The 72,089-nt window shown below is 40.3% G+C and overlaps 5 protein-coding genes across 9 annotated transcripts in view; 3 read left to right on the top strand and 2 right to left on the bottom strand.

Annotated features, from left to right (window-relative positions):
* The window catches only part of LOC102705878 (RING finger protein 10), a 5,372-nt gene extending 4,798 nt beyond the window's left edge, over window positions 1-574 (top strand). For both annotated transcript variants that reach the window (XM_040520750.1, XM_040520751.1), the window contains 2 exons: window positions 1-19; window positions 101-574. The exon at window positions 1-19 is cut by the window's left edge and continues 143 nt beyond it. In XM_040520750.1, coding sequence (XP_040376684.1) covers window positions 1-19; window positions 101-258 — 177 coding nt within the window. In that variant the 3' untranslated portion in view covers window positions 259-574. The remainder of the gene's footprint in view (window positions 20-100) is intronic.
* Window positions 575-11,307: 10,733 nt separating this feature from the next.
* On the top strand, window positions 11,308-13,966 carry LOC121053437 (fibroin heavy chain-like). Its single transcript, XM_040520312.1, has 2 exons — window positions 11,308-11,519; window positions 13,129-13,966. Exons 1-2 carry the CDS (start codon window positions 11,316-11,318, stop codon window positions 13,702-13,704), a joined length of 780 nt encoding a protein of 259 aa, XP_040376246.1. The 5' UTR covers window positions 11,308-11,315; the 3' UTR covers window positions 13,705-13,966.
* A 36,089-nt stretch (window positions 13,967-50,055) lies between these two features.
* On the top strand, window positions 50,056-52,994 carry LOC102706163 (GSH-induced LITAF domain protein). Its single transcript, XM_006647195.2, has 3 exons — window positions 50,056-50,360; window positions 52,194-52,320; window positions 52,746-52,994. The coding sequence occupies exons 1-3, from the start codon at window positions 50,122-50,124 to the stop codon at window positions 52,827-52,829; spliced, it is 450 nt and encodes a 149-aa protein (XP_006647258.1). The 5' UTR covers window positions 50,056-50,121; the 3' UTR covers window positions 52,830-52,994.
* Window positions 52,995-53,865: 871 nt separating this feature from the next.
* On the bottom strand, window positions 53,866-60,039 carry LOC102706443 (uncharacterized protein At2g33490). The gene is made up of 11 exons (XM_015833943.2): window positions 59,668-60,039; window positions 58,302-58,374; window positions 58,061-58,138; window positions 57,748-57,809; window positions 57,555-57,623; window positions 57,335-57,363; window positions 57,042-57,249; window positions 56,718-56,948; window positions 56,246-56,299; window positions 54,864-55,785; window positions 53,866-54,248 (listed from the first exon to the last, which is right to left on the bottom strand). Exons 1-11 carry the CDS (start codon window positions 59,782-59,784, stop codon window positions 54,238-54,240), a joined length of 1,854 nt encoding a protein of 617 aa, XP_015689429.1. The 5' UTR covers window positions 59,785-60,039; the 3' UTR covers window positions 53,866-54,237.
* A 6,836-nt stretch (window positions 60,040-66,875) lies between these two features.
* On the bottom strand, window positions 66,876-71,211 carry LOC102706720. 4 transcript variants are annotated; one of them, XM_015834169.2, is made up of 10 exons: window positions 71,018-71,200; window positions 70,175-70,319; window positions 69,937-70,091; window positions 69,768-69,876; window positions 69,434-69,668; window positions 68,936-69,082; window positions 68,726-68,850; window positions 68,334-68,538; window positions 67,472-67,719; window positions 66,876-67,366 (listed from the first exon to the last, which is right to left on the bottom strand). In XM_015834169.2, exons 2-10 carry the CDS (start codon window positions 70,279-70,281, stop codon window positions 67,198-67,200), a joined length of 1,500 nt encoding a protein of 499 aa, XP_015689655.1. In that variant the 5' UTR covers window positions 70,282-70,319; window positions 71,018-71,200; the 3' UTR covers window positions 66,876-67,197. The 4 variants fall into 4 exon arrangements, with proteins under 4 accessions (XP_015689655.1, XP_015689656.1, XP_006647260.1 ...); XM_015834170.2 differs by having other exon boundaries at window positions 69,768-69,861; XM_006647197.3 differs by having other exon boundaries at window positions 69,768-70,091; window positions 71,133-71,211.
* Window positions 71,212-72,089: the final 878 nt, after the last annotated feature.

Genomic DNA, 72,089 nt, shown 5'->3' with positions numbered 1-72,089 from the left:
GAAAGCACGGGGGAACAAGGTATGGTGCCTTTGGACGTTGGCACTTACCAGAGTTCATTTTCTAGTGAAATCCTGGCATAACTAACTGTTTCCTACGCAGGGCCTGCCGCAACATCCGCACTATCCTTTGCCAGCATCATTTCTTCCACTAGAGCTGCAGACAACAGCCTGGACACGCACAAACCAAATGGAGTCGGGAAGAAAGGCAAGAAACCCACCAAAGTGCTCCTGTCCACTGGCGGTGGCCGCCGGTACTGAAGGAAAAGAGTGACACCGGAAGCAGTTGGATGTTTCCTACAAGCGATGTGTATAATGCATGAATTGGACTTCACAATCTGTAACACTCCAAGTAGCAGCCTTTTTTCCCCTTTGGTTTGATCTAAATCATTCTGACTGTTTTGGAAAGTCTTTCTGTGTATCTACATCCTGACCCATGCTTATGCTTAAAGGTGACTACTCTGTCGCAAAATGAGAAGAGCAATGTAAAATTTAATAAATAATGATGCCAAAGGAGGGTACACACTGTTTGCTCATTGTACGTCTACGATCTGATGCCTGCTGTTTAAAACTTTATTTGGTGACAATTGTGGTACCTCTGCCATTGGACGGTATTCAAGTAGAGGAGCACACGCTTGACGGGTTTCAGCCAGCGCTGGAGCAGGACTACTGGACAGAAAGATTTCTGCCGGTCAGGGCTACTTCTTGCCACAGGGCCAGGGCTGGGGCCCAGCTCTACGTGGCGTGGAGTATTTTGGCCCCATGGGGATTCAGGTCTAAGGCCCCGGTTTGGGTTGGGACCAGGGCAGGGGAATGGTTTATATCCGCGGGTTACTCGCGGGGACCTGTGGATGCATTATAGACTATAAAAACTGATAATTTATGTACTAATAAGGCCCATCTAAATATATCCCTAACCCTAGCTCTCCTCCTCCCCTCTCTCACACTCCCCCACATCTCTGGTGACAGCAGGGCGGGCGCACGGCGGGGGGCTGGCGACGTGATGGGGCGGTGAGGCGGGGCAACCAACGACGGGACAAGTTGGCGCCGCGGACTGGTGGGGCGGCCGACGGTGATCGAGGCAGTGTTGCGGGTTGGTGGGGTGGGGCAATGAGCGACGGGAGTCACGGGACAGGGAGGTGCGGCGGCCCCAAGGCGATGCCATGGGCTGGCGGGCAGTCAGCGTCGGGCGGTGACCTGGGGCAACGCGACAAGCTGGTGGGGGCAACCGACGTCTCCTTTCCGGTGACGGTGAGTCGCAGCCACACTCCCCTCTTTCCACACTGTTTTTTAGGGTGTCGGGGCCCTATTCAGGCGAGGACCCGGCAGGGACAGGGACCGTTTTCTTTCCAATTTTTGTTTCAAGGCTGGGGTCGTGGTCCTAATTAGGGACTAGGGCCAAGGGCATTCCAGCAGTCCCCATCGCCGTCTTGCCTCGTTGCCAGCCCTAGAGAAGCACACACCTAACATGTTTCAGCCAGCGCTGGAGTAGGACTACTGGATAGAAGATTTCTTTATGGAGCTCAATGAATGCTTTTCTCAAACGCGCAAAAGAATTGCACATCAATATATTAGAAGAAAAAGAGTGTTGATACACGACGCATATGGCCAGACCGACCTCTAGCAGGGACCCCCAAGGAAAACAACACAGGGGGAGAGCCTAGACGCTACAAGCTAATCTCCCAATAGAACACCCTAGAGGGGGAAACACACTTGTTACGGTACGCCAATCTCCTAACAAGGCGCCAAGGGGTGCTACCCCAGCGGAGGACCACAGCAGGCCCTCCGAACGGATGGCTTGAAGCACATCCTGGAGGGAAGAAAACTCATGATCGAAAACCCAACGATTACGTTCCAGCCAGAGCTGCCAGGAGATGAGAAGGACAAGGGAGTCAAAACTGGCCTTCAGATGCTTCAGAAGGAGGGCTCTTGACGAAGGCCACCAGTCCTAGAGATAGGCACCCCTAGATGGAGAGATGGAAGCCCATCCCGCGATGTTAGAACCAAGAGCCAGATCTGTCTAGCAAACACACAGTTGAGAAGGATGTGGTTCGTTGTCTCAGAATCCTGGGCACAGAAGGGACAGGTGGAGTGGGAATCAAAGCCGCGCCTAAGGAGCAGGTCCGCTGTCCAACAACGGCGCTGAAAGGCGAACCAAAGAAAGAACTTGCACTTTGCTGGGCCTTTAGCATGCCAGAGCAGATCAGCGTAAGAGAGGAGCTGCTGGCCGAAGAAGAAGGCTTGGTAGGCCGAGCGCGCCGAATAGCGTTGGTTGCTGGTCCACCGCCAGCAGAGGCGGTCCTGAGACCCTGGTGAAAGTCGGATCTGATGTACCGCATCCCAGAGGAGAAATTGGACGATGACCGAAACAGTAAACGCCCCGCGGAGGTCAGAGATCCAAGCGTTGTTCGCGAGGCCCGCGGCGACTGAACGTTGGGTTCGGATTTGACGGGGGACTAGGGGAAGCAGAAGCGGGGCCAAAGCAGCGACCGAACGGCCACCAATCCACCGGTCTGACCAGAAAAGAGCAGTATCCCCATCGCCAAGCGAGAAACAAGTGGAAGCGGCGAACATGTCGGAGACACAACGTTCAGGGGGACTTTGAGGCCCGCCCAATAGGGGTGCCCTGAGTGCTGCAACCAGAGCTAGCGCAGGCGTAGAGCAAAGCCGGCTGTACGCAGGTTAGGAATGCCCAATCCCCCAAACACCTTAGGGTGACAGACGCTCGTCCACGACACTTTGCATTGGCCACCATGGACTGAGTCCAAACCCATCCAAAGAAAGGCGCGCCGCTTTCTGTCGATGGCTTTCACCATCCAGTTGGGCAAGCCGACTGCCATGGCCACATGGACCGGGATAGAAGAGAGCACTGACTGGACAAGAACGGTTCGTCCGACAAGGGAGAGGAGCCGACCTTTCCAGGGTGGAAGGCGGCGAGAAACCTTGTCGACCAGCGGCTGTAGGGCCGACCTCGGTAACTTGTGGACTGAGAGAGGAATGCCAAGGTAGGTGCAAGGGAACTCGGAGATCCTCTAGGGGAAGGAGGAGCGGGTCAGCTCAAGCTCACTGGCCGAGCAACGGATCAGAGTGATCGAGCACTTGGAGAAGTTGGTGCAGAGGCCCGAAGCAGAACCGAAGACGAAGAGAATGCCTCGAACGAACTCAAGGTCCTGAGAAACGAGGGAAAGAAACATGACTAGGTCATCTGCATAGAGGGAGGCCCGATGCCGGATTGCCCGGTCATTGAGCAGGAGAAGACCGCCTGTCTTCGCAGCTTTGCGGAGCAATGCATTGAGCACCTCCATGACCAAGATAAAAAGCATGGGGGAGAGGGGGTCCCCTTGGCGGAGGCCCCTCTAGTGAGGAAAACGGGGGCCGGGTACCCCGTTGATCAGAACACGGGAAGAGGAGGCGCCGAGGATGACAGAGATCCAGTCGCGCCACCGCTGGCTGAACCCTAGGTGGGTGAGCACCTCCAAAAGGAAGGGCCAGCTGACTGTGTCAAAGGCCTTCGCAATGTCCACCTTAAGGAGAAGCCTGGGGGTGCGCTTGGCGTAGAGGGCTCTGGCCGCGAGCTGAACGTAGCGAAAGTTGTCGTGGATAGAGCGGCCTTTGATGAAAACGCTCTAGTTCACCTCGACTAGGGCATCGAGGTGAGAGGACAACCGGGTGGCGAGGATCTTGGAGAATAGTTTCCCAAAGTTGTGAATGAGGCTGATCGGCCGGAAGTTTCCCACATCGATTGCCTCCTCCTTCTTAGGTAGAAGGGCAATAAGAGCACCATTGAGACGGTCAAACCCTTGACCATTGGCCAAGGCAAGGGAATTGAGCGCCGCCATGATCTCTGCCTTGATCACAGGCCAGTAAGCCTTGTAGAAACGGCTTATGAAACCATCTGGGCCGGGTGCTTTGACAGATGGCAAGGATTTGACCACCGACCACACCTCTTCCGTGAAGGGGTCATCCAGCATGTCCAAAGGCACGGACCACAGACCAAGAAACTGCAAGTCCAGCGCTAGCTCGCGGTTGACACTCAATCCCAAGATGTCGCGGAAGTGAGAAGAGGCTAGCTCCTGCAACTCCTCGTGAGAGGCGGCGCAATGAGCACCTTTGCGGAGACGCGAGATAGAGTTCTTCCTCCTCCTAGTTCTGGCGTGCTGGTGGAAGAGCTTGGTGTTGGCATCCCCTTCCTTGAGCCAGATCAGACGCGAGCACTGGCGAGCCAAGGTACGCTCAAGCGAGGCGAGCCCGAGGCATTTAAGCTTCAAATCTCTCCTAAGCCAGGCTTCCAGAGGGGAGAGTCTGCGGTTCTCCTGCGCTAAGAGGATAATCTATTGAAGTCTGTTCCACTTCCAACCCATTAACGTGTTCAGTCTGTTTTCGGTTATTCTTCGCCTGCCTATTTAAGCAAATTTGATTTAATTTTACGTAAGTTTCTTAATAAACAATGTTTCACTCACAACAATTATTCTTATAGCGATTAAGTCCACATGAAATTTCTAGTGAAGAATGTAGACGTTTAGGCCTGATTTGGAGTACAGGAGGAATTTTACGGGTTCCTGTGCATTCCTATGTTCTGAAATAGCCAGGATTTTTCACATGAATTAGTTTACTTCCTATGAGAATCCTCCTAAATTGTTTTGTTTCAAAGGCGGTTAGAAATGTTTATATTCAGGCTGCGTTCGGCAACTCGCTGGTTAGCCGGCACAGAAAATACGGTAATAGATTAGTATATGATTAATTAGTTATTAATTATGAAACTTAGAAAAATAGGTTAATCTGAATTTTTAGAGCAACTTTCATGTAGAAATTTTTCATAAAAAAATACACCGTTTAGTAGTTCGGAATGTGTGTGCATAGAAAACGAGTGAATCTGCGTTATTATTAGGAGGGAACGAACACGGCCTCAGTAGTAGCTTTACAAATGCAGGTGATACAAGCACCTATTTTATGTTTTGCCATCAATGAGCACCAATTTCAGAAAATATCACTGTACAAGCCAATTTAATTTTTTTTTAAAAATACCATCACTATTAGATTCTGTTGATTCAAAATTCCGTTAGCCCGATTTTATGGTCAAATGCCCAAACTGCCTCCCAATATTATAGCAAACGATCACTAATCACTAATACATAACGTACTACACATAAGTGACAAGCCATCTATGACAGATCAAATTAACCGTCTTTCATGACCACATCTCTGACGGCCACAAAAATGGACCATTTAAGATATAGCTGTTAGGGTGACCCATCACAGGTATACTGTCATCTGTTATGGATTAATATTGTAAACCATCAAACACCATATATGATAGGTGTGGTGACAAAAGGTGTCACATGTAATAAAGACACTAGTATCAATTCATTACTCCGTACACCCGTCAAAGATCAAGTACTACTCTTAGTTTTCAAAAACATCACAAGCGACTACCATAGGTCCCACGACCACTAGACTTCTCGTTACCTTATCTTTCTCCATCTTCCCTACCAACCACCACTGATCTGGATCAACCTTGTTGTCTCACTCAGCCCTAGCCGCCAACCACTTCCTCTTCTGATACCATTGCTAATCGGCGTGTTGCACGAACAAATACAATTCTTTAGCTTGTTCGTCCCATGTCAGCTCGTCCAACCTAGTATCAGTTGCCGGCTAATCCACCCTAGTGCCAACCATCGCCTCCTCCCTTCCCAGCATAAGCCCGTCTACCTTAGCGCCGATCGCCACCTCCTCTGCCTCCTCCCCTTGGCTGGTGAGCAAATCTGGCCACCCTAACCTTAGGGGCCAGCCTTCTCCTTCATCCCAAAGTAGCAGTTGCCAAGGCTTCTGCTTGTAATCCCGAGCACTGGTTGTTGTTACCTCCATCCGCATGCATCTGATGACTTCGGATGGGATTAGGGAGGATGCCTCAACTAACATGCAGTCATGTATCATCTGGCACATCAAGGTAGCCAAGGATCACATGCTTGTCTCAACCACAACTACATTTTCTTAGTGTCTTATTTCTGTGTTCGTGCGCTTACGATTGGATTTTAGATCTCTATTTGGCAGAGGACTTTAGATGTGTTGCCACTAGAAATCAATTGAAGTAGGGGGCAGCTAGAGGAATTATGATCATTATTATCTTGATTTTGTTGAAGGTGGTGATCTATATATGTTTTCCTTGTGATGTTGCTAGAAAACTGAAACCTAGACCTAGTTTTCTATTAGGTTCTGATAGTTTGGTTTTCGGTTCATTGTAACTTTGGCTTTCTTGCCATCTTATAAAAAGAAGTACGAAATGTTTGTGGTTAATCACCATGGATCTTTTTGCATGGTGGACAGTCGAGTCGACCATGTCTTGTAGAGTCGGCTGGTTCTCGGGAGGTGGTTTACTGCATTGCCCCGGCTCTAAGGTTGGTGTTGGGAGCCAAGACTTTTGGACTGGATTGCTCCTTCATGCTAAACGACTCCAGACACAATTTTTGATAGTTTTCCATATGTTGCTGCATCAGAGCTTTCTGTTCTTCCGTCAGCTTGTCGAGTGTGACAGGGACGATGTTCTCTGAGCTGATTTCTTTAGCCGACATCTTCCCTGTCCCGAGTGTTCGCTGGTTCGCTGGTTCGAGTCGGGTCTTCTTAGCACGGGTCTCACTGGGCGTGCCAAAAATATGTTGACACTGAAAATAACAACAACGTGTTACATACGAAGGCTTGAGAGTTACTCTAAGACCACTTCAGTGCATGACCTAAATTCTTAGATTGCTGGACGTGCCAGTCAGTTTGATCATGTAAGATATAACATAGAAACAACAGTTAAACCCAAACCTCTATCAGCTGGATAGCTGAGACCGCTTTAGGACCCTAGCCGATGAATTGCACGATCGGCTTTACAAGAATTTTATGATGATGAGTAGAAATATGCTCAATCGGCTGAATCAGGAGTAGGATAATTATCAAATAGTTCGATCAACCAACTAATCTTAAAAGATCGGACTCAACCAAGATAGTCTGGTGCTTATTGCACGCACAATCAACAACCGATAGGAGACTAAACATGGAATTCAAGGTAAACTGGATTGCTATAGCAATTACTAATATGAAACAGTATTAACTAAACACATACATGCTCTCGCTAGATCTAGAAGATCGGACTAAACCAAGACAATTCAGATCAAAACGTAACCATGCATTGGAATCAATAAAAAAATGCAGCATATGAGTAACCGGATACCAAACCAGTGTAATCCATCAATCAATTTACTAATCTTGGCCGGTTGGACAAGTTCTTACAGCGAGATCGAACCAAATTTACATAGATTGGACCTAACCGAGACAGTATGTAGTCGGACACGATATAACTATAAGAAATATGAAGATCGATAAGTTTAATAAATAAACCGACGAATTACTTGAGATAATGCTAGTTAGAACTCTAGTGATAAGCCCTCACGAGTACTTGATCCAATCTAACAACAAAAATTCGGCTGACTAGATTGATCGGACTAAACCGAGACAGAATAAAGTCGAATAGATTCCTATTGACAGATCGAATAAAGCAACTCGTGAGGACTTAATCGAGAACCTATCACTACTTCAAACTACGAATGGATCAAAGCACTAACAAGATCTCAAATAGACCGTCGACCAGCTAGGCAGGATATCTGACTTAATCGAGACAGTTATGTTCTAGCCGATCGACGGGTTGACGAACATGAACTTACATTGCGAAGCTGACAAACCTCACGCCGAGAGCTCGGTTTGTCGAAAAGGTTGGCGATGCGCCGAAATTGAGTAGATGAAGTAATTGTTTTTTACAAAGCTATGGGATAGTCTATTTATACCCCGAAATCTAACTAACCTAACCAGATATGGATCCGTATTCACAACTAACCTATTATATTCGGACTCTAATTAGATATAAAATCCTAAACAAACTCTTAAGATAGAAACAAAACTAATTTACACAGACTGTGATTAGTACCGAATCTATCTCTAAACTTCTGGGCCCCATCAGACTCCAACCCTTGTCCGATTCAAACTCCATCGGCTGAATTCATATTATCTTCAATCTATTCTTCTAGCCGATTCTCCTTTCCCATCCGATTCGGTCTCTAATTGTGCATCAATCCATAACAGCTATTTACCAAAATCCGGCGTTAACAAGTTGCTAATATTTTTCCCTCAATATTATATTGATTATTTCAAAACATGCTCTAAAGTGTTTCATAGGGATAACTAGCTCTCAATTTTAAATCAAACTCTCATATTTAAAATTATTAGGGTACATACATGTTCTAAAGGATCTCATAGGATAACTATTTCACAGATTTAAATCAAACCATTTCATTTAATTCTCCAGTCCAGCAAAATAGCCAGCAAACTCACCTATTGTACTGTGCTCAACCAAGGGCATTTGGGTCATAAAAATAATGCAAATATGTATACGCACATTTTTATATGTAGCAAGAAGACCAAATGTTAATTTGGCAAGCTGATCAGTTTAAGAGTAACATTCGAGTGAATGCAGATTCAATTCTAGAGTGGTATACGAGCGAATGCACGCTTTGAGGATATTCTATAATAGCAATTTTCTCCTCTTAAACCAACAGGGCCCAAAAGATCGATATATGCATGCATGCATGTTCCTATCTCTGGCTAGCTATAGACAGGGTTCGGTCCTACAAAAACAATCTCCTCCTTTCCAAGTTCCATCAATCATGCATCGTCGTCATCGTCATGAGAGTGAGAAACCACCGGAGCAAAGCAAAGCGAGCAAGCAACAACGGCCAGCGCGCGCGCGCGTGCTGTCCCATGCATGTTACCCCAAGTACCACGCGTACGTTTTCATATGGGAATCTACCAGAGCCTACCCAACAACAAGAACAAGAACAAAAGTCGGTGATGGTGGAGGAGGAGGAGGAGGAGGAGGAGGAGATCGATCCGATGATGCAAGAGGTGCATGGTTCTTGCACGAACTAACGCAGCCATCCAAAAGATTTTGCGAGTACGAGCAAGCAGGCGGCCGATGCACGCCAAAGCAACCAAGCATGCAAGAGCCTGATTCGAGAGGAGAGAGAAGCTGCATTGCTAGTCTCTCTCTCTGTCTCTCGCATGCGTCCCAGCCACAGCCCCAGCCCAGCTCGATCCATCCATCTCGTCTGATGTTGCAACAGTGATGTACATGCATGGTAGCAGGTCAAATGCAGTCAGAGGCTAGCAGCCGTGCATACATGCTTGCTTGCTCGATCTCTTCTTCCCCCTGGCCTCCTCCTCTCTCATGTTTATATATACATGCATGTATGCAATTAATGGCACCTTTTGTAGGTAATAAGCTTGATTGACAACTGATGCCATTTTCAAGTGACAAATTACTCGCCTAGCTAAGCTAGATAATAAGTACATAGTAGCTATATATGTTTCGTTCACATGTTGTGATGGGGTTTTGAAATTATGTTCAGGCTGGGTTCATGGAGGGAGGAGCCGATAGAGAGAGAGAGGGGAGAGGGACGACAAGGGGGAACCTTTCCTCGGTTTGGCAGAAGGGGAATCTGCGTAGGAGAAGAGGGCCCCAAGCTGCAGGATGCAACGCAGTGGTTTCTTGGGTGCGTATGCTCGGCTCGGCTGCACCAGCCAAAACACACCATACGAGAGAGAGAGCGATTGAGAGAGACAGAGAGACACAGAGAGAGAGAGAGAGTCTTTGGCTGGTTGGTTGGTGTTGCCTTCCCCCCTAGCTAGCATGCATTCCTCCAAGCTTACTCTTGGTTGCAGAAAGCTTTCATCATTTGCGCCTTTCAACACCTCATTGTTACTGCCCACTAAATTTCTCCCCCGTTTTGTTTTTTATCCTTTTGAGGCATATCACATTGTCAAGCGTGGCACCTGGGCCGCGTTCACAAACGCCGATGGAGGCTAAGTCTTCTCAATTTTTCCTTACGTACGCTTCTTCGAGTACTAAACGGTTTGTTTTTTATAAAAAAATTATAAAAATGTTTAAAAATTAGATTAATCTATTTTTAAAGTTTATAATAGCTAATACTTAATTAATTATTTATCGTTTTACGTGCATTAATTAGCCAACTTGCCACCAGTGTTTGCGAACTGGCTCTTGGTTACCTTTGTCGCTGACATGAATATAATTGATTATCATGATGCTGAAAGTCGTCAATCGATCTTAGGAGCATGACTTAATATATTGCTAAGCTAAATATAGTCACTCAATTACTGCTCTTCTTTCTTTGGAAGCATATACATTATCAACATATCACCGCCTCATTAAGAGAAGCAACCAAGTCAATTACTTTGTACACTAATACACACACCTAAAAACGAAAATCGTGCACGGAATAGTATCCCCTGACCACCCAAGCTCCAGAAACGCTCGCGCATATTGCGGAACCCTCGATGTAACATCTTGGATTAAAATGATTGTATTTTTTTAAAAAAATTGCCTGTTAACCCCCGAACACAGTTGGCACTAGTGAAAACCCATTGGCTCCCATCGTTTCGCAGTTACAACTGCTTGTAAGGCAAAATTTGAATTTTAAAACTTAATTTTAAACTTGATTTTGTGAATTTTTTATCATGGTTTGTTTTACACATTTCGTTTTTGATTCGCTACGAGAGTATATAAAAGTTTTACCTGCAAATTATTTTTCGTTTGCAAAAACACGCTTTCGCTTATTCCTCTAAGGCCCTGTTCGTTTGGGAGGAGATAAGATAACTTACTCTGGCACAGAAAACGTAGTAATATATTAGTATATGATTAATTAATTATTAAAAAAATATAAAATAGATTAATATGATTTTTTAAAACAACTTTTCTATAGAAAATTTTTATAAAAAATATACCGTTTAATAGTTCAGGAAACGTGTGCGTTAAAAACGAGAGAAGTTAGATATCTTATGCAGGATGGTGAACGCAGCCTAAGAAGCGAAATGATGGGGGCCAATACCCCCTCCTCCAATCCCCCATGTGTGTTAACGAAAAGATCAACTCTAGAAAACCAAAGGCAACAGCCCCAGGAGGCGAGAGTGAGGAAGGAGGGCTAGGTTGGCATCAAAGCAATGGCAGTATATATAACAGTAGCAGTGGCTCCAACCAGGCGGCACGACCACCACCACCACCGCCACTGTGCACTCACGCGTCATACGCTACCACCACCACGGTTACCCCACGCGCAAGCGCAACGCACCACCGGCCACCGCGCGCGGCAGCAAAAGCGAGTTCCTTTCTGCTCCTCCTCGTCTTCCTCCTCCGACGACGCACCGCCCGTTTGGTTCTTGGGCGCGCCACTTTGGGGTCGGGAGGGGGGGAGGGGGTGGTGGTGGACTTGATGACTGCGCCAAACATCGAGATGATCGCCTCCTCGCTGCGGAACTGCTCCCTCAGCGGCGGGGGAGGAGGAGGAGGAGGGAGGAGGAGGGGCAGGCGCCACGCGGCGGCGGCGGAGGGGAGCGACGACAGCGAGGGGGTCACCGTGGAGCTCAACTCCGAGGTCGCCCTGCCCTACCACTGGGAGCAGTGCCTCGACATCCGGGTACGTACGTACACGCGCGCCATCTCTTCCACCTCCGCATACGCATACACGCGAATCCTCTCTCTCCGTTTCTTTTTGGCCCCCGATCGATCGGTTCTCGCCGCCGGCGATGGCGACGGGGGGATCGACGGCGACGACCTCGGCTCCCCCAATCATTTGGATATAAATGGCCAACAGTTTCCGAGGTAGGTGGATGGGTTTGGGGCTCGATTGGGATCAATCATTTGATCATTAATGGCGAAAGCGCGGCCGCTCGAACTGGAGAGAGAGAGAGAGAGAGAGAAGGAGATGGCCCTCTTCTGCTTGGCTCCCCTTCTCTCCCCCTCACCCTGCCCCCTCTCTCTTTTGTTCTCTTGTTCTTGGATCCTTGCCGCTCCATCTCGGATCCCTCTTTCCTTCCTCGCAACCAACTGCTTCCCGGAGATATTTGATATTTCAGGCGTCTTCTTTTTCTCAGTTTCTTTCAGATTTCATTTGCATTCTCTTGGGAGGGAGGAGTTGATGATGATGTTGACAAAGATTGAGGCCTTTTTCCCAACACTGGATTAAAAGAAACCATGGAAAAGATTCCAAAAGAGTCTTAAGATATCAATGCGTAGCTTCTTCTTCTTCAAATCTCGGCTGCTCTGGTTGGTTTCTGATCTAAGCGAGCATTCAGATCTGTGTTGCTTTCTAAATTTCTGACACGTCCCTGTAGATCCATTCCTTTTTGCTCTGTCTCTATCTGAGAAACTCTGGATTTCGCCATAGATTTCTTCTGGACCACAGTGCTCTGTTGTTGGTCTTGACTCTAATCCTAGTCACAGAGCTTTCTTAACGCCACTGCTGCTGATGATGATGATTCTCACCAAAGCGAAATCTTTCACTCCCATCTCCATAAAAAATATCTCCACTTTCAACAGAAAAAAATGACTGTACCAATGAAAATGTGACGCCGGAATCCAGTGTTCATCTCCACCTCTCCAGCAGCAGCAGAGTACACACACATGCAAAACATTCTTTTTTGTTTCAGTGGCCTTTCTTGAAGATAACATGCAATGCATTTGTAAGTATTTTGTGAAGTAGAAGTGTAGAACAGTTTTTTTTTTTGCGGGGCAAGTGTAGAACAGCTTTACTGAAGATCAGAGTTCCATTTCTCTGTTTTTGTTGGCTCCCTCTAGCAAAAGTGATAAAAGAGAACGTGGTGATGTTCTTGGTTGCTAACCCTGCCCTGTGATTTGCAAACAAACAAGAGGACAAAGAGAGTAGCAGCATTCATTACACATTCGATCCAGATTCTTTTCTCCCTCTCTGGTCTGCCAAGCAACTGTACTTAAGGCCATCAGTTATCAACCTTGTTTCACGGAAGCAACTGAATGCCACTGCATTAATTGTTCTTGCAGACACTGGCCAAAATGTACTTGCAGTTGCAGATTTCCTCCATCTTCTCCATGCATCATGCACATTGCTCACCACATTCTTTCAACACCATGCCATCATCATCTTCACCATTCGCAAGATTAGCTTGTGGTAGTTCGGTTTTGTTTGTTTCTTCTTCTTAAAAGATAAGTTTTTTTGTTTGATGTGTGAGTTTGTGCAATGTGCATGTCGATTGACGTTGGTGATGCAGACGGGGCAAGTGTACTACATCAACTGGGAGGACGGGACCCGGACGACCGTCGACCCGCGCTCGTCGTCGGCCTACTCGCCGTCGCCGACGTCGCGCTCGGCGTCGTCCACCTCCCACCGCCGCTGCGCGCGGGCGCGCCGCGCCGCCGCGGCGTCGACGACCACGTCGTCGGGGTACACCTCCGTGTCGTCCGTGGGCGCGGTCAACGCGTGGCGCGCGCACGACAGCGGGCACGCCGGCTACGGCTACGGCTACGGCTACGGCGCCGGCGCCTACGGGTACGGCTACGACGGCGGCGACGGCGACGACGAGGAGAGCAGCAGCAGCAGTAGCAGCAGCAGCGCGAGCAGCAGCCGGGGCTCCGCCGTCTCGTCCACGCTCTCTTCGTTCTCGCCGACCGACGAGTCGGCGTCCGGCGCCGGCAGCGGCTACGCCGTCGGCGACCACGGCCACGTCCTCGTCGCGGCCGGCTGCCGGGCGTGCTTCATGTACTTCATGGTGCCGAAGAGCGCCGACATGTGCCCCAAGTGCGGCAGCTCCGGCCTCCTCCACCTCAGCCGCAACGGCTACGTATGAGACGCCACCACCGCCCCCCGAGTCGTCGCCGGCGCCGGCGCCGCCGCTGAAGTCGAGCTCTGCAATTCACTAATTGTAGGGGGACCTTCTCGCAATTGTGCATCCTTTTCGCTGAGCCGATGACTAGCTATTAGAGAACTTCCAAAGAGAAAAAAAAGAGAAGAGTTTTTTGGTGAAAAGGTCCCCAAATTTCGCCATTATTACCTACATTGTACTCCGATGTATGGGAGGAGACCCATTTCTAGAATTCTTCTTTTCCTTCCATTGTTTCTTGGTTGTCTCCTCTTCTTCTTTTTTCTTTTTTCTTCTTGTTCACCAGTTTGGGATTAATCAGACACTAACCCCCTTTTTTTCTCCTCACATTTCATTCCCTTTCCCTTTTCAAGGATGAACATTTGTAACCCTAAATTTCCATTCTTGAGCTTAGCTGGAGCTGCTGCTGGGGCCATGCATGCATGCAAGCAAGCAAGCAACTAGTTAGTGCATTAAATTTGCAGGTTTTGTCTGGATTAGCAGCTGAGTGAGCTTGCTTTGGAAGTTGGCAGGGTGTCTAGTATCTGCCAACTGCATGCTGGCTGGATTTGTGGCTCGTTTGCTTTGGTAGAGAGATCACACATTCATTCATTCATTGATGCTTCCTGCATTACATTACATTGCATTGCATTGCGTGTTTGTATGTGATCTATGATCGATGTGCTGCTGGCCTGTTTGCTTCTGCCTGTGTGATATTCCTCTGGTGTGTGTGGCTTGGAAGCAAGTGCATGCATACATGTACACATGTATATATCACTAGTATGTTTGAATCATATATGCACATATATACAAACCGTGCTCTATGCTGGCTGGCCTGACGCTGGCTTTGTTGCTTTGCATCCTCCTTCCCCATTGTATTGTGCCCATCCGTATCTGACACCTGCACCCTGTCATACATGCATGTTCCCACATGAACAAAAGAAAAAGAAAAACAATAATAAATCAAACCCTTTGTGAAGAGGTTAAGAGGATAAGGGAGTGAGACAGAGAGAGATTGATTTGGTAGCTGGATTCTTGTTCTTCCAGTATCGAATCAAATTCCTCTTGCTTTCTTATCTTGTACTGCTGCTAGTATTTTCTTTTATTTATTAGCAAGCTGGGGGTTCACGTGATGTGGTTTTGTGTTTAGCATATGATTCTACCGGGACTGGAATGTTTGGTCTGGTGTTTGTTGTTTATCCTGTTCTTGTGGTTATGCCTGGTTAGTTAATCATAATCTTCTTTTTTGTCTCTGGTAGATGTAGTTTGCCAGCTGCCACTCATGCATTGCTCTGGAGTCTGGAGAAGGCAGCAGGGGTTTCAGTTTAGGCTAAACAAAAAAGGACCACTTAACATGCAAATTGGACACTGCATTTTTTTTTTCCTCTTAACATGCATGCACTTTGTACACTTTGCTTTTAATGTGCAGGGGATTCTAGAAGAAGCTAAGCACTCACTCTGGCTTCCCCTGCTCTGGATACTTAGTATGGGCATTTTCCCCTTGGCCTATATTATTTGCCTCCATCGCTTATCATTCGTCTTATAAATAATTGTAACTAAAATTTAAATTAAGCTTAATAGAGTTGATTTGGTCTTTGTCATCGTTTGATTTTTTATCAATTGATTTTAAGTCGTTAAAGATGCATAAAAATTTTACATGTAAAGTCATAGGTTAAATGACTTATAATCAGCATAAGTGATATGATGACGATGACAATGGTTTTGACTTTTGAGTAGTAATCCATATTCTTGTTTAAGTTTACAAACAAGGGATCCTCTGTGTTCCTAGGATCCTTGTTTCGGCAGCAACCGATGATCGATCAAGGTGGTTACATAAGGTGGTTACGTTGCACACGTACAGTGCTACTGGTATATCTCATCTTTTCGCTTATGTTTATGCTTATAAATTAAAATTTAAATTTTCAACATCTCATCTTTGTGTTTATGTTTATGTTTATAAGTCAAAATTTAAATTTTCAACCTTAAATTTAGAGTTGATTTTGGAGATTTATTCATCAAAATTTATTCTTCAGTATTGGATTTTAGATCGCTAAGAATATGTTTATATAAATTACTTTTGGCTACAAATATGTTGTTTGGCTTTTTCACAAATGCAGCCAGCTGATCTGCAGTGTGCAGTATGCCAGAGTGGCTAAGGAAAAATACAAGGTGGTGGTGAAGGAGAGTACACAAGTGTTGTTTGGCTCAAGTGGCGGAGGATCGGGACGGCTTGGCAAAATGCGATGGGGGTCAGGGTCTGGGGTCATCTCCTATACTCCTAGATCCGTGTCGGCCGCTTCAGAGAGTCCTCTTCAACGCCACGGTTGACTACCTGCAAGTAGGCATGTCTCTCATTGAGATCTTTATATGTAGCCTACTAATACTATGCAACACAGCCGTGATGGTAATTGGCAAGACGTGTGGAAATCACTGGCATCACGAATAAACCGGTGGTGGTACTTCTTCTTGTTGGGCATCAGTGTTAGCAAAGCGTTCGGTTTTCATGGGGATGATTGTGATTGTTTGTTTTTTCATTGAAAAAGTCAAACGATATATTTATAAATAAAACATAATTTATAAATAAAATTTTTATATACGTGTTCTTAACGATCTAAGAGATAAAGTTAGAAAATAAACTATAATGAAGAAATACCAAAATTAACTCTGTTGAAAATTTAAATTTTGGCTTATAAGCATAAGTAAAAAGATAAAAGTAATACCATGTGTTTTGTAGAAATCAATTGGTTTAAGCCAGTTTACGTACGAAGTTGACCGAAACTAATTGGTTTTTACAGCATTTTAGAAAACCACTAGGGAGTAGTAGTATTCACCTCAAAAACAAAAAACTAAACGTGGGTTGGCATAAGGGGTTCAACTGAGTTACTTTAGAAAAATCTAGCATATTGAGTTGTATCCGACTATAGTCCGTGGCATATGACTATGTCCTTTCGAAGATTAGGCAACTCCAATTTAGTGAAAATTCTCGATAGCCTTCACCAATATGACCAGCGACAACATCAAATTAGAGCAACATTTTCATTAGGTGTTGCTATTGTACATTAGTATTTCCTCATAAAATGGTATGATATATAGGCGGTATTTCTAATTAGTACCAGATTTGGTAACTCGGTACTGGCTAATACCTAACCGTACTAGACCCGATACCCCTGGTAACCGTTGGAATAAATGGGCTAGGCTTGATTTATTTTTAATAAATTCCAACTAACCCACAATTAATGTTATGGGGATCAATACCACACTAAAAAATTTAAGTGAATAGATCTCAACTTAAATAAAGAGCTACAAGAGAGCCCCTATTAACCAGTTGAGGTGTTTGGGGGGGGGGGGGGGGGGGGAGGGGGGCGGTCTGTCGTGCGCTGAGCCGACCCAGTTGGCCAAGGCGTGGCTGGCTTGTCGTCACTAACATTTTTCCATTCAAAATGCCTCATCTAGTACTGGAGCTTTATTTGGATATTATACTACTCTTATCTTAGTATTAAACATATTATTAGAAGCTTTAGTCCATGTTAGTGTATTCATGTTTACCACCATGCTAGGATTACATTCCTTTGTGAATGCTAATGATGCCTATGCTTATATCGTTAAAAGCATGCTCATGTTTAACACATCACTAGATCATTTAACTATATGCATATCATTTAGTATCTTATTTTTCTGGATTAAAATATGTCGATTTAGGACCATATTATCAATAGTAACATGTTCATACTTATGTGGTATCACGATAGATCTTGGCAAAATAAAGAAGGCAATAGTGTCAGTGATTGTGGGTGCAGGATCTCAAGAGACTACTCGAAAATGAAGGGAACACCTAGGAAGGGGAGGTGTTGGTGGTGGACTGCGGGGATGCCCAATGGGTTGTGTGGGAGGATCTGTAACCTCCGTGTGAGGCCATAGAGGTAGTGGGCATTGGACATGGAATTGTTAGATATCTACAAGTTGTACTCCACATCCTCGAACCCAACAAGAGACCCTTGGCATAACGACAACACAAGAATGGTTCGGTTTGTTAATCGGTCATTGCCTTGTCAATTGTTGGATTCATGGTCTCGCGGTTATAAGAGATCCTCAATGGCCCGTCATAATGGCAGCAAGGGTGGCAATACGACACCACTTGTGTCGTGACAGGCATGGCTGGCTTGGGAGCCCAACAAAAATAGTGGCGCCACTTGACAATTTCCTTTTATGTTGTAATTTATTGATTTGAAATAAAAAAATATTTTTTTCTGAGAAAGCAAATAAAATTTCAATGGCTAGGATTTGTTGTTTGCTCTTGCCACCCTATAGGTAAGGAGGAGCACCTTTAATACAGCCCATTGTTTATAACCTCAAATGACTATCATAAAATCATCCTAAATCCTAATCATCTGATAATCTCGTGACAAAAGAACACCACCTACGTCGAAGTCCTGAAATACATGTATTTGTGATCAGAGGGGGTAGCATGCAGCTTCAGGGATGACTGGCGTGCCACTGCCAGCCAGGAGGCCAAGAACGGTCAATCCTATCTACTGGAGTACTCCAATGCTTAAGACGGCACAGAAGCAGGGATAGTATTAATACAACCAAGCCGTGGATTTCACTCTTTTTAAGACCTGGAGCAAACGGACAAAAATGCCACACATCACAGAGCAGCAGTAGTAGTAGTAGCAACTCGGAGCAAACGCAGGCTAGCTGAGCTGAGCTGAAATCACTCGCAGCCAAGCCTGAAATCATACAAAAGCAACGGGCCGCAATGCAACAAACGCATGGAAACAAAATGGGCATACTTTTTAGAAGCCTGGGGGCATCCTAGCAAAGTACAGCTCAAAAATCCTGCAAGCAAACAAGCCGCTAGGCACAGGGGAGGGCATCCCCTCATCGTTCCATATATACTCCTGGATGATCCCGTCCACTATTAGCTAGCCCCTTCTGTCTTCGATATCTCCACGTTATTAATTGCATCCCAGAATTCCTTTTTGGCAGAAACATATGTGGGAATGGATATGTAGTTTTCGACTTGGAGAATTTTAACTTTGGTGTTGTTTTCAGCTACAACTCAGGCCGCGTTCGGCATCCCAAACTGCTAAACGGTGTATTTTTTTAAAAGTTTTTTATAGAAAATTGTTTTACAAAATCATATTAATTTATTTTATATTTTTTTAATAATTAATAATTAATTAATCATGTACTAATCTATTACTCTGTTTTTTGTACCGGGGTAATTTAACTTATCATCCTTCAAACGAACTCGGCCTCAGTATAAGCCACAATAGCTTATTAATAACAAAAAAATAACCAGAAAAACTTTTATACGTACGCTCTTAGTGATTTAAATCTAAATACTGAAAATAAATTACGACGAAAAAACTCCATAAAATTAACTTGCCATTTAAGTTTTACAATTTTAATTTTTCGAGCGGCTTACAGTAATCACTTGCCGGCACACGTTCAATGGTCAAAGCATATCCATACCACATGAATAGTCAGGTCTCTAACCTTGATCAGACTTGTACCAGAATTAAGCCCTTATTTCTCCCAAGTACGACGTGGAGGAATTAATCTTTTGTAGTACATGTGTTTTTCGATATATAGTAGTATATGCTTACAAAATCGCCTCTTTGTCCGCCGATTTTCTCCCTTTTGTTTGTTTCTGCCAAGGAAACAAAATACAGGGAGCCACACACAGTGGCACATATCCTACAAAAAAATGACACATCGATGTGAGAAACAACCAGTCACCCAGAGCAGAGGGACGTACCAACGAACGTACCACCAACACACATGGGAAGCTACTCCTTCCGTCCCAATATAAGTATATTTTAGACAAGGTAGAGTCAAATTAGTTAAAAACTAACTTAAACATCTCTTCTTAAATAAAGAAAATTATATGAAATGAAAGGTATGCACGTGTAAATAGATAGAGATTTTAATATGAGATGATTGATGTAACAACAACTACTCCTCCGTAAATACATTTTTGTTTCAAAAATTCAAATTTTAGAAATACACTTATTATACGACGGAGTTAACGGTAGGTACAGCAAGCTGGAGAGATGCACAAGATGCAAAACTAACATTGCAAGCACAGAGAGGTAAGAAGGTATAGCTGGCTTGGCTAAAAGATTTGGGAGTAGCAAATTGGTGTAGGATTTTAACAAGATATTGATCACAAAATATTGATGATGACAATGATGTTACAATTGGTTCACTTGTTGCTCTCCTTGCAAGCAAACAAGCAAAGGGAGGAAGGACAAAGAGGGAGGTGGCAAAGGAGGGGAGGGAGCAGGAAAGGTGAGACAGCGTTGTTCTCATCTGTGTCTCTGGGAAGGGAGGAATAAAGTGGTCATGATGCATGTGGTACTCACCTCTCCTCCTACTCCTACTCCTACTAGTAGTAGTACATTGGACAGAGAGAGAGAGGGAGAGGAGGTAGACAAGGGAACCTTTTGGTGGGTTTGGCAGAAGGGGAATCTGTGCAGGATGGGGGGGCCGGGGGCCAAAAGGACAGTGTTTTGGGGCTGTATGCCCAGCTGCGCTGCACCACCTACGACTGCAGCTGCTTGGCTAGCTAACAAGCCTATGCACAGCACCGGACGGACAGCATGCAACACCAAAACACTCCATCCGAGAGAGAGAGAGAGAGAGACTGAGGGTGGGTGAGTCTTTGTGTGAAGAAATGAAGTATATTAGCATTCCTAATTGCTAAGCATATAACTGCTTATGAGTAAACTAGCATGTTTGAATGTTATTTTAACACAAATATATATCTTGTGATATACTAATGGGCAAATGTTTTCTTACTTTACTTTTAGACTCTTGCCGTTTGCCTATTCGCTTATCAACCGCAGCCTTAAATTTAAGCCTAGATCAACTTAGAGTTATTTGTCCACCTACCTAGAAAAGACTGTCCTTCCATCGACCCCTCTTTGTTGTTGGTGACGGCTAGGAGAGGGGTCGGGATCCTTCCCCTCATAAAGTTAGTATAGATTAATATTGGTTTTCTTGTAATCAATCCCTCTTGTAGCTTGGGCCAATCCTATTTTGTATCCTTATCGGTGTTACGTTATGTATGTTAATTTGGTTGTGCTAGTTTTTAGAGGCAATGATCTTGGTGCTCCAGTGCTACAGATTAGACATATCAATGACGCCGATGATTTCTTTACCACAAAGTTGTTGAATTTTGTGGTGGTTAGTCGCTCTTACTCTGCGGGCATCAGAATGCATCATATTTGAGTCCATATGGGTTGATCTAGTCGACTGTATGCCAAAAAGGTTGGACTTGGCTAGGCAGTTGTTGTTGTGACTTTTGTGCCGGTAGCAGTCGTGATTCTCATGCCAGTGGTAGCTCCTAAGATGGCGATGGCTCACACGACGATTGTCATGCCCTCATGATGATGACCAAGATAGCGGCCATGGTCTCTATGGTTGTGTCCATGCCTCCCTTGATGGCAGTCGTGCCTCCTAGGGTGGTGGCTCTCCTGTGATGTCTGCCAAGTTAAGCTATTCAAAACCCGGGCCGGTCTTTGGGCCAAGCCTGCAAAAAGCCAAGCCAAAAAGCCTAGGCTGAGCCCGACACTTCTCAGTCCGGCCCTGAATTTTTTGGGTTTTCAGGGCTTGAACATCTAGGCTCGGGCCTGAGCCGGTACATGGTTAGGTTGGCCTAAAGTTATGCAAATCTACTACCAAGACAGCAGAGGTTGTGGCTCCCGTGATGACCATCACAGCTTCGATGGTGATGGCGTGTTATTGGTCATTAATTTATCTTCCTTTCTTTGCTTTCAGCGGTATCCATGCTGAGCTTCATTTAGGTTGAGCCGATAACACCAATATTCAATTTGGTAGGACAATTCATAGCAACACTTTGTTTAGTTGTGAAGCTCATACAAAGTCCACAACTCATCAGCGAACCTCAAATTGTGCATCATCTGGCCCTACATTTAGCTACAATTCCATATTTTGAAGAAAATTGATGAACTTTTGGAATTTGAAGTTCAACTGAAAAATACATAACGTAAGTGGCGTTTACAATGAACTAAAACTGATGAAGAATATCTCGGGAAAATATTCCATAAATCCAAGAAATACTTCCCATACCAATTCACAAGTTTTATTTTGGAAGCTTTCTCAAAGTCTCAACCAAATGGAAAATATAAAAATCACAAAGTTTCAACAAACCGAAGTTTCAAACTATTCAGATTTTGATCCCTTAGTATAAGATTTCCATTGAATATGCATCCAAATGACATTGTATGTTTTGTGAAGATTGCAATCTCTCCCCTCTGTCATGAAGCGGAGGTCTCTTTCATGATTTGAATTTATTATTAGAAGTAATTATGACATAATGATAATTTATTTGATCTTAAATGCATTATTAATTACAGAATTATACATGTGAAATATTTGCATTATTATTAAAATAATTGAATTTATTTGTATTATTTACGTTAGAATTTGTTTCAATTTATGTCATTGACTAGTGGGCCTAGGTGGTATCAGCTTAGGTGGGTTCCTAAGACGCCCACATGTAAAGACTCATATCACAAGTGGACTCACAAGCCGCCCACCTGTAAATACTCCTAGAGTAGGCGGGCTCTTAAGTTGGCACCTCTAATGATCCTGCCCTATATATACCGATGGTGAGGAGTCTTGAAAAATTTTAGGAGTCCCACGAGCACAAACATCTTGAAGAGCTGCCAAAATATTTTGGAGCTCAGTCACTACCCACTAGTTGCCGACACCTCCACTGCCAGCTGTTGTGCCCCTCATCGCCCGCTACCCTTACCGAATCCACCATCAATATCCATCCTACCGAGAGAATTTATTTCTTATTGTCTTGATGTTCTTTGATGTTCATGTGTTGATCTATGTACATGTGTTGTTGATATGTGAGTTTGATCATGGATATGGTTGCAGATCTACATGTGTTGGAAGTGCTCGCCATTCTCGGATGTTAGAACGTATCGACTTATTGGATATGGTTGTTCATTTTGTTTGAACCAATATATGGATTATAGATATATTTATTATGGTGAAGAATATGTAGTTTAGAACTTAATTTGTGTAGACTATTGCAATTTGATTAATTGGAAGAATTTATAGTTTCTGATATAAACCAAAAAATCCTCATTTTGCATGACGAAACGGTGTGTTTCGCACAAAACCGACCGTTTTTCCATGTGAAATAAGTGTATTTCACATGAAACTGAAAGTGCACCTAGGCTCCGAAATTTGTTTAGTGATTAATGACAATCAATTGACAAGGACTAATGTTTATGTGAGATTGTGAAGGATAAGATTAGTCCTCATGAAGGTGAGATAGCCCATGGCAAATGGTAAGACTACATGAATGGAATTTGAGTACCGGTGGGAAGGGGCTGAAGCAAATCACTCGAAGTTCCCACATGATGCCTTCATGTCTGGAGAGGAAGACAAGATTTGGATATATCGAGTGCCAGGAACTTTATGATATGTATAAATTGGGAAGGATGGAAATCAATATCGTCATTCTCTGGTGCCTATAAGTGCGAAGAACACTATTCATTGTACACTCTCTACCAAGAGAAAAAGTCTATTTTGCTACCCAAACTAATTGATTATACCAGTTAACCCCTTAAACTATTTTCGGCCCATTTTACCCCTAAACTATTGAAAATAGTTCACTTCACTACTTCATAATGTTTCTCTTTATTGCTCTTGTTAATACAAGTTGTATTTTAAGCTGAATTTTTTGGAGCTGTAGATGACACAACTACCAAAGTTTAAAAATATTTTACTTTTTCTTGACAATTTGCTTGAACGTATAAAATTTTGATGGTTAAATCAATCTAAGGTGCCTCCAACCTATATAAGCATTTTAAAAATTCTAAAAGATTAGCGAGATATAAGTTGTCATGCATCTATCGTCCTAACAAAATTTCAGGGCAAATTATGATGATACATGCACCTGAAATTTTATTAGGATGAAATTGTAAAAGATTTTCTTCATCTATCTCACACATGATGAAGTGACATATAGAGAGAAAACTAAAAATAGAAGTAGCTTTAGAGAGTAAAGTGAACAATTTTCAATGGTTTGGGGTGTAAAATGAGCTAAAAATATAGTTTAGGGCGCTGTGCTCTAATAAAATAGTTCGGGTGGGAGGAGGAAAATAGACTTTTTTCCTCTACAATTTAATATACTTGTTCAATTTCATTGTTCACGGTAGGTCTCAATACCAACATGCAGAGTGCACGAGTCATCCTATTGGATTCCTAAATTTATTTAGAATTGCCTACATATAACACATGATTGTGCTCAAGCCCAACAGCAAGGCACTAAAGGGCAAGACAAAAGAGGGGAATGTTGTGCATTGAGAGGCCGCACCTCTTGAAAAGGAAAGAGATGGCAACATGCATAATGCACACACTTCTAGCTTAAAGGACAATGAAGTCGTATTGATACCGTATAACTTTGAGTAAGTCACTGTTCACGCTGAAAATAACAATCAGCGGTCACACACGTAGGCCTAGGAGTCAATCTTAGACAGCTCCAGTGTAGAACCTAAATCTTAGGATGCGCGGGCATGCCAGTCAGTTTGATCCTGGAGCTGACAAGATAAACAGTAAAGCAAGCCGATCGGCTATCGAGCCGATAGGTGACTAATAATCCAATCGAACGGGTGTTGATGCTGCAACGGTTAGCCGATAGGCAAAGCAATCGCCTGTAAAAAGCTTGGATCGGCTAGAAACTCGATAGAAATAGACTTGAATTAAATATTAGACGAACATAATCCGCCAAGACACTTATTAATCTTAGTCGATCGGACAAGCCCCTATAACCAGATCGAACTAGACATACAGAGATTGGACTTAACCAAGACAGTATGCAGTCAAGCACGATATGATTATAGGAAACATGAAGATCAATAAGGCTAATAAATAAACCGACGAATTACTTGGAATAAACAATTAATCATATGTTACGATCGGCTAAAACCAATTTACATGTAATTCTCATAAGTCGATGCAACATAAATAACTGTCGATCTTAACTAAATCAAGCCGATTGGTATGGAAATAATGCAGTAAGGCAATCGGCTACTCTATTGATGTAAATACGATAAGCATGTAAATCGGCACAAATCATCGGCTATAGACGGCGGACAAAAAACCAAGATCTATAAAATACCTAGCCCAGATTGATAAGAATAATCATAGAAGATCGGACCAACTGAGACAGTTCAATAATAGACCTAGCAATGTCAGGCTAGATACTAAACAGATCTAGATTGTAATCAAGCCAACGAGCCGATGACTGGTAACTTATCGGCTGGTACTCCGATAAAACAATGAGTAAAATATATCAATCTGATATATACTATCTGACAAACACAATCTACTAGATCGGACCTAACCGAGACAGTACTATATTGAAACTGATACGATAACTAGCAATTGCGCAACTAGATTAGAAGATCAAACCGAACCAAGACAGTTCTAATCTAGCTGACCGATTACCGTGGCCCGGTGGAACGTAGGACTTACCCCTTCGTCGGAGATCGAGACGATGCAGCCCCACGTTAGGTGCCAAGTTCCGCCGGAGTTGAAACCTCGGAAGAGGCTGGCGATGCGCCGAAAGTATTTGATCTAATTGATGTGTAGATGATTTACAATGACCCCAGGCATACATATTTATACCCTTGGATTGATGCTAGGTCGTGTTGGACACGGCATACAACTCCTAATAGATAAAAAGAAATAACAAACTAGTCTTATACGGACTCTATCTCTAACTCCTATTGGATAAAACACACACAATTCCCGATCGGACTCTAATCTCTTAGAGATAAAATAAAATCCTAACTAACTCTAATTAACAGATAAATTTATGCCGCCCATGCCTTGGTCTTCACGATTCCCTGTCGAATTCGAATTCTTCCGTATAAAATTTCTATCGGCGATTGCACATTTCTTTATCAGAATCCAATACGGGAACTTACCAAATTTTGGTGTTAATCGTCACTTTGCTATCCCAATAATTTCCTTAATTGTTATTCATTACACATTTGACATGTTTTTTTAGCGATCACCACATATTGTTTATGATATTTTCCAACGATCAAAGGGTTGTATTCATAGACCCATTGGACTACAAGAAAGGTCGATATATGGAAGTCATGTCTATTCTTAATTTGTAATTATACATATTTGCATAGATTCTTTCCCGGTGTTTAAAAATAGATTTCTAACACATGTTAATTAATTATTTAATTACAGCTACATGAACACCTACAAAATCTTGGAGGGCCGGTAGATGATCCAAATGCCAAGTTTAGGGTCAAAACAAAAAGGCCATTAAATATGAACCATTGAGCACATGTTTTCATTTATTTTTAAATACATAGCTCATGAACATACAATCCTACTATTCATTATAGTGATCAAGTAACTAGCAGGTTCACTTTGCTACGAATACTATGTGTATAAGATGGTAAGGTGAAGATTTGTAATCAACCCTAACTATGTAAGTTCTGATATAGCCATGTTCTAGTGTTCCGTCCTAATCAATAGTTAATAATGATGTTACCGATATTTTGTGTTACAACTTTCAAGTATTGCAACAGTTGTGCAACGCATGGACAACAAAACATTGGAAAACACGCGCACCGACATATGTCACTTCATCATGTGCGAGGTATGCTGTCACCTCGGCTCATTTTCAATGAAGAAAGTGGTTATAGAGCATTAGTTTAAGACTTCGAGAGAATGGAAGAAAACTCTAAATTATATACTGTACATGCCAGTTCTTACTGTTTGTACTTAGATTTTTCCAAACATGTAAATGTGTTATGTATATTTTTAATATTACTTATTGATCTTTGTTTGCTATTATATCATTTAGTTTACTTGTGTGGTCACTGTCTTGTCCCATAACTAATTATATATAAACACATTACTACAATTACCAGAAAATATTTAAAATAGAAATATTAGGCATAGCTACTGGCCTAAATGGACATAGGCAGACAGGCGGGATTATGCACTTACCTGCGAAGAGCATTATTACAAACGAGCATATTAGTGCCACGATCGTGAAAATCACGCATCGCAAGCGAGCACATTACGAGGGTCGCCTACAAAGATGTCTCCAATGCAGGCGTTGGTCATCTGATCGGTAGCGGATATCTGGCGAATAAGAATATCATAGGGGTATGAAATATTTTAATTGATCTTTATAATAAAATTTTAGAAAGAATTTCAATAGCTTTGCCGACGATAGCAGGAGCATTGCCGTGCTACCTCCACAGAAGATATGGATAAGGCGAGGGTGGTACGCAATGTAGGTGGATGCATAGGGCGTTGGCAGCTTGGGCACGCGAAATATGCGACACGACTACATGAGCGATGGATGAGCAACTGACGACGGACCGACCGGCTGACGGCCGGACTGATCTCCATGAGCGAAGGGAGGGTAGGTGAAGTAGAGAAGATATATATCGATCTCAGTTAGCGGCGACGAATATGTGTCACGGGGAGACAGGCGGGCACTGTGTCTCACAAGGGAGGGCAGCATGCATGATGGGCATGCTATATATGCATGGGCCACACGCATGAGAGCCAATGCCCCTCTGCACGATCTGCATCCCATGCATCACGCAGACAGACACACAGTAGCTACCAATAGTGACATGCATGTCTACTGATCCCTCCTTTCTTTAAGATCGGTGCATTTTTACGTCATTTACGTAGATCTGATCGTTTGTCTTATTTAAAAAGTTTTATGGTTAGTATAAACATGAATACTATTTTATATGTGACTATTTTTTTAAAAATAAATTATAATTTTTTTAAATAAAATAAGCGATCGAACATTAACACGGAAATCCGTAAATACAGTTAACTACGCCCTTCGTTCGATTGATCGATCCATCTCATGTGTCGCCGCATGCTGCTGCTGGCTAGCTTGATCTACTTGAGCTATATATATAATATGTGCCCTACATGTATATCGACCGGCCGGGCCAATATGCACATAATTCATATGTACTGTTCAAATCTAGCACGTACGTATCGAGGGTCCGGGCAAAAACTAAGCTTCAATTCCTCGTCGGAATATGGCCCCGTTTCGGTACAGGGGTATAAGTTAACTTATATCCTGGCACGAAAAACGTAATAATAGATTAGTATATAATTAATTAATTATTAAAAAAATATAAAATAGACTAATATGATTTTTTTGAAACAACTTTCTATAGAAAACTTTTGCAAAAAATACCACGTTTAGCAGTTCAGAAAGCGTACGCGAAAAACGAGGGAGTGTTAAGTTAACTTATGGGATGGTTAAACATGTAGTACGTACGCATACCGTATACGTAGCTACCCGTCGATAGATCATATATTCTTTTACGGTGGTTATTGTCAGATTTTTTTTTAATCGGCTTTTGCATGACGTTTTTCGAATTACTAAACCACATATTTTTTTAAAAAAAATCTACATTGAAGGTCACCATTTTACCATTGTAAAATAGAGTTTTAATGTTATAGCTTACCATATTAAATGGCTATTATAAAAATTAAATAAGTTTTTATCTCCGTCTGGAAAGATCAACACGACCGTAGACGACCACAGGGCGTTCTATTCTGATGGACACGCGTACGTACCACACGCTATCACGGGTCCACCGGCCACCGAAGGCTACAGAAAAGATTGCATCTTTTTGCTGGTGGCACCGACCGCCTGCGTGAGAGCATTCTCACATCCAGGCGACAGCAGGGAATAATTAACTTTTTCGTTACTATTAGAAATGTCACTAACATATTTGTTATTGGACCCATGTGTCATAGACACATGAGACCCCACGTGTCATAGACACATGAGGCCCCACGTGTCATAGACAGCGGGGGACAAATATGTTATGTGTTATTTCTAAAAGTGGTAAAATGTTAAATGCTCCGATAGTAAGAGTTAATAATATAGCCAACAAGCTGGCTATAAGACTTTTTATAGTCTTTTTATAGCCACTCTTCATCTTTAATGCAGTACCTACATGTCTCTCTCATATAATGTCTTGGTTCTTATGCATGAGCTGGCTACAAGCTTATAGGCAGCTTCTCCTCTCTCTCCTCAACTCTCTTTTCCACAACAGCATTTAGCTAGCTTATAGCCTGCTATTATACTTGCTCTAAACAACCGTCAATAAAAATGGCCTTCATAAGCGCCCTTGTAACGACTAGCTCTACCTAAGCTGATATTACATGAGTACTAATGTAACGCAAAATTAATCCCAAACACGGATCTAGCTTAGCACATATGCAGGCAGAGATCGACAGGTGCCAGCCGGCCAGCCAGTACCTAACAGCACCCCACCAGCTGTTTTATCCCCTCATCTATCCTAAAAATGAAGGATAGAGGGCAAACATAGTACTCTAACAGAACATCTATTTCATCTTCTATTTTTATATGTCTTCTATATCAGGAGAGCTCCATCATCTAAAACTTAATTGTCCCCACTTTACCACTATAAAACATAAAACAAATACACGGTAGTTACATGTATCAATAAAATATAATAGAATAGAATATAGATGCTCTAATATGGATAATCTGCTAGAGCACACAAATATATAGAGGATAAAACTTTTAGATAACCCTCCAAACTAAGATATAGAGGACCAAATTTAAATGAGCTATTAGAGATGCTCTGATTAATTACTCTATATATTAACCTGACTTGCCCTGATACAAGAGCTACTCTTACAATATATACTTATAAATATATTTCCATTCCATTGAATTTTGCTTCGCTGGATTAATCTTGTGTGGTTAAGTGCAGTGGTTGTACGTTGTCAAAAAGAAGGAAAAAAAAAAGAATTATCCGACTAGAGGGAGTATACAGTATCATCATTTGTAGGATTCATATATTTTTTTTAAAAAAATCCTCGGATTAGCTTTATATACCTGAGGTAATGGTAAAGACCCCACCTAATATAGATTGTGTTAATGTAAAGATCGTTCTATTTGCAGCGTAGATTCAACCTAAAACCTATACATTTTCAAGAGCCGCGACAAAAACTTGTACTTAACTAGTATTCTTTTCGTTTTATATTATATGATATTTTAGGTTTATCCCTTTATCAATATACATGTTTTTTATGTGTCTAAGATTTAAGATTATAAACACACGTATACATTTAGATAGGATCAAAAAGTCATATAAGAAAGAACAATCGAAGCACTTTCTCTCAATTCTGAGACCCTGTTTGGATCTCTAGGACTTTTTTAGTCCTTATCACATTAAATGTGTGAACATTAATTAGAAGTATTAAATATAGACTATTAATAAAACTATCCCTATACTCTAGACTTTTTCGCAAAACAAATCTACTGAGCCTAATTAGTCCATGATTATCAAATATGATGCTACAGTAAACATTTACTAATCATGAATTAATTAGGCTTAAAAATTTGTCTAGTGAAATAGCTTTTATTTATATAGTTAGTTTTGTTATCAGTCTATATTTAATACTACTAATTAACGTATAAATATTCGATGTGACAAGAGACCGTAAAAAATTCTCCATCGAGACGGACCCACTCTAAGCTGCAAGCAACTCTAGCTCAACCGATCAGTCGTGCATGCATTGCATTCTCTGTGCAGTGGGCCCCAAGGCAGGCCAGCCGGCCAGGGATGTGTACGTGTCAGGCCAGGGCTTTGGAGGCTTGTTCATGTGTGGGGCCGGCCTGCCTGAGATTCTCTTTCAAATTCCTCTCCTGTAGATTTCTTGCATATCCAATTCTTTTTCGCCGTATTTCTGTACCTTTTAGTTTTTTTTTTGCTGCCGAATACAAGCCCGTATGTAAGCAGACAATGGCATACGACACCATGAAAAATCAGTTTGTACCGTCTTTCATACTCTGCTAGCTAGATAGGGTCCACGTACTGTAGAGAGTAGGTACAGCAGTGTGGTCTGTTGTGTATGGGGCCTAGGGAATGCATATCGCATAGGAATGCACAAAATGTTTTTATATATATATAATATTTATTATAGAACAATTTAATAGAATGTATTGACGCTGTTTTTTATGTAAAATTTAGTATCTCTTGATACGTTAGATACTAAAAGTACCAAAATTTATATAGAAAACCGTGTTACCTTATAATACCTTCTTAAGGATAGGAAATATGCTCTTTATTTTATGTTATTTTATAAGATGTTTTTGATTATTTATAGGTTTATATAAGTATTAATTAATTTAGATACATATATGAAATATATATATTGATCTGGTGGTGAATCTGGCTATGGTCAAAATACTATCTTATAATATGAAATAAGTGAAGACTAGCTTCTGTGAATATCACGGGAACCGTGACATATTTAGATCGTGTTTTTGATCGCCTAATAAGCACGCATCTTCATGATTTCATACATTTATCTGCCGTTTAGGATCGAAGCCAACTCTTGTATGTTTTCAATAATGAAAATCGATTCGACCTCTGGATCAAGACGTACATGTCCGGCCACAAAGTACATATTAAGAATGAAAAAAAAATTTTGGGACTTAGAAACAAACTATTCCCTCTATTTTAAAATATAAACAATGTTTTATTTCATTAGGACAAAACTATAACCAACAATATTCTATTTTAACGTAACTTTTGTGGCAAAAATTGATGTCATTAGATTCTTCTACAAAAATATCTTGCGATTACTAAAGCAACTATTGGTCAGTCTTATCCAACAAAAATAAAATACAAATTACATTTTAAAACGGAGAGAGCAGCTAGTAAAAAAACCATAGGAAATTAAAAAATATATAAATTAATTTGCACATGTCCTAATACAAAAACCTTTTCTACATTATATGTATTGTGAATATATATTTTCGTAGTGTCTGTTTCAAGAAGGATGGTGTGGCACGTATGAAGTATCCATATTGCAGGGAATAGTGACCAAGTTATGGAGCTAGGTCTCATGAAAATCACTTCTGTGTATTTTTCTTGTCAAATACAATATGTCTAATTGTGACTAATTTGGGCCACCAAGAGCATGCATGACTAGACCAGATCAAGAATTAATAAGCCTGACTAAACTGATCAATGACGATCCGGCCACTTGGTATGCAGTCGATCGATGTAAGCTAGCAACATTTAGTGTTGTCAAGCTGGCGTGTATTTGAAATTTGCACAACTACATTATCGCTGGGCCATCAAATGATATATAAGGGGTGGTCTTAACAAAGGATAATTTAGTCAGGAAGATGATAAGAAGTATTGTTATTGTTTTAATGAAGAAACTATACAACATCTTTTTTTCGATTGTCATTTTAGTAAATTCCTATGGAGAGTCATTAACGTTTTTGGGTTGAATATACCAACAAGATTTACTCATATGGGTGAAGGATGGTTGAATGGAGTTCAATCAAAGATTGTAAAAACAATTCTATTAGGGGCATCTGTTTTATGTTGGGCTCTATGATTGATTAGAAATGATATGATTTTTGATAAATCTTCATCTAAAATATATATATGCAAGTATTATTCAGGGTAACATATTGGTGCCGGTTTTAGGCGCAACTACAAAAGTTTGACAATAACAAGGACTTGATCTACGATGCCTGCCGGAAGCTTGAATCCATCATGCAAATCTTTGTGAATTTCAGCTGGAGATTTAGCAACATGATTTCTTCTTGATTTATTTGTTTATGTTTAAAGTCCATTGTCTAGAGATTTGGTCAATTTGGTGTTGCTCTTATTTATGAACCTCAAACTATAATAACTGGTTGTAGCTTCTTTTGAAGTCAAAGCCGGATTATCCATTATAAAAAAAACAAATGATATATATTACTAATTAATGCACAAACGAAGATATCTATACCTCGTGGATCCACCTAGCTAGCAGGGCAAACCAACACACATGATTCATTTTATATATATTTCCAGAATAAAGAAATGTTGATATAACTAATTTAACAATGTCATCGATCGGGAGAATACCCAGTTCTACAGTACAATATTGTACTACATTCACAAAATCCAATTTAACTATATGGCATCGAGTAACTAGTTTTCCACCTGTATTGCATGACCGCGCATTAATGGAATCGGGAAATTCCTCAATAATGCCAATATTCAAATAATTAAAATTTTATAAATAATTTAAATTGTCACATGGAAATGAAGTATTAATTCTTCACTAGTTTATAACCTTGCGTGCTAACACTACAGCTTTGTTTATTAATACAAATTAGATATCCTAAAATTCTTTTAAATACAATCATATAAATCAACCATTCAAAGTTCTTTGTTTATCGAGCATATGGTACTCTGATTAACTCAATGAACTTTGATAAAAATAGCAAAACAAACCACAAGTTAATAGTTGTTTGTTGCACATTGCAAGTGCAAACTTTCAAGTTTATACACCAATTTTAGAAACATAGCGATGACAAGTTCATGCACAACTTTCATAATCGCTATAATATCAAATTTAGAGATTGTAAAGAAAACTTTAATTAAATAATTTATTTCTATTATCTAATGTTAATATAAAATCTAAACACTTTAAAGATAAATTTAGTGAAAGTTACTCTATGCAAACATGAGTTGTATTCCATATAGCTTCTTGACTCCTTATATTAAATAAATAATTGTTTATGTTTTTATATATCAGATGAACAAAACAACTATGCAACTCTCAAATAGCATGTAATTTAAAGTCTCAATTTTCTGTGAGTTTAAAAACAAATATCATTGTGTTTCCTTATATTACATAAAAGAAAATTGAAATCAAACATTAATTGAACGTATAATACCTAGCAAATATTTATCACATGAGTTCTTTTCGATTCAAAAAATACCACAAGTTTTTAACAAAGTGAAATTAGTTGTGTTGTTTTATTGGTTGTGTTTCTGGTTACTTATTATTTAGGAGGTGCATACATGCTTTATGATTAAAAAATATTCTGCAGTGATGCGTCATTTTATAGATTTAGAAATTTATTTATCACATAAAAATAATGGTGCCAACAAAATATTTCTAGAACACCAAGTACTCATTTCTATTTCCCAGAGATTTATCTCTGATGTCATTTTTAGTGATTTATCTATTTAGGCATCCAACCAAAGTTGTCTAGAGCCTTGATCATTGTATGGTTAGCATAACTATGGCATGGTGTTAAATATGAACTTTACTGTGTGGTATGGTTGCCGATGTCATAACATTGTCTCGTGCTGGCTTATGCTATCGTGCATGCCACACTGATGCCATGATTAAACTTTGATTCTAAAGGTATACATCACATATTTATTAAAACTTTATGATTAAAAAGTCTATATATTTATATTTATATAAAGTATCTAATACATAGAAAGTGTTTGCCATGTTTCAACCTAAAAGGATAATGTCTAATTATGAAAATCTCTAATATACATAAAGTCCAAGTAAGGAGGGGTGCCTTCGTACTAGACGTCCGATCGTAAGAAAATAATTTTAGCCGTCGAATTTAAAAAATAATAAATTAAAAATGAAGACAGAGTAAACTTAGTTGGTGTACCGTGGAGTAGATGTGCACAACTATTTGTGTCATCAAAACAAAAATAAATATTTAATGTGACAATATGCGCAACATTGGTTTTCACTAGCCTATATTTTGTGGTTGATTTTTTTTGAACAAATATTGTGATTGATTTTAATTTATAAAAAAGTTAATCAGGTGATAAATATGTTCAGATAAGGTGACAAAAAGTGATGAGTTATACTTCCAAAAACATTGGTGTCTATTATTAGAAAAAATCTTGATGTGTAGAAATATTGCACGCTCCTCCTTTTGTCTCTACTTTTGCTTATAAGCTAAAATTTAAATCTTCAACCTTAAATAGAATTAATTTTAGGGATTTTTATCGTACTTAATTTTTTACACTTTGTTTTTAGAGTGATAACAACACGTATATAAAAGTTTTATTCACAGATTATCTTTTATTCGCAAATATACCTTTTGGTATTTTCTCTAAAATAGCCAAACAATAACCCCTACGCTCATGCAGACAGCTTTTTAATATGAAGCAAAAGATGGGCATGCTGGTTTGTTTCCAATTTACATGGTTAAACCGTGTAGCAGTCCTATTGAATTACGTTTGGAAAAAAAGAAGGGAGAATGGAGCACTAGTGTTTAGGACTCCTATACATGACAAACTAATCAACGTATGATAATGTGTTCATGACTCTTAAACCATGTTAATTAGACTCCAACGCCCCATCTTTTGGCTTTAGGTTGTGCTTATAACCTAAAATTTGAATTTGAATTTTGAATTTGGAGTTAATTTTGAGGTTTTTTCAAAAAACAAAATTTTTAGCTTTGTCTTTTAGATCGCTATAAACACGTATATAAAAGTTTTATTTATAAATTATTTTCGTTCATAAATATACCGTTTAAATTTTGTTTTAATATGTCAAAAGGTGACCCTGGAATAATCAACCTATGATAATTTTAGGAGTCACATACGGGCTTGGAAAAAGCCCACAAAGCTAAAGGCAGATGTTGACCCACAATTAATGCGTTGTACAATCTAAGATCACAGACATACAATAATACAGCTCTACGCAGATGGTCAATACAAGTCTATGCAGGTGGTTGCATGGTCTACCTAGGTCCTATCGTCTGCGATAATAGCCGCTATCACAGGCTAGCAGCACTAACCGCATGAATATATTGAGTGTCTCAGGCTGTCATGCTCCACCGGCCGCATACGATAATTCGTCGTAGCAGGCGGTCTGAATAGAGCACCCGTCTAAGATAACTAATTTTAACGGGCAGTTGTATTGTACGGACCGCCTGCATAATATTTTCTCAAAAAAAGTTATACATTCTCCTATAGCTTGCATGGTTAATAGTCAGATCTTTCTAGGGCTTCTAGGAAATGTCCAATTAACATGGGTACAGAAATATAGAAATGTTCAACTAATATAGATATAGAGGTATAGATGATTTTTTTAAGGTGCACCATGCTAATATGAGACATCCATTGTACACAAATCAAAGGGTTGATAATACTCTTACCTCACATGTGGTGCGAGTCATTTATTATCATTTAAATTTAAATATAACCATAAATTATATTGTAATAAGGAGAGAGACAATATTTCCTTACTTAAATACTACTAATTCCAAATTAAACAATAATACTCATAGTATTTTATACTTTTCAGTTTATAAACTATGTTCAAAATAATTAGAATACATATATGATGCGATTGCCCAGGAGGGAGCAACCCAAATTATATTTATGTGCTAATATGGTTTAATTTTTTATTTGTTCTTTCTAAAAAATAGATGATTAATTAACTTATGAATACTAATAGATAATGATAATATATTGGCCAAAGGTAGTAGCTCTATCATTTACTTGTTGGCTTCTTAGATGTTGGACAAAATTTGAAATTTAATGTTAGATTTAATTTTATGGTGTTTTATTGCAGTTTATTTTTCAAGTGTTGTCTTTTAAATTGCTAAGAACCCAAAATCCAAAAGTTTTAGTCATAAATTATTTTTTGTTGATTTGTTTATTTTAATTCATGTTCTTTATTTTAGTTTCAAATTTAGTATCAACATTATTTACCAAAATCGAGAATAGAACATATATTACGAGTTAACTCTTCAGAGTTAATAGGAGTTGATTAATGGTGCATCATATTAGCCAGTGGTATTTATTTGTGTTTGTTTAAAAAATCCATTGACTCTTGATGTCTTTAGTAATCCATTGACTCTTGATGTCTTTAGCAATCACCCTACATTCCTACAACTACTATATACTACCATTAAAAAATACTCATGGGATGAGCATGGATACACACCGTTGAGTACTACCTTCGTTTTATGACGTAAGACTTTATAGTCTTACCTAGATTTATGATTCATATAGATGCTAATAAATCTAGCATATATATGAATTATATACGTTCATCAATTAATAAATTTAGACAAGGTTAGAAAGTCTTACAATATGAAACGGACGTAGTACCGTATATGTAGTCTCCACCAATAATTCCTCCCGATGAATGGCTCAAATTGTACCTTACATGTGTACATGTTAGTATGTTAGAGAGATGTATCCCAACACATGCAATACATCTTGGACAGCTCTTGCATGTGGATATATAGGACCAGCAGGAAGGACGTACGTTTTGTTTGTGCGTGAGAGAGAGAGAGATGAGTTGTTGCAATTACCCTCTACTGCACGGGAAAGTCGGTCGATCTGCCTGCCTGCCCTAACATGTTTACACATTGAAATTTCAAGCAAGAGGCCCACGCATATACATTACTCGTTCCTTTTTCTTATTTGATGTCGTTGAATTTTAAGTCTATGATTGTTCGTCTTACTAAAAAATATATAATTATTAATATCTTTTCTGATTTAATTTATTATTAAAGGAACTTTAATCATAACTTATAATTTTACATATTTACATAAAAATTGAATAAGACAACGGGTAGTAGATTCGGAAGTCAGCAACATCAAATAAAAAATTTAGAGTATATTGCAGCGAACCTGCAAATGGTAGCTAAGCTGGCCGACAGCTGCTAGGTTGGTCTTGTTGCTGTTTGTTGCCTGCTGATCAGGCAGACACGACCACGCTGCAGGCTGGCTATTACGTACGTTACCTACAGTGGAAGATCGAGCCGGCCAGCAGCTGATCGATCGCTATGCATTCTGTGCATGAAAGTGCATGCACATTTGTGCTGCCCCCATTCCTCTGCAATGAAAAATATAATTGACATGTGTTTGATCAGAATACATGTGTGGCATCAATTGTCACTGCTTGATGAATCCATGTGTGAGCCGATCCATACTGATTTACACGAATTTTTGCAGGAATCAGCTTAATTGATCAGTACTGTACCTCTGTTCCAACTTCCAAATACAAGTAAATCTAGGATTTGAATTTTGTATTACAATATAAAATTCCTTCGTTGACTTTCGTAGCTCTAATCATTTCAACGATTGCTTCGTCAATGAGGTGTTTGGGAAACAAATATAAGCAATTTAAAATTCAAAACTACCCACTAACATAACTGAAAAAATGAACCTTTTGATCTAGGGGCTGACTACGATACATTTTACTAGTAGTAGAATTTAATTCAAATCTTGATCTATTTTTGTCGAACGGCTGTGATTAAATTATACTACCAACAATATTAGGTGTAGTAGAAATTTGAAAGGGTAATATTGTCCTTTTTATTGTAATATTGATTGCAAAAAAAAACAAAATTACAAAATAATGCTAATCAAGTAATTAACAAAGTAAAAAATAGCATTTTTCTACTAGTAGTATAATACTACCAGTAAAATGAACCAGAGAATTGCCTTTTGATGTAACGTTTATTTGCTAAACAATCTACGAACGCGAACGATGAGAATAGAAAACAACGAGGAGTTGATTAGCGATCAATTATGCAAAGGCATCAGCTAGCTGCTTCTGGCGCTGCATGCAGTTAGTGCATCCATCCAAAATGAAAGAAACACGGTGGGCAAATTGGCATCATGGCCTTATGATTCCAGGCCCTAGAACTGTTTGCATGCCCAGCCCTAGCTAAGGCCTTATTTAGTTCCTAAAATTTTTTTTCAAAAATATCACGTCGAATTTTTAGACACCTAAATAAAATATTAAATATAGATGAACCAAAAAACTAATTGTACAGTTATGTAAGAAATCTTGAGACGAATCTTTTGAGCCTAATTAGTCCATGATTAGCCATAAGTGCTACAGTAACCAACATGTGCTATGACGGATTATTTAGGCTCAAAAGATTCGTCTCGCGGTTTCTAGGCTAGCCGTGAAATTCGTTTTTACATTCGTGTCCGAAAACTCTTTCCAACATCCGGTCAAACATTTGACGTGACACTTCTCCCAAAAATTTTTACCAGGCTTCTTTCACTGTCGTCCCGGCTGTCTCTCGCAACTCCATCGTCCTCCTCCTCTGCGTACTCCAGTACTCCAGTATAGTTGTAGGAATCACGGTCAGCTATAGTAGCTCCCCTTCATATCATGGACCAGTGCATGGCGCCCCACCACGCAGCTGGCCTGCCTGCCCATGGCACCCCTCTCTCTCTCTCTCTCTCAGAGACACACATGCTTTCTCTCTCTACGTGCTCTAGATAGCTAGGTGCAGGCCTATTTGCATGTGTGTGCTCTTTTGCTTTGACCGGAGGAGTTTTATGTGACCAAAGGTTCCTCTGCCATTTGCCTGTGAACAGGCTACTATACACAGCTCTGTCTTTAGCAGTTTGGTTTGGACGATTTAAGGAAAAATTTAACTATCAATTCTATTTCCTATGAAAGTTTTATATATCTATGTTATGTCTACAATATGGTTTATGTTGTACAAACATATGTCTAAGTAATATAATAAAAATACTTATAATATTTGGCATAATTAAAAAAGAGAGTTGCCTAAAAACTTACAAAATTTCAGTTGAGTTTACTAGACGTCTGATGAATGATGTGTGCTCCCGTATGACAATAATTTCGTCTCTGACATAGGAGGCCCATCAAATTAGGGTTGGGTGTGTGAGTTTATGAAGCGGTCGAGAAAAGGAGAGAGAGTGGAGGGTTTTGGGGGTTTCTTCAAACCTAGAGGGATGGCCAGTGAGGTCGATAAACTAGCTATGGGCAATGGCGAGGGGAGACCACCAGCGCTAAAACTATTGGGTTAGAGGACGGTGGCGGATAGGGTTGGCCATGGGCCCATGGGAATGGGATTGATTGTGAGGTAGTTGTGAGAGTGTCCTTGACAACATGAGTCATTCGCGGTAGAAAAGACCAGTGTGTCAAGGGAACCTTTGTGTTGCTTAAGCTTTTGGAGGCATTAACAGCAGAAGCTAAGAGGATGGTACGTAAGGTGAAGAGGCAACAGAACACACAAGCATAACAATACAGGTAGTCAGTACATGTAGGCATGTAGTAGAGAAGGAGGGTAGAAGATGAGGCTTTTATTTATTGTAGCTAAAAAAACGAATATTTATTTCTTCTTCTACCATAAAAAGTGACTAAAAACAAGATAGTCTTTAAAAATTCATAGGTGAACCATCCGTAAATTAAGACGTTGTACGGTTTGTTTGGGATATAACTGTCAGCTTGGGTTTTTTTCAACAAATTAAAATTGGTTTATACTATACACTAATTTTGTTATTTCTCCTAGTTTAATCCTTTACGTACGTCCCACGTCCTTTTTCTACTGTGATGTCTAGGCAATCTCGGTACTGCTGGCAAACTGACAAAGCAAAAGTGAAAGTGAAATTGGCCAATAGCAATTTCATTCCTTTGGTAAATGCTTGATGATTCCCTAATTATGGCCCATGGTTTTGCTATTGGCCATCTACATCTTCACTGCAATTGACTGCCTGAAAGGCATATACTCCCTCTATTCCTAAATATTTGACGCCGTTGATTTTTTTCATACGTTTGACTATTTGTCTTATTTAAAAAATTTACATAATTATTAAATATTTTTATATCATTTTATTTATTATTAAATATAATATTATGTATATATAACTTTACATATTCTATAAAATTTAAATAAAATCAACGGTCAAACATGTGTCAAAAAGTCAACGACGTTAAATATTTAGAGACGAAGGTAGTATCTGATGTTGGTGACAATTAAGGATGTTATATGGTTGTACCAGCTCCAACATCTTCGTTCACGACGACACGTTCCTAGCTAGCAGCCCTCGTCGGAACCCGCAAGCTCAACAGGGGATATAGTTCCTCAGTAATCCTCATGACCATAGGCAAGAAGAGCCTTGCTAATTCAAGGACATCAATCACACTATTGTTTTTTTCCTAAAATATAAGAAGCTTTTGTTTGGACATAGATATTAAAGAAATATGTTGAACTAAATAGGAATGTCGTCATTGCTCAAAAGAAGAAAGCATGTGAAGAAAATGAGTGGTCAAATGTTGTGCTTTATTGAGAAAGTAATGTAAGTGAAAGTTATATTTGTGATAAATTTGAAATGCTATAAATTTTGATGTGTTATGGCTGCTCTCAAAGAACAAGGGGGTCATTGTTTAGCCTTTTTAAAGAAAAAAAAGAGCTCAACAACATATTTACAAATGAAAAATAATTTATAAATAAAATTTTTATATACATGTTCTTAGTAATCTAAAAGCAAAGACTAGAAAGTATATTACGATGAAAAAAATCCAAATTTAGAGATAAAAAAAGTCAATTTTTGAAATGCCACTTTAATAGATTTTGCAGAGCATCTTCGTATAGCTGTTGAACACTTGTCTGGGTGCTGGCTTTGTTCTACTAATGATGTCACCATTGGGGGCATATATATCTGCATATGCTAGCTGCTGCACAAAAAGTGAGAGTGCAATGTGTTGGACCCAATCCTAGGAGAAGGCCCAGGCCCAGGCCAAACTTGGCTATTTTGGGCCCTTTTCAGTGTATGATGTAATGAATGTATCCCGGTAAAAATGAATCAAGTCCAAGGCGAGTTTCTTTTGTAGTCCAGCCTTACCATGTCAAATAATTGGAAAAGTCAAAAAATAGCATTGCCAATCTATTTGGCGGCTGGGATATAGTAGTTGAATTGGACCCATAGTTTTGGTAATACACCAAACAAAAGTGTTGCCAATCTTTGACAAAATTTTATGAAATGCTAATCTTTACCAATAGGGCATGTTCAAAGGTAGAGCCCATCATCGACTCTTACCTAATCCACATCAGCAACAAAAATCTATTTTATAATGATCCGTACCAAGGTAGAGTCAGATATGTTTCTTTATTAATATAATAAAATATTTTTTATTATACTAGTTTTCTTTTCATCCAGCCTTATGCAAGGAAGTTTCCTTTAATATATGCTAAGAGTCGACTCTAAGCCGTTGTCATGCATGACAACAGTTTTTTTCTTTCCTTCCCTCTCTTTCTTCCACGTCACCAAATTTGCTTATGTGGCGATCGAGATAGTCAGCTAATAAGCACCTTTGTATATGCCCTTAGCGGTCCAAAACAGGTGGTAATACTCCTTCCGTTTGAAAAATATAGGCAATTTTTTTATGTTTACATAAATTAAGATTGGGGATAAAGATTTTTGGTGTTCCTCAATAGATGCGGGATGTATACGGTTGTGAGGCAGGTGGTGGTAGGATAGAAAAATATAATAAAATAATTTATGAGATAAATAATATTGTGAATAACCTTAACAATCTTATACCGTGGAATGATTTAAATCTTATAAATACTTAGATTTTGGTATGGTAGCATAGAATAAAACATGATCCCAATATATGAGAAAATTGCTATTCTGGCATCTTCAATATGTGCATTCGCCCAAATACCATTTTAGATTTTGCATTCGCTGAAATGCCACTCTCAAACAATTCAACTTGCCAAATTAACATTTGACCTCCTTGCTACATATAAAAATGTGTATATACATATTTGCATCAATGTTATGATCCAAATGCCCCTGGTTGAGCATAATACAATAAGTGAGTTTGCTGTGGAATGGTGAATTAAATGGAACTAGCCGTCGATATGTGCGTTGCGGGTGGCATTAAATATTTATAGTATATATTATATATTAAGTTTCTAAATATTTTGTAAGTATTAATATTTTTTGGACAATTTTTAAAAATTTAGATATAACTTTTGACAACATTTAATAACCAATATTATATATGATTTAAATTAAATTGTATAGCAGCACGGGTTGACATTAAATATTCATTTTTTAATAATAAAATTTCATGTTTTGTTAATGGCATATTCTATTGATATTGTAATCTCATATATAGATTATATTAAAGTTGTAAGAACATTATTTACTAAAATTAAGTTGGTAACATGATTAGTGAAGAACTAATAGTAATAGTATACTACTATTAGTGTACTAATTCCATCCATCTAATAAGAACAAAAAAAAGTAGCAATACCTGATATGTTTGCATTAACATGATCATAAACTTATTACTCCTGTATTAATGTCATGCCTAGAAATTTTTTACATGAATTTCTAAACTTAATTGTATATTAAAATCCCTGTCCAGGATCAGCTAGGGTACACAAATAGACAATATTGATTACATAACCATCGTTCATAGAAACAACTGAAAATAACACATATTCTAATGAAAATGCAACGGAAAAGTAGGGTAGATTAGCTCCAGCGGGTACGGCTCCAGTCCACAGGCAAACTTCGATGGTAGACCAGCTCACTCCTGAGAGTCACCTCCATCGGATTCCACTTCTAACTCTGGAGAGGGGGGAATTGGACAAGACTGAGTACAAACCACCGTACTCAACAAGCAGCACAGAAAAGAGGGTAATAACTGATGCATAAGGGTCATCGAGATGCTAGGGTTAGTTGCAATAAAACAGCAAATAAATAAATAGCAGAGATTAAACTGAATAAAGGTGATTAAATAAATTAAAGAATAAGTAAATAACAGTTGTAAAGTACCACAACACTGTCCAACATTACACCACGTTGCGACAAGCCCAGCCACTACTCAACGTTACACCACGTTGCAGTAGTCCCAAGTGAAAGCCAGTTTGCCCAGGCCAATAAAGGTTCAACTAATCACAGTGAAGCTGGGAGTCCGCCTGTAACCGTGGGCACGGCTATTCGAATAGATTATACTCTGATCAGAGGTGTACTACTGTACCCACAAGACACTACTCCACTACACTTGAACGTGCGCCGACATACCACCATGGCATACCGGAAAGGAGACTGTGATAGGACCCGTCACATAACCCTCCCTATTTAATCGCACCGCACTTCAGGTTTCACCCTCTCCTTTACACCAAGTCGGGCAGTCCCCTCTTGTGCCTTGGTAGATCCGGAAGTAGCAGAGTCTTTCGTTACACCACGATTGCCCGTCCATACTCCATCACGCCTACCCTTGCCTTGGTACGTCAAATAGTTCAAAGCCATGCTCCAGATCCCACCTTACCCATTTCGGCATGTTGTTAGCACTAAATTACTTCCAGGGTTTTCCGTGAACTGGTCCTTAATTGCCATGGGTGTGACTCTCAAAACCATGCACCCACAGCCCAACATTATCAATATTTTAGTAGACATTAACCCGAACCGGGTGATGAATCATAATTAACAGCTATTCAGAACTAGTAATGATTAAGTGTGATCCCACGAGCTACTTGTTCTAAGCATGGCTAAGCATTAACCTAGGCCTAACTCTAATCAAGTTACCCCTGGTACAGCATGAATAAAGTTTAGTAAACAACAGCATAATAATAAGGGTTGCCCGAAAATAAATACAATAAATATTTTAATCAAAACAATGTATATTTGAACAAATAAAGCGGGGAATTTGTAATAATAGGTTCAATATGATCAAAGATAAGTGCCACTTGCCTTGTTCTAGCCCCTGGGGAACTTCGGCGACGATCTTGAAGTAAACCGGTTTTTCGGCGAGGTCCGAATCTAAGCGATAAAGCACAAAAATAAATAAAACAAGCACAAACTCTACCGAAATAGTAAAAGAAAGTATTTTTAATGGATTCTTGACAATTTTATGAATTTGGTGAAATTTGAATGGACCTAAACGGAGACTAGATGAATTAGATATGAATTTCAAAAGTTTTCTGGGTTTTTTAACTAAACAGAAAAGTCCTAAATCAATTATTGTGTAATTAATAGGTCTGCTGACGTTAGCGGAGGGGTGAGGTGGCACTAACAGGTGGGGGCCACCTGTCGGTGGGAGAAAGGGGAGGTGGGCGGCTGACAGCTGGGCCCCACGAGAGGAGAGAGGGAGGAGGGCCGGCGGGCGGCCGACCAACCGGGCCCACCCGGCAGTGAGAGGGGGGAGAGGGGGAAGGAGGAGGAGGGGTGGCCGACGGGTGGGACCCGTCGGTCATAGTGAGAGAGCAGGGGAGCGAAGAGCGGGTGCTCAACCGACAGAGGCGACCGGCGTGCGGCGATTGCGGCGGCGCACGACGACGTGGCGACGACCGGCGACCGGCGACTGACGACGACGCATGACCGGCGGCGTCGAGCACGGCGTACCGCGGCGGCGCGACGAGGATGCCGGCGACAGCGCACGGGAGCGGAAGGTGATGACGGGTGTCGGCAGCGGCGACACAGCGATCCCATGGCGATAGTGACGACCGGCGGAGGCGCGGCGGCGACGGGGATGCGGCGCATTCTCCCGACGACGACGTGGGTGGGAGGAGGCCCGACGGTGGCGACGGAAAAAAAGAGAGAGGAGAGGGGAGGGCTCACTGGCGGCGGCGGAGGTGGCAACGAGTCGGCGAGGAGGAGGGACGGGTGACGGCGAGCGGAACGGAGGCGGCGACGAAGAGGGCGAGGAGGCGGCGAGGACGCTCGTGTGCCCACCGGCAGCGACGGAAGCCGGCAGGTTGTCGGCGAGGTCGAGGCGGCGGTGGCGACGCCAATACGTGGCGACGTCTGACGGCCAACGGCCGGTGGGATCGGCGACGACGGAAGCTTCGGGCGGAGAGGGAAAAGTGGGCGACGGCGCGCGGCGGCGAGGATTTATAGCGCAAGGAGACCGGCTAGGGCAGAACGGTCGTTAGGGGGAGTTTGGTTCGGTCACGGGCGAAGGACGCGGCGGCAGTTGCGACGGCCGGCGGCACGGACTCGGCCAGCGCGGGAAGGCAGCGCGGACCTCACGCGGCGCAGGCACGCTAGGCCGTGGAGCGATGGGCCGAGGCAGAGTGTAGCTGGGCCGAGGCGGCCCGGCCGGGAGGAGGGGAGGGCGCGCGGCGCGCGGGGAGGTGATGGGATGGGCCGGCCCGAGAGGAAGGAAGGGAGGGAGGGGAGGAAAAAGAAAAGAGAAAGAAAGAAGAAAAAGAGAAAAGAGGAAAATTGGGCTTCGGTCCAATTTGAAAAAGAAAGGAAAAAGGAAAGAGAAAGAGGAGGAAAAAAGAAAAGCCCCACTTTTGTCGAGTTTTAAATTAATTTGTTTAGCAAAATTTTATACTCTGTAATTTAAGTTTAAATCATGTTAATCGATTTAGAACCACGATTTAATTAAATTAATTTCTTTAGAGGGATTTTTCCTGTTTTAATTAAGCCAATTATTATCTACGGATCGAATTAGGCTTAGGATAAACTACGGGTGCGACAGTTAAGCCGGTGATGGTGTATTATCTTAGATTTTGACTTTTCCTGTGTCGGTCTATCCTATACACAGTATAAATTATTCTATTAAATAGTCATTAGCACAAATGCAAACGAGTATGTAGCTGAGGCTGGGGCGGCTCAGGCACGAAGCCGGGCGGCGGCGGGGACGAAGCAGCGGCGGCAAGACCGAGCCCGCACCGGCGGCGGGGCTGAGCCCGCACCGACGGCGGCGGGGACGAAGCAGCCCGCGCCGGCAGCAGAGGAGGCGACCGGGACAAGCCAGCGGCGGCGTCAGCAGGCATGAGCCCACAGCGGTGTCGAGATCCGGTCGACCCAGCGACGCGGGATCTGGCGGCACAGCGGCGTCGGCGCAATCTGGTGGAGGCGGCGGGGACTAGGAGAGGATGGAGTTGTGCTGTGACCTGTGAAGGAGTAGAGAGGGTAGTTTCGTCCATATTTTAACAATAATATGTATAATGTCTTTACTTCATACTTACTAGTATTGAATGGAATCTATTTTAAAGGTTGTTCTCAGTCTAAGAGTAGCCTTACAGCGAATACAAATTCAAAGATGATATTTGGGCGAATGCATAATAGCAATTTTCTCCCAATATATAGACATTTTATTGTCTGCCGGGGCCATAAGTAACATGAGTTCTAGATCCATCTAGAAACATGCTCTAAATCTATAGACTTTTTTTTTGCCTACTTGGGCCATAAGTAATAGGAGTTCTAGACCCGCATCAAAATAGAGAAGAAAATTAATAGATATTTCAGGATAATTTGTTCATGTTAAAAAAAAAGGAAAATGTCAGTTTAACAATGAAGATGATGCAGCCGTATTTAATTTAAAAAATGAGGTGACAATACCTTATTTCAAAAACCTAAGAGCACTCCTAATGCCTTATCCAAATTTCATCATCTATATTACCATTTAGATGACCATTCAAAATATATTCTTTAATCTCTATTCATATCATATATCACTCCAATAGGATATTCATATTACATCATCCATATATATTTTATTAATATTTTACAACCATCTCCTCTCATGTTACTATTGCTCTCCCCTCTTGTAATTGGTTGTTGAGATATGGAGGAAGAAGAGAGAATATCCATATTTCAAGTGACTCTTTCTGATATGTATGATATGATGGAGATAAATGACCTGCTGGAATTATTTTCTCACATCATCTATTTTCACTATGGAGGATAGGATAGATGATCTGTTGGGCTTTCTCTATTATACCTACCTTGCACCACACGCACAAGGAATAGGAAAATACCTTCATGTCACCCATCTTAACTCAATGGAGCAATTACCCTTTCTTTTGCTGGATTGTATTTTGGGCCTTAGCCCATAAGAGATATAGTTTCTAGCAAAATCTCAAAAGTACACCTTATGTAAGGTAAGTGAACTTTAGTCTCATATTATTTATTCTAGGAGATAAATACCTACTTATAAGGGGTAATGGTATCTTAGTCATTTGAGCAATGGTGTGGGAAAAACTATAAAACCACATGTGCACGCTCGCTCGCCTCGCTAGGCCAGGATCCATGGCGCGTGCACGAGACATGTATGTGAATGGCCTATCAAAATAGGTTTCTTATGCTTGCGCAGATGTAACTTTCTTTTGCAGTTTTGTTTTGTAGCAAATCTTACCGGATTTATCTAGAGTTTGTTTTGGAATTCTTTGTTTATCTAGTTTGTATGGAGTTCAGATAGGTTATGTGTGACTTATCCAGTTTGGATGCAAAGTTCTATATTAGGTGTCCTAGGCACACGTCCTGATCTCTCTATGAATACCGAGTCAACGTCTCCACTCCATATAGCATATGCAAAAACTACTAGGGTCTACTATCTCCTCTATACTACATTGTCACAAGTTGTCTACTCCGTCTTACTCGTCGGTGTGCACTGGCAGACAGGGAAGCAGGTCTCCTTAATCGTTGCTTACGACGTTGTGCACTAGGTTTTTGGGAAGCGTTACACGTGACTGCTAGTTGTTTTTTCACCGTGTCACATCTTCGTTCTTTGGCTGTTGTGTAATATCATCAACAATGCTATTGCACAAAGTTTGTAACGCTCTAGTTCACAGCCCCGTTTGGAGTCGTCAATACGTTTCAGTAATGTTATTTATATTCAATTTATTCATGTGCAATACTTTAGGTTATATGTCTCCTAGATGGGTAGGGCGATAAAAATCTTGCATTAGCTTAGAAAAACCAGCAAGGGAATCTGCCAAGCGAGGTTGTTTGTTCTCCGTTAAGGATGAAAATGGTTAGGATATGGATTACCCTAAACTTATTTACTGAGTTGTGAATGTATGGTTCCGTAGGGTCAATCCATGTTGACCCCATTGTGTAGAAAGGTCATCCATGGATAACCAAATAGGTAAACTAATTAGTTTTAGAAGAAATATAAATAACAATTAGTTTTAGAAGAAATATATGTGGATCCCACGTGTAGAAATAGATTAAAATTTGTATAAAGTTGTCCTTCTACATAATAAACTATCCCACCAAAATTCAATCAATTTTGATATTTTTAGGGTAAAAGTGAGTTTAAAATTTTTAGTTTACACATACTAGGTGGTATGAACAAAGTGGGTAAATGAATATGACGGTTCTTAATGTTAGAACTATTAGGTCCATTAAATTATAAAGATGTCATTTCAAATTTATTAAAATATATTATGGATATAAGTTCAGGTGGATAAACGAATTAAATCTAACCATTCCATCGTGATTCTCTATTGTACTCGCGTCGTGTTCCGTTCCTTTTTCTTTTTTTTGAGTTTTGGTTGATTTGCATGTGACAGTGAGTGCAAAAATAGGAGGATGCATCGGTGTTGGGCCTCCGCCGCCACTGATTCCACGTATGCAACCTACTCCAATGCTTATCGTCCGCTTCTCCTCTCTACCGCACTAATGTCGACAATGAAAACACTACCTTCTTGGGTTGTAGCAAGGAGTATCTGACTTGAAAGTCTGAAACAACACAGGTACCGTCAGGTACCGTCGATGGGTCCGTCTCACCAGCAAAAACTCACGTGTCCATGCATTAACCGGCGTGACTGCTTTATTTCTGTGTGTATATATATATATAAAATATCTAGGAGAAAAAAGTCTATGATATATTTACAAGGATTATACCCTACAAATTATATATAAAAGTTTGCATATGCATGGAAGTCTGTATATATATAGAAATTGCGTTTGCACAGGTTAGTGGGCGAAACATTCACCCCTTAGCCTTTTCGACCATCCATACATGTGCATATCATACCCAGCACTATGTGGGTTGATCTGGTACCTACCACGCATCGAACCATTCCAACATGTCGCAACTCATTTCTAAAACGATGGTGTTATTGCAATTCTATGCAGAAACAGTGAAGACTAGGGCATGTTTAGTTTGGAACCAATTTTTGCTCTATCAAAATTTTGGTTGTGCTAAAATTTTTGCACTGCCAAATTTGGTTTATAGAATTTGAATTAGTGTTGATAGAAATTGGTAGCAAAACAAACATCTATGTAATATGTGATAGTATTGGAGTTGGTAAGACTTTTGGTATGATAAAAATTGGCTTCAAACCAAATAAGGCCCCAGAGTACGTAGATTATTGATATTTCCCATTGCATGCTAGCTAAGAGCATCTCTAAGAGATGACGTTAATTTTAGGCATATATTTGACCATTTATTTTATTAAAAAACTTACATAATTATTATGTGTTTACTGAAACTTCAATTACATTATTAAATGTGTTTCAAGCCTAACTTATATTTTTTATATTTACACATAATTTTTAATAAAACGAATAGTTAAACATATATTAAAAATCAATAATTTGTCTGTTAAAAACTAAATATAATATTATTTTTGACTGAATAAATTTTGTAGATGAGTAATATAGAGTAAGATCGTACTCCCTCTATTTCAAAAATATATGGCGTATTTGGGTTTCGCAAAAAAGTTTACTTTATTAATATATCACTTATATAACATAATTATAATCATACGTAATACGGAGTATCAATTTTATGTCATAAAGATTATTTAACAAAATAAAATACGTTAATGTATTATAAAATAGAGGGACTAGTACGTAGTAATCTTTGAAAGAAAACTTCTTTTTCTAGAATCACCTCAGACTTTTCCAACATTGACCACGTAAGCAGCGCATATAAATATCTTCTTCGTTCCTGCCTTCCAGCCCACCTTGACTAGTCAAAGATTGCCAACGAACGAACCGACCCTTCCCACCGCCGGCGCCGACGACGAAGACCATGGCGGCGACCAAGGCGGCCACCGACGAGCCGGCGATCGGCATCCCGTACCACCCGGCGGCGGAGGCCCACGGCCGGTACTACTACGCGCCGGACCCCTACGCGGCGGGGATGCCCCCTCCGAACGCGATCTACGCCGGCGCCCCCAAGGGGGTGCCCCTGCAGCAGACCATGTTCCGCGACACCCCCGCGCCCTTCCACTGCCAGTCCTGCGGCGCCGCCGCCGTCTCCTCCGTCCGGTGAGTCGAGGCCGCCCCCCCCCCCCCTCCCTCTCGTGCTGCCCCTATTGCGGCCTTGCTGTAGATGCGATTGGAAGGGTTAGGCGTGGAATTCGAGCGACTGGTAGGCCGGTCGAACGTCAGATTGCTTCGCATTTTGGTGCTAATCTAGTAAAAATATTCAATGAGGACTCCATATGTTACGTTGTACGCGATGCTATTTCATATAATCTATTTCTTGCTATATGCTCTTGTTCTTGTGGAACTCGTGGCCGTAATTGTCTTGTTTGTTACAGGGGAGGTGAGAATTGAGAATTAGTACCGAGTACTGATTTTGCAAATAACATGAATTTTGGTGCTAACTTTTGAAACTTATAAAAACTTATAAGGAAAGACAAAACAATACTTAGATTTCTTCCAATGAAGAGTCCCAAGCACTAGACTACTCATGCACTTAGTACAGTTAATACCTAGTTTAGCTAGTAAATAACATGACGATAGTAAGAAAGCATAGTTACAGGGAATTGGTACTCAATATTTCCATATAGATGTTTGTGACATGGAAGTCCTCTACTAATCTTCTGTCCTCGACCATCTATTTCCGCTAACCTGTTCCCTCTCAAATCCATTTGATCACCTTTTGTTAGCCCCTGTTCTCAATGGACGGGTCCAAACATATAGTTTTTTCCCAGCCCGTGGGAGGTATTTTGTAGTATGTTAATTGTAATGCATAGTACTTTTATTGACAGGTGTATTAACTCCCAGTATCAACACCAAATGAGTTTGTTTGTTGAATATTTGTGCATATTTTTTATATCACTATGAACACCAATTTACGCCTTGAGCTCAAGCTCATTTTCAATTTTGAACTGCCTCTGAGATCATCTAATTGGCTGAGCTAAGGTTCACGGAAGCTCATTCTGGCCTCTGCATGATTCTTGGAATTGTTTGCAATTAGCGCTATACCTGAATTGAGCATTACTCTGTTTCAAAAAGACCGTCTGTCTGTCTAAGCTATGTTTCATGGCATTCTTGTGATTGATACCCGCATTGCTACATGTATTGTTGCATTAAGTACTTACATCTTAAACAACTTGGGAAAGTTACTAGTCATTATGTTTGAAAGACTTTGTTTTGGGGGTTCTGTAGAAACTAGTACTAGAAGACAAAACTGTATCGAAAACACTATATTCACTATTTCAACCATATATATTTAAGACAACGCGATAGACCTTTCTGGTTGAGTGGTTGTGTATATGCTTTATTATTAACCAATGTTCATAAATGCATTTGTACTTAGGAGGTGCAAATCAGATGGTGGGCTTGAAATATGATAAAGTGGCACTTTATAAGTTCCATTACTAGATTTGAATTGAGTTTTGAAAAGAACCAAAGATCGTCTACATAGTTGCCTGCCTTCTCTGTTCTAATTAACTCGAAATGGTTGCATAAACTATTGATTGAGACAATTTGTCAACTGTTATCTTTATGGGAAAAAAAATCATGTTTTAGTCAGCTTGGTGATGCAATATTTGACTGCTGACTGCTCAGAAGCGAGTAGTTCTAATTTTATATGTTTCTCTTTTATATACTAAAATTGGTGATGTAAGAACGGGCACGAATAACATTTCTTGACATGTATTTATTTTCTTTAAACCTGAACCCCATATTTATGCTAAACTTGTATCTTGGTGATTTTTTTAGTTGTAAGTAGCTGTCGCTTTGTGTGCTTTAATTTCCTATTCCACACCTGAAGACCAATGGGCAATTGGGCATCAATACCATACCAAATCATTAGGTGAAGCTTCATAACTAATACAAAACACTCTCATGGCTATTGTTTGCTTTGAACAGGTCGAAGCCAAGTCTTGCATCTGTTGTGGCTTGCATGATGCCATTCATGATGGGTGTCTGCTTCCTTTGCCCTTCCATGGACTGCCTCTGGCACAAATACCACTATTGCCCCAGCTGTGGGGAAAAGGTTTGCCGTCGTCTTGTCCAAACACTGTTCTCTCATTGAGCTTTTGCTTTCAGTTTTTCTTAACTTTGGTGGTGTTTAGATTGAGAAAATTTTTGGGAGAAGTGTCACGTCAAATGTTTGACCGGATGTCGCAAGGGATTTTTGAACACGAATGAAAAAACGAATTTCACGGCTAGCCTAGAAACCGCGAGACGAATCTTTTGAGCCTAATTAATCCGTCATTAGCACATGTTGGTTACTGTAGCACCTATGGCTAATCATGGACTAATTAGGCTCAAAAGATTCTTCCATAACTGTGCAATTAGTTTTTTTTTCATCTATGTTTAATGCTTTATTTAGATGTCCAAAAATTTGATGTGATGTTTTTGGAAAAAAAATTTAGGAACTAAACAAGGCCTTTCTTTTTGGCTGCACTTGATATGCAGGTGGCTGAGTTCAAGAAGTCAGATCCGTGCCTCGTTGTGGATCCAACTCGCTGGTCTGAGCCAAGCTTCGCTGTGCCCGCGTAAAGCGCATACGTCTTGATACCCAAACGGTTTCCATGCATGGACTGGAACATTGTTCATTGTTCTTGTGTGATCTGATCTGTACATAGAGGTAGCAACTGTCTTGTTGTATACCATGTATCTAAACTGCTGTATTTTCGTTAAAGCAATGACCTGTTTATTCATGTTTATTACTCGATCCTCTGTCGGAGTGTGTTTTGTTCTTTTCGGATTGAAATCAATGTGTTAATCTTGCTAGTGAAGAACTTGAATAGTTTATTTTGGGAATCTCGTCAACAGGGCAAAACTTGGGACTCTCGTTGTTCGGTTACCGTTTTTTTCCCCTTTTTGAAGTTGTTCATTTACCGACACTGTAACATTTGGGCCTTGAATTATATGAGCGGTTTGGATTGAAGTATTACGAAATTATGCCAGTGTCGGATAGCCGGAGTTTGAGCAAATTTTGGCATAACCAAAATTTCATAAAGCGTGATTTTTCGTAAATCCCATGAATCGGTTTGATGCTAATTTATGCCTACAAAAGGCAATTACGTGGGAATGCCTAACGTTTGGTGTAATGGTGTATCATTTGAATTAGCCCCTGCTACTTTCTCCATTCCAAAATATAAACATTTTACATTTAAAACTTGTAATAACTATAAGTATTTCTAGAGTACTTTTATCACGTACCAACTTTTATTAAAATTTCTCTTTATCTTACACAGAACTACCCTCTCACTCCAAACCACGTCTTATTTGAGGTTTTTATTATTTTGAGCTCCTTTTTTTAGATTTATTTTTAAATAAATTATTTTAAAACTTATTTTTCAAACCGCACCGGTTGGCCACGCCAGTCCTAATGATATCGAAAGAGTTTTGCCACACCAATCTAACGGGTGTGGCCAAGAACTCTACCACGCCAATAGAATATGGCATGACAGTGGAAGCTTGTCACGTTAGGTGAGATGCGTGTTTTAAAAATAAATATGAAAAAGGTGCAAGAAATTAAAAAAATATATTTGGGGGACTCCATATGCTAAAACATTAGTTTTGTGAAATATCTTGTTAGAGCTATATATACATCTATTGCAGATAACTAAACGACCCATTGAAAGAGTTATATATACATAATCCCATGTTGAAAGATTACATCAATGCCAATCGTCCAAACTACCATTCATGCCCTTATAGAAGGTTATGACCTATATGTCTGTCTGATCCAAGAACTAGTGTAGATAGCTAAACCAAGTGAGAAGAAAAATTGTGCGTTAAAGAATTGTGTTACATTGCTTTCTGCCTTTATTTCTTTTCATTTACAAGGCAGATGGCAAAACCAAAGAATATTATGAACACAGAAACTAAAAAACCTACGGCACACTACCAACTTACACAAGCTACAAACAAAATTGTCCAAGAATTTGACGGTGTGTCATCACAAGGTTTCTGCAATGAACAGAAAATAGATGGTTAGATAGTTCATCACAAAATCATCTACGAAGGAACTAACAAGATTCACAGTGTTCTACAAGATGTTACAATTATGTCATGCTTTCCAAAAATCACGCAAACATTGGAACTGTTGTAGTTCTTGTCAGCACGCAGAAGATACAATTACAGTAACATAATTATAATACTTCAATGTAAACAAGTGACCTAAGTCTTTTCATAGCATATTGGCAAACAAATAAAAATATGAAAAGAGTGGTAGAAATTTTTTTTGGAAGTACATATAACAATATAAACGGCCTAATTTCAATGTAATATTCTAGTTTTGCGTAGGTCAAATTATTACAGGTCTATTTTCATGGAGACACAGACACATTGCTAATCCTAGTGCATAAATCAGAGAAGGATAGCTAATGACAATTTTGTCAGTGGAAAATATCCATATCATGTATAAAACTCAATGCAAAAGATTCAGAGTTGTCTATATCTCAAATCTCAGGGAAATGTGCGTCTAAAAACTACCAAATCATGTGTGGTTAAGCATTTAATTCAACTATACAAGCAAGAAATACATTTGAAACAAAAGGGAACCATGAGTAGCATGTCACTTACCCTTTCTCCTTGTGCTGTCTGCAGTTGCCTTTGCTGGTGGCTGGTGGCACAAATCAGACAATGATAATGGAGTCAGTGGTGGGGAAGAAGCATCACTGCCCTCCCTGCTATGCCTAGCCTCCAAGAGCTTGTTGACAGTGATGATGGGCGTCCTCTGGCTGTTGGAGGGTATGGAGTAGCTCCTTGCCAAGGCTGCAGGTGGCCTTGGGAGCGGTGCCGCCGTCTGGGATGCTGTTGGGGATAAATGTGCCGGCGGTGCTGGAGGAGCTTGACGCTTCGACACCAGAGGGCCAGAGTAGCCAACCAGACCAGTAGGACGGACGGGATCCACATTGGCTGGAGGCAAAGGCAATAGATGGAGCTCACTGATCTTCAGTGACGTTGTTGGGAGCGGTGACATCTTTTGGGAAACCTTTGGTGACACTGATGATGATGATGCATGCCGAATGTGTGGCTTGGCTGGCATTGCACCAGGGTAAGCCATGGTGGATGATGGCCTGTGATCAGCCTGAAAGAAGGGCTTGCCTGACCCTGCCTTGATTGGAATTGGACCAGACCAGGACTCCCTCTTCAACTTCCTCAAATCATCAGTGCTTGACGATGGTTTGGTAGTGGTAGTGTGCATAGTGCTGTTATAGTCTTTCATCAGAGGAGATGAGTGCCACAAATTCGTCTTGGCACAGGGCTTTGTTTCAAAGAATTGCGCAGAGTGATGTGGTCTGTGGGAACCTGATGGTTTGGAGTTGTTATCGCCAACTGGAGTAGGGAGCTTGTACGAGTGTCTGGTTGAGGATGGCCTCATTTGCCGAAGCCTGTCAGTTTGGTCATGCAAATTGCCAGCAAAAATTGGAGCTGAATGTGTAGCAAACTCGGGCTTCAATTGTGGGAATACTATTTCTGCCTCTGCTTGTTTCGCCTGTTCCTGCATTATGATATGCCAATAAGAATTTCAGAATATGTAGCATGTCTTAACTCTTCAAGTAGTTTACTTGGTACAGAACAGCAGATAGAATGGCAGAGGATGCTAACCTAGTAAGAACAGATCAAATCAAGATTTGATATGTTTTTATCATGAATGTAATCTTTCACTTGAATAATTACTCTTTGAATAGCAATGTTTTTAGACGATGGAAGAATAGCGTGGTAATATAGTGCCAATTCTATCAATTTAGGTGTAAATATAAACATATAAACCACCACGTTGAGAAAACAACACTTTCTCCAAGCTCAGTGAGTGCATCAATATAAAACGTAGTGAAATTTGAATGAAGAGTAATTAACTAATGTTATCAGAGTCAAATCAGTTAGAAGACTTCTTGTTCAAATATAATGATAAGAATTTCTAATATTTTATCTATGAGCATTAGGAAGTGGCAGCAGACCTGCTTGTTTTCTTTGACTGGCTTTGGGGATGTAGTCAGATCATTTTTATCCAACTGTACACAAATAAAAAAAGCAAAAATTTAATAAAATATGAAAGAATTTAATAAAATATGAAAGACTGATCATTGGTATTCTCAGTAAACTTTATAAATAAAAATGGAACACCATTGAGATAAACTATTAGTGCAGATGTTGCAACAAGGCCACTATAAATTCCTGAGGTAATCAATGTAAACTACAGAACCTTAGTGAGTTGATTAGACCAAGAAATCATAAGATGTTGAAGATTATGACAGTTCAAATGGTACCGTTGATGCATTGATGCTGATTTGTAAGGTGCACAAATTATAATACCAAATCTTAGAAAAATGGAAAAACTGAACTATGTAATTTAGTGGTAAGTGAAAGCAACTGATGGACACTACATTAAAATGCATTGACAGAGGTTAACCAAATAGAAATGCAACTTACATCCATTGAACCTCTTGAAGTAAGAAATTCTTGGTCTCTATCGTTTATTTCATAGTCGAAACTCAGCTCTCCATCATCACTACAAGAATCATAAGTGCTGTGGCCATCATTGTCAGAAACATCATCCTCGAGACCACTGAAGTGACAGTCAATGTGATATTTCTCAGCTATTTCTTTGACACGGGGTTCAAGTGCTTCCAGACATTTCAGTCCGTTCCTGAAAAAACTTAACTGAATGTCCAAAATATACATCATAGTTAGGTTATGCGGCACTTAAATTTCAGGGCTTCAGTTAACATCTTCATAGAGGAAGGGTTAAGGTACCTGAGCAGCATGATGGCGAGCAGCCTGTGTTAACAGACTCTGGAATTGCCCTTGCTTCAATGATTTCAAGCGAAATGTGAACAGGGCTGAATCCTCTTGGTACTCAACAAAAGAAGCTTCCAGTTGTTCTGCGGATAATGATTCGTTTTTGGAATGCCTTGATCCTCCTTTACCACTATAGGATGCCCTCATGGTTTCATATGCCTCCCTGTTGGGAATGAATTAGGATTAATAAAGATGTGTCTCAGTGACAAATGACCAAAACTGTGAATGAACTTGAGGTGTGTTCGGACCTTTTCATGTCGCATTGTTGTTTCATTTCCTGCATCAATGTGAACAAAACATAAGGTATAAGCATATCATGCAACATTGAAGTAAACAGATTGTTGTTCCTGTGGTTCACATGCAATCCCTATGAACCAACTAAAATCAATACAAAGTTGGTAGCATTTGTAGTGTTTGAGTGAGAATACATAGTTGAGCAAAGATTTTAGTCAAATTTGTATATCAAACCTCTAAAGTTTGCAGCTCCTTGAGAAGAGATTCTGATGGGGTGGTGATTGTGTGGATGATATTTGTTCGCTGGACAACCCATTTAAAAGCATGTCAGAACCAACAGATTATAATGTGGTAACAAAATTGAACAAATACAATGAATTCCAAAATATTTTATTACAAAATTACAGTAATAACTAAACTAACTTACATATCTATCAGCAGATTTTTCTAGTTCATATTGGGCCTTCCCGAGCATCATCAGCACTCTGCCTGCAGGTGATAGCAAATCAATATAAACAATGTAAAACTCTTAATGGAATAAGAAGAGCAGTAACTCCACAGACAAACACCGAAGGAATTCAACTTATATGATCAAAATCATAAAGAAGTTAAGCATAAACATGAATACACTGGTCAGCTGCAGGATGCTTTGGACTGAAGTAGACATATAAGTGTGGTTACAATCTAGTGACACTATGTTCTACACCATTAATTTTTATGTGGTCTAGAGGGCAACTCACCACTATCATCATCATCATCATTTAGTGCAGTTTTTGCAAGTAAGCAACTCCCCAGTTCCTCCAAAGCCTCAGCAAACTCTGCACAATATTACAGTATATGATCAACTAAAGAAATGCTGCATAAGCACATAAACAAACATACTATTAATGATAGGCTGGGACTTTGAAAACCAATATAATTCTGATTTGACTTTGAAAACATGATTACTCAAAAAAAATAAGTATTAGAAACAGGTGGTACCATATACTCCATTCATTGTAGCGGCTGCTGCTGAAATGAAGCCATCATAACAGTTCTTCATTTCCTCCACATCCTGAGACAAATCCAAACAATATTTCAGTTGCGGCTGCAGCAATGCAAAGAAAATCTTTCCTCATACTGAACATGGACTCACACTATTTGACTTCTGACTGAAATAAATTGCAGGCAGCCATAAATCCTACAAGTATGTGCTATTCATTAAAAGGAATACATTCCTAGAACGTTGGAAGAAACGATTAAGGTAACTTGCTCATCTGCCTGGTAAAATTAGAATAAGTCCACATCTGCCTGGTAAAATTAGGATCACACTGGCATCAATCTATATCAGATAAGGTGAAGTAGAGCAAGGAAAAACAGTTTTTGTCATATCATTGTTGTTGACTAATTAACTTGGCAACGACCTGCACCGCAGTAGCAATTGGCAGTTGATAACAACTGCTCCAGCCCAAAGGTGCATTGCATTACATCGAAGTGCTCCTCAGTATCATCATTCAGATGGAAACAAAAGATATGAAGATTAGTTGCGTGCCCAATAATTGGTGTAAAGTCAGAAATTGCAACTACTTCAGAAGCTCCTCTCTGTTCAACGCCCATTCAGCACTGAAGACGGATGCGGAATCGAAACGGAATATCTCGTGCGTGTTCTTGGATAAGCGTTCATACTTTAATCCCAAGCTTCAGTCCAGAACTCAAGATTACGTCGAATAGAGGACCTGATTAATATAATTTACTGTTATCTTCGCAGCAGCTTTCTCCGATGGACGCGTCCTGTCGTAGACTTTGACCAGACAAGAACCGGAGCAGAAAGCTTAGGCTCCCGCGCAAACACGTAAAGGGCAACTGCTGAGAAGTTGCAGGTCGTTTTCATGGAGCATAGCCTAACAACTATCCTAAATTTGAACTTTGAGATGTTTTTTTTTTAATATACTAGAGGTTCCTACTGTTTGGATTAAATAAAAGTCTAGTCTTCCTGCACGCTTGAATCAAAACGGGATAATTTCAAAGCTTTTGATTTCTAAACGACCACTAGCAGATAATAATTAAATAATCTAAAACAAAAATCGAGTTCATATTCTGTTTCTACAGCCGCATTGAACAACTAAACACTGAGTAAAAATCGTCTGAGCATCCACCACCCAACCAAATAGATGGCTACACCAACCAAGAACAGAACGGGCGTTAAAAATCGCAGCTTTGCATAGGGCTTCTCCCAAGATCCGATTTTGGCGCCGACTTGATCACCGAAATCCCCTCCCTCCCAAAAAGGAAAAAAGAACCCCACATAATCGAAAGAGATAGGTCGTAGGTGCATGGGAGGAAGGAATCAAGCGATCGATGGGCGCACCTGGGCGGCGTCGGCGAGCTCGTCGAGCTTGGCCGGCGGCGGCTGCTGCCGCGCCTTCCTCTCCCTGTGCTGCTGGTGTTGCCCGAAGCCCTTCAGCCTCAGCAACGGCGACTTCATCTCTCTCTCCCAAACGCCAATTGCCTCCTCCCTCCCTTCTCTCTCTAATTACTCCTCCTGCCTAATCCTTCTTGCAAACGATTGATATGTGATTAAGCTCCTCTTAATCTTACTTTTGAGCGGCGATGAAGATGATCGAAAAGGGCCTTGATTTCTCCTCTCTTTTCTTTGATCCTTGTTCGTATTCCTCTTGGCGGGGTTAATGTAGGAGGACTAAAAATGGAGGGGGACTTTATAGATATAGCTGCTGTTGCTGTTTCTTGTTCCTTCCTTCAGAAAAAAATATTGGTTCAAAGGAAAGATATAGTAGGGCCCATGCCCTTGGTTGACCATGGAAAGAGAAGATTAGACAAAAGCAGTCTTTGATTTGATATATTATAATGATGATTGTAGATTATCGGAGTGAAAGTTATTTAAGGTAGGACTGCAAATATTATCAAGGAGTTTTTGCTGAGACTTTTTCTTGGTTTGGGTTTGGTTTTCGTCGGTGAACAGATTAATAACTCGGCTGAGGGTTCTTTTAGCGAAATTTTTTCACCGATTTTATAGGTACTTTTTTTAAATTATTAAACGATAAATTTAAAAAAAGTTTATACATGGCTGACTGTTCTTATATATTTTTTAAATAGATTTTTAATTTTATAATAGTTAATTTTTTATTTATATTATGAAATAGCTATAAAAATCAGATGATGTTTTTGTCTCTGCATTTTGTTGCCTCCCTCCAACGGATGAGGTCATCTGGTCAGATACTAGCAGCGGTTGATGAAAGTCTCAGCCTGGCATAGCGGTTGATGAAAAACTCTACCCGAACGAATCAATCCTGTGGATTCTTTGTTCGGTAATTCTCCCATTCCATTTTATTATACTTTCTCCCACAATTTTTTCCTAACTTTTCGAGATATTATTGCGAATGTTAGGTTACTAGGTTAATGGCGTGATGCCCTGGTTGGTCGGACTGGTAGACAGGTACGCGTGCAACCAGTGAAACTGAGTGGCCTCACTGTCAGGTCAGGAAGCACTTGCAAAATGGCAACGGCACCGTGTCCGTGACATGCATTGTTGCAACATGGCCATCCAAGTTGAGCGAGACAAGACCAGCAAGCAACCATACACGGCAACTTTTTTTTTTAGTGGTTAGGGCCTACGTACTGTTTGGTCTGGAGGAATTTCAGAAATTTTTTTGAAGGAGTTTAATTGCTTCATGTAAAACTCCTACAGAATTCTCGTATTTTAAAGAAAAGGAATTTTACGGTATCTAAGTAGATACCGAGAGATACGAAAATTTACGCTAAAATGTTGGTAGCTCTTGATAACTTCAAGGATTGTAAAATTGTTCTTCAAATAAACTTTTACTTTTTTTTGAACTTCCTAGTTGATCTTTTTTCTTTTAAAGAAACTCAAGATACCTAATTATTGGGAATAAAATTATGGTGGTGCGGAAAACATAGATGTTGAGATGCTATATTGTTTATTGATGCATGTATACGATTGAGTGGGTACTATGGCAAAATAATAAATCTATTTATTCATGACTTCTAATGACAACGTTATTCTACTACGCGGAAGATAGTATAACCAAATGTAAATTTTGGGAGATTCTTTTATGGTATTTTAAAAAATTGAAATCATTGTCTGTTTCCCCAGATTTCAGAGATTTCCTACTATGTTTAGCTCATAAGGGCATATCGGTCTTTTTTTGGTGGGAGGGGGGGGTATCATATCCAGGTATAGCGTAATGAAAAAAGGTGAATAGTAGCGAAATGAAACCGTAGGGAAAAAAGAGAGAAACGTATATTAACAAAATGCAAACAATAATGTTTAACACATTTTTTCAAATATAAAGGTAAACCATGTCGATTTGAATGACGATGCACAAAAAAATGTGTTGCTTATTTCAATGATGAAATGAAGTGTTTTATATGTAAAACAACACTGGTTAAGAGAATTATATTAGGGAGAGGTTAATCTCAGACACAGGATTAGAAGGATGGCTGAGATTTGAGCAAATCCACCTGGTGGGGTTAGCACCAACTACAGGGGATATGCACCCATTTGATCGCACAAGAGAAAGGATTGACAAGGAAAATGAAAATGCTATCTTAGGAAATTGACGCCCATGCATATATTATCCCATGCACATATTTAAGTATAAGTAGACTACTTCACATGTTCCATAATATAAACCTTTTTATCATGTTTAAATTTATACATGGATCAATATATATTTTGTACATATGTGTTCAGATTCATTAGAATTCATATTAAAAAAATAAGATTTTTTTGGTCTTATCTAAATTTATTTGTGTATCAATAAATATAGACACATATATAAAATATATACATCGATGTATGAATGAATCTAGACAAATCTATAATGTCTTATAATATGAAACAGCTGAGGTAGAATGGTTTATAATTAAATTGAAATAAATTCTACATGTTAATATTGATAAATGATCAATTCTACAAATTGCCATTGACGGGTATATGTTCCATAATATATCATCTTTTTTTCTTAACCTTTTGCCGTTATTACCGGCAAGATAACTAAATATTATAGCAAAAGATTAAAAAAAAAACCTTGTGCGAGGTATTTTGTAAAACTCATCTTCATGTATGGTAATTTGTGGAATCGAAATATGTGTCGTTGCTTATAAGAACAGGCATAATAGCAGCCTATAAGAATATTTTAAAGAGATAAGAGGGGATTGAGAAGATTTGGGGCTACTAATTTATAGCCAGCTGCACACGGTTTCAAGATAAAAATGTATGTATGACATGTGGTACCACGTATTGATGTTTTGTAGGTAACTATGGTATGAATTGACTATTAGATTAGATTGACTATAAATGAATTAGAGGTATTAGTTGGCTATAAGCTGATATGGAGGAAAAAGACAATGAAAAAGAAGTGAGGTTGGCTCTCATGCAAGAGCCAGCTATACACCTACTCTAAAAAAATGCATTAAATGCAAAGGTAAAAAAAAGAGATAAAAATTATAGTCAACTTTACAGTCAATCTATTATATGTGCTGACTATAATATAAGCTTATAGCTAGTAAGTTGACTTTACTATTAAACTTACTCGGTAGATGCCTAGATGGTAATACAGTGTGCAGCTAGCACTTCTTTTAATTTTCGTAGGCAAAGGTAAAACACCTGAAGATTTGCTCCATTTCAAAGCATGGAACGGGGCAACCGATCAACGGCGAATTTTATCACTGACCCTTCATGCCGCACTTTGTTTGGAAGGCACGAAACTGGGGCCAGGGGGGCGATCGATGCATGCATGCATGCATTGGAAGGAGCAGTCGAGATCTGCCTCGTTGGACCGTTCCAAACGACCAGCTGCAGGTTGCTCAGCCACGAAGAAACCTACGTAAGCTATTACTACTACATATTGTACCAAATTTATACTACCATGACCACGATTTTAAAGGGGTTACTATTTCGTTTTTTTTAAAAAAAAGACAAACAATATATTTGTAAATAAAAAATAATACGAATAAAACTTTTATATGTATGTATGTCTTTTTATTAATATAAAATAAACTAGGATAAAAAAAATCTAAAATCAAATTCAAATTTAAAATTAAAAATTTAAATTTTAGCTTACGTAGAAGTAACTACAGCTAATTAAATGACCTGACTAGCTAGCAGGTATAGCAGCGTGCGTGACCGTACCACTGAGGGCATTTCCAACGCAATGACTAGGATGTGTCCATAGCATATAAGTTGCCACATAAGATAAAAAATGATGTGGCAAGTGAATAAATAAGTAAAGAGAATGAAACCATGTTTTGCATGAGACATGGTTTCTACATAACATTTCAACATATCATGTGAGATAGATAGCATAAAATTTAAGTGTGGAATAATAATGTTTAGATTGGAAGAGCAGAGGCTAGAACTAGTTTCTTTATGATGAAAAGTTTATATAAACTATATCTAGTGTTATGGGTCAGTAATGTCTAGATGAATCCTCCTTCGTTCTAAGCGGGCGAGGTCAGACGGGCAGGTTTTTGACCGTCGACCAAGAACGGCCCGTGCCCAGATTTCGCCGGTCAAACGGTAGCGTCTACTAGTACAGACGTGCATGCATGTGTCGGCGTTGTCGACGCACGCGCGCGGGTGCATGCAGCGCCGCCGCCCACAGTACGTGTGAGCGCTTAAACTTTAAAGTACTGTACTGTGCATGCTTCCTACGCAAGAGCTGACATCGGATTCGTGTGTATCCTTGGCTCACACGAGGTGAAAAGGAAAGCTCAAGCCACGGTTACACGTCTCCTTATCCGTCGCAGCAGGTCATGTCTTGTTAGGAATAAAGGGTTATTAATATGCAAGTTATTGGTATCAGGTGAACATTTATTATGGATAGCTAAAGATGACAACGAGGATCTGTGACCCGAGACCCGATGGATATTTATTCCATTAGGGTATATGTATGAACTAAATATATTACCCGTGTGTAAGTAATTGAGCAAATACTTTTACCCGATAGGTACGTGCGTATAGAAACGTTCTTATGATCCCCGTACCGGTTTACCCATGGGTAATAAATACCCACAAGTTTAAATGCATGTCATGACCTAATATCATATTAGCCTAGCCTAATTAACCAAAACCATAGGTATTTAAACAATCCATACCTTTTCCACCACATTGTATAAATGTGTGATGTCCTAAGTATCTAGCATCTATGCATATACTATATGGAAAATGTGATATTTAGATTGTTTTGAACTTTTGCGGGTATATGGATAACCCGATGGGTAAGGTTTACGCAAGCGGGTATGGGTATGGGAAAATTTTCTTACCCGTAACGGGTATGGGTATTTTAATTGTACAAAATTATACTAGTGATTATGGATATGGGATAATAACACCCGATGGGTATTTACCTATTGCCATCCCAGGATAGCATATCTGTCATGGGTTATAATTATAAACCATTGGAGAAAGGACAAATCTATTTTGTGTCATAATTATGAATGTTGCGTGAATGACATATTTGTAATGGGTACGAAAATAACATATCTGTAACGGTCATAATTATGAACCGTTACAAAAATACACTTAAAATATCCCAAAATAATATTTTTAATTTTACCTATCTAGCCATGCTTAGCAGCATTTATTCATATATATGTGCAGTTAAGGATTCGAACCAACGGTCTCCACCTCCACACACACACACACAACACCCTAAACATCCCATCTATAAAGCACTCTTCCATTTTATTTGTCTGAGTATTAACTTTCAAACCATGTAACACATATTTGAATCTCTATATGATCTTAACTAAAAAGTTGTGAATTACAATGTTGTAGTTACTGATGAGATCTACAACTTTTATATAGGAACATTCTTCATTCAAGGACATCCAAAAATTTTGACTATTCATTTTCAAAATATGTCCAAATAATTATAACGCTTATTTGGGAAAAAATCAAATGAAAATAAAGCCAATTATAAAGTTGTGGATCAACTTAACATCTACAACTTTGATGTAGAGCATATCTTCATCCGAGGTGGTTTGAAAACGTTGAAAATATCATGTATTTCAAATAGATCCGATCAATGGAAAATTCAAATATGGACATATAAACAATGTCACATTTTAACTATAAAGTTATAGATCTAGTCGAGATCTATGATTTCTCATTAAATGTGTTTTCAGCCATTTGATTCGTAACCAACGTGCGAGATCGATCGCTACAATACCGATGAACAGTACATATGCTATAGTTTTTACTTTTTACTGTAGCCACACTGTTTAAAGTTAGAGTACTGTAGAGCACAAGACTCATTCGTTATGCATTTTTGTGACTTTTCTTAACAAAGAGAATCTAAATTGGTGTCAAGGATCCACCAGTGGTGCCGCCACCCGAGCCACGCCGCAGAGCTCGCCGCTAGCCAATGTGGCCGGCCGTGACGGGTACTACAAATTTGAACAATTCTTAGATAATTTTTTTGTATGTTAAAAGCATTATACTACAAGGATTGCTACAGAATGGTAATCCGACGTAAACAAAACAAAAAAATACCTGCGTCCGACCGCCTGCCTCCGTGCGTCCACCCACCTCCAAACGTTTGTCGCGCGGTGTGCCGTCACACCGTGCTCTTGCCGCTTCCCGTCTCCGTGCTCCAATGCGTCTCGCATCGTCAGGTGTAGCTGGTACCAAATGATACCAATAATATGATACTAGATTATACCAACTGGTATTATCTGGTACCATAACACCACGTGACAAAGGACAGCTTGAAGGATGCATGTACCACATGATACCAAGTGGTATCAGGTAGTACTATATGGTTCCCTGGCCGAGTTACCGATAAGGAGGAGAACAACGAGGAACCGCAATGAGGATGCCTCAGCGCTGGTGGAGGCAGCGTCGATGGAAAGTAGTGCTGGCGGGAGATCCCACTGATCGGGATTCCCCCCACCCCTAACCGCGCGGTGCGGGAACAGAGAGAGGCGCGAGGGTGTGGGGCTCAGGGGCACGACAGTCGTTCACGGGACGGACGGCGTGGCAGCGCACATGCAAGGAGGACGCGTCAGCAACACGGGACTGGAGGGCGATGGGTGCGGCGAGCTAGCACGGGGGAGGACGGTGATGATGGCGACGTTGCACGGTGGCACAAGGACACTCAAGGTTTGGGGTGCGAGACGGCTGGCGGTGGCATGCGGTCGACGCAGCAGCAATGTTGCGGGGCTCAGGGGTAGTGCGACACAGGTGTGAAATATGGAGAAGAGAGAAAAATAGGAGTGTGCAAAGCGCGCGAAGCGTGGTTTTTTATTCCTCCCGTCCGGACATAAGGACGTGGTGTAGTGTTTCCGTTATAGGTTTATGAATTCACATCTTAAGTTTTACCAACTGCACGGGGGCAATATAAGCTTATTTTTGTGGGGTTCCTTGGAATAAATCACAATGCCTGGTGTTTTGCGTGATGTGTTCTCCAAGACATGTAGTTTTGATGTAGTTTTGTGAAATTTACTCAAGAAATAAAGGCGGCGGCAAAGTAATGCAGCGCAATAATTAACGCAAGATTTTTTTTTCTGTGACTTGGTTTAGCTATGTACTATAGTTCTTTGGGTCTGACAATCTGACATTGGCCATAACCTTCTGCAATTAACTCTGCGCTTCTTAGCAAAATGGCGTGTGGTTTAAAATGTTATACGCCACAATATGCATTCCGACCTTAATGAATCACTTTCTCACCCTTTGGTCAGGTCAATGAACTTTTTTACATAATGTAATACACAGAACATGTATAATGATCAGCAGAAATCAGCCGTCTCAAGAGTCATAAAAATTGTCATTGCGTGCACTGCCTATAAGTTGACAAAACTGGACCTGATTGCAAGACGCACAGGATCTCACAACCAAACCCGAAGAAACATTTGATTATCTCCAACCAAGTGACTGCCTTATCCCTGAGAAAATCAATCCCAGGGATCTTCCTATCATGGATACCCAGAAGTAGGATACTGCAGCACTAACTTTGGTGACAACAGCCCTTACAAAAGGCAAGGCAATATCCGACATCTCTAAGAATAGGCTGAAATAATACCTCCTGCAACAGAACAGAGTAAAGTTATGTTCATCTTGCACCAAATCGCATAGAAATGTTTCGACAAATTATTCGTGAAATGAATATCAGAAAAGAAAATGGAAATACCATCCAGCCAGAGCTCTCAATTCTTTGGTTCTTCTCACCGGAAGAGAAAATGAGCTTATGTGAATGTAATCCATAAGAGTAATGGTGGAAGGATTTCCAAATCCAAGCCTCCACCAGTTTGTCACTTCAGCTTGATTATCTACTGTTTTTTCACAAACCTTTCTGGATAAAACATATAACTCAAACCTATCCTCATACATTGAAACAACTGACTCAACATACTGGTGCAGCCACCCATTAATTGCCACCTTCAAAATTTAGCATTGGACTATCAGATCTGAAAGTACAAGGAAACTGGAATAGAGGTGTTTCCTACAAATTTCAGAATATTTAAAAAAATGCAGAGAGTTCAAAGTGCAAATGTTTGCTCAAGCATTAGATTATTCATATAATGTACTGTGATATTCACTTAAACATATTTCTTTGGTCGTTAGAATGTCTTATCAGGTTAAAAACTGACAAAAAGGTATACATGTGGACGAAGCATAGTATAATAGAATTTCACTATTGCCTCTCTTCACAGTTCATTTCTTACACGTAAATAATAATGAGAATGCCAGTCATAGTTAATTAATGATGATATAATACGACAATACCACATGAGAACAATAAGAGTTCTTGAAGAAAAGAAAATCAAGGATTGTTAATCTGTCGATGTGGTTTCCAGCTGGGTAGGATTTAAGTATTTGTTGGCTTGATTCCAACATACTACTAAACTCATGCAAAGCCCAACTATAAATCATCAATTTTTTAAATCTTACTAGATATCTTGCACCACTGGCTACCAAACTACGAGCATAAATTTGATTCCTTTTTTTGGGGTGGGGAGGGGGCAACAGCTTGGATTATCCACAACTATTACCTCATTACGCAATTTTTGAAGTTCTCTGGTTGACAGCGAGCATAGAGCTAAGCTGGAACCAACAACATCAGTCGCCATATCACCATCAACTGAAATAAGCTCTATATAAATACTAGCAATCGCATCAGCTAAGAAAATAACCAGGTCCTCCAAAATTCTTGATCCATGTTCAGCTAGAAATTTAGCATCAAAATAGCTGTCAGACCTGCCATCAGCAAATGAAGTACAAGAATGACATCATGTACCTTACGGAAGGCTACTGTTTGGCAAATAGTTATATATGAAGATAATTTCAAGCAATAAACAATCAGCTATTACCTTCTTAAACAGGAGATATATTTCAATGGAAAAAAGTGGTATCATATGGATCCAGAAGTTCAGATAAAACATACCTTGCAGAACCAAATCTTAGGAAATAGAGCAGATCCAAATAGAGTTCAGATTTCCCTAATCTGTTGAACCTCTTCAAGATCCTGTCATCCTCCTTTACTTTCCTAGCTATCGTCTTCATAAGTTCCTTTATCAGGGAAAAAGAAAACTATCAGGGACACGGAGGCATGAAAATATGGAGAAATGTAAGATAGTTGAAAACAACAGCATACTTCATTTATCTTGCTATTTTCCCAGGCCTTTTCTTCTTGAATCCATTTCATAAATGCTGGTTTGATCAAGCCATCTATCAACGTGGTTGATATTTGCAACCATTTGATCCCATCTACAAGTTCAGAAGTTTCATGAACATTTCTTACCTGCACAAGATCAAATTAACAAAAACAAAATAAACACATGTATCTGCTGGTTAGAGAGAAAAACATACTTGATATTGACTGAACTTCAGTCCATAGTTCTAGAAACAAAGACAATAGCTTATCTAAACTAATGAAACATGAAAGAACAATCTTCAGGATTCATCGATTATAATACCGCAGCATCACCATTCTAGTAGAAAAATATCACAACTATTAGCTTGTTTAAGCTAAGTGAAGTATGCTATCTCCCATATAAAAACTAAGTGAAGTATGCATGGGCAATCTTCAGTATTCATCCAAGATAATGCCCAGAGGAGAAGATTTTAAAGAAAAAGTTGATGGCCTACTTGCCTCCATTTCAAGTAGCTGAAAGGTGGCCAGAAGAAGTCGCAATCTGGGACCACCATGAATTGCAAGCATACTCAAAGGATAATTTTTCCGGTTGTTCTTGAGTTCACTATCGCTGCCATCCAAACTGGCGCCTTGACCATTTGATTGTAAGGCTTCGGAAAGTTTCATCCTCACTTCACTCCATGTCTCGCTGGGGTCAAACCCTGTATTCCCTCCAGGCAACCATTTCACATCCCTATAAAGTGCAAGTGGAAAGAAATACATTAGAGTGTTAATTGCCAAGCCAATGTTTTGAGATCTAGAAGTCAAGTCATACTTAAGAGGCTACTCTTACCTACCAGAATCAGATGGACTTGGTGCTCCAAGATGTTGGTTAGGATTATGGTTTCTAGCATGAGGAAATGCATGGCCAGATGGTACAACTCCAGCTAAATATGCAAAAACTATACTGATAGTTAGTAGAGCTTCGTCGGAAAGCAACAACAAATTCGGTGAGACCATACTCTCAGAATTCACAAGTGACTGCAAGAAATAACATTTAACTGATGTCTCCATCCTGTAACCCCTTCCATGAAAACCAAAAGGGGTAAATGCACTAGTTTTCTGTTTTCTTCCTAAATCGGACTGGCATGGAAGCTGAATCTTGTGACTGTGATTCCTGCAAATAAAGAAAACCAAACATTAATGACCGTTGAAGAACTCAAGATGACTAATATCAACAAAATGAGAAAAAAAAGTTACCTCTTTGGCAGGTTAATGGACATATTCCTTGTGGGGAGCTTGCTGTGAGAGTGAACCCACCTCCCTCGATGCTGTCCTCTTAGTGTTGCCAACGAACACCCAGCCATTACAAAATATTTCTCAACTCCTGTTCAATGCATGTTTCCTGCAAAACCAAACATGGATGGAAATTTAGGAGGGGAGTGAGCAGGGCTGGACATATGGCTCAATTTGACATACTCCCTCCGTTCTATATTATAAGATGTTTTGGTCTTACCTAGATTAATCGATGGATGAATATATTTTATATGTATCCAGATTCATTATCATTGATATAAATATAGAGAGTGCCAAAACATCTTATAGTGTGAAACGGTGGTAATAGGATCTAAACGTATGCAGTCCCTAATCGCGAAATATGGTATGGACAATATGACCCAATACCTCAATTGTCAAAGAATTCATTTAGCAAAAAAAAAAATTGTAATGAAACAAACGAAATTGTTTCTGGCACACACTCCAGTTCATGTTTCCTACCACTAAGTTATTTCTAACCCAAAAGCAACGATCCTAAAAAGTTGAAACAACGTACAACTTTTAGCCAACAGCAAATTCTGAACACGGAATACATTATACACCTCACTCCCGCACCCAAAGCCCTAACGAGGATGCCAGTGTGGGAAGCAAGTCGGCAGCAACGGATCCAGGAGCTGCGTTTGCGAGTCCACGGCAGCAGCAACCACCCTCCCTCCCTCGTGCCGCTCCGCCGCGCCTCTCCTCTTTCTCTCTCCAGATCGCATCGCCGGCGGCCGAGAGAGCGAAGGACCAAGAAAAGCAACGGCAGAGCAGAGAGACCGGACTTACAGTACTGGTCGTCCGGCACGCAGGGTGGGGTGGGGGGTGGGGGGACGGGATTCCTCCGCCGCTCCCTGCCTCTTCCACAGATTCGAGTAGAGAGAGAGAGAGAGAGAGAGTCTACCAAGAACGGTCGATGAGCTCCATGGCGCTCGCCTCCTCCTCTAGTCTCCTCCTCACCCTCGAGCTGCAGCTGCCGTTCCTTGCTCCTTTGTGCCGAGCTCCACCGGGCTCACCAGGTCATCCGTACACCGTTGACGTGGACTGCCATGTGGGTCCGACATGGTGAACGGCTGGGAAAGCGGGGGGGTCATGGTCCAGGAGGTGAGTGGTAGACCGCGTCCAAGTTGGATCGGAACGTTATCGCCGGCGAAGTTCTTTTTTTGTTTGTTTGTTTTTTTGCTTTTCTGTGGACGTGAGAGCCAAAGTGGGCCTCGTGGCTGACAGCAATAGGGCTGTCCTTTGCTGTATGGTGACCACTGCTCTCCGATAGTTTTGGTAGGCCTTTTTGAGCAGTCATTGGGTTGGGCCTGGTCTCCAAGTGATGCATTGTTGGCCCATGTGATGGCCTTGCTGAGGTGGTACTCCTCCCTCACACACAACTTCACAAAACATCCGAATTTACCTTCTCTTTTTTACCCTTTTGAGAAGTAATTATGAAACTAAAATAGTTTCAAAATTTATTTAAAAAATAAATTGTTTTGCTCCGCACCACTTCTAAAGGCAATGGATAAATACCCATCGGGTATTGGTATTCTAGACCTATATCCACTAGTAAAATTCCGTTCCATCAAAATACTCATACCCGTCACAAGCAAGAAAATTTCCCCATACCCATACCCACTTGGGTAAACCTTACACGTCAGATTACCCATATACCCGCAACAGGTTAAAACAATTTAAATTGCATAGTTTCCATATAGTATATTACACTAGACGTTAGATACTTAGGACATCACGCATTCATATAGTGTGTGGAAAAGGTATGGATGGTTTAAATACCCATGGTTTTGGTTAATTGGGCTAGGCTAATTTGATATTAGGCCATGACGTGCATTTAAACTTGTGGGTATTTATTACC

The sequence above is a fragment of the Oryza brachyantha genome, chromosome 2, assembly GCF_000231095.2.
Source record: "Oryza brachyantha chromosome 2, ObraRS2, whole genome shotgun sequence".
Classification (NCBI taxonomy): Eukaryota; Viridiplantae; Streptophyta; class Magnoliopsida; order Poales; family Poaceae; genus Oryza; species Oryza brachyantha.
Note: the sequence above shows the minus strand (reverse complement) of the source record. Positions and strands in the feature narration are given on the sequence as shown.

Bases quoted from the DNA above. Each gene is read 5' to 3' on its own strand.
- LOC102706443 (XM_015833943.2), bottom strand. From the start codon at position 59,784: ATGAAGTCGCCGTTGCTGAGGCTGAAGGGCTTCGGGCAACACCAGCAG. The intron at 58,139-58,301 runs GTACCACCTGTT...AATATTGTGCAG, and splicing joins TACAATGAATGGAGTATATG to AGTTTGCTGAGGCTTTGGAG. The intron at 57,250-57,334 runs GTCCGAACACAC...CATTCCCAACAG, and splicing joins CAACAATGCGACATGAAAAG to GGAGGCATATGAAACCATGA.
- LOC102706720 (XM_006647197.3), bottom strand. From the start codon at position 70,281: ATGGCTGGGTGTTCGTTGGCAACACTAAGAGGACAGCATCGAGGGAGG. The intron at 68,851-68,935 runs GTATGCTGTTGT...TCCCTGATAAAG, and splicing joins AAAATAGCAAGATAAATGAA to GAACTTATGAAGACGATAGC. The intron at 68,539-68,725 runs GTATGTTTTATC...TGCTGATGGCAG, and splicing joins CTAAGATTTGGTTCTGCAAG to GTCTGACAGCTATTTTGATG.
- LOC102706163 (XM_006647195.2), top strand. From the start codon at position 50,122: ATGGCGGCGACCAAGGCGGCCACCGACGAGCCGGCGATCGGCATCCCG. The intron at 50,361-52,193 runs GTGAGTCGAGGC...TGCTTTGAACAG, and splicing joins GCCGCCGTCTCCTCCGTCCG to GTCGAAGCCAAGTCTTGCAT. The intron at 52,321-52,745 runs GTTTGCCGTCGT...CTTGATATGCAG, and splicing joins GCCCCAGCTGTGGGGAAAAG to GTGGCTGAGTTCAAGAAGTC.
- LOC121053437 (XM_040520312.1), top strand. From the start codon at position 11,316: ATGACTGCGCCAAACATCGAGATGATCGCCTCCTCGCTGCGGAACTGC. The intron at 11,520-13,128 runs GTACGTACGTAC...TTGGTGATGCAG, and splicing joins AGCAGTGCCTCGACATCCGG to ACGGGGCAAGTGTACTACAT.